General features: G+C 41.7%; 3 protein-coding genes across 4 annotated transcripts in view; all 3 read right to left on the bottom strand.

The window, feature by feature from the left end:
• LOC308289923 (zinc transporter ZIP4-like) overlaps positions 1-9,565 on the bottom strand; it is a gene marked incomplete at both ends in the record, with an annotated part of 17,961 nt that extends 8,396 nt beyond the window's left edge. The window contains one exon of the mRNA XM_080731704.1: positions 9,350-9,565. Coding sequence (XP_080587830.1) covers positions 9,350-9,565 — 216 coding nt within the window. The remainder of the gene's footprint in view (positions 1-9,349) is intronic.
• Positions 9,566-17,745: 8,180 nt separating this feature from the next.
• ercc2 (excision repair cross-complementation group 2) lies at positions 17,746-44,644 on the bottom strand. Of its 2 annotated transcripts, XM_080730902.1 has the most exons (23): positions 44,531-44,644; positions 44,209-44,308; positions 40,962-41,039; positions 39,564-39,626; positions 38,266-38,379; positions 37,023-37,139; positions 36,152-36,268; positions 35,292-35,415; positions 31,365-31,461; positions 28,601-28,734; positions 26,821-26,989; positions 25,906-26,024; positions 24,704-24,773; positions 24,423-24,492; positions 23,283-23,384; positions 22,551-22,614; positions 22,296-22,417; positions 21,699-21,791; positions 20,904-20,976; positions 20,692-20,762; positions 20,454-20,597; positions 18,937-19,080; positions 17,746-17,844 (listed from the first exon to the last, which is right to left on the bottom strand). In XM_080730902.1, the coding sequence occupies exons 1-23, from the start codon at positions 44,533-44,535 to the stop codon at positions 17,752-17,754; spliced, it is 2,283 nt and encodes a 760-aa protein (XP_080587028.1). In that variant the 5' UTR covers positions 44,536-44,644; the 3' UTR covers positions 17,746-17,751. The 2 variants fall into 2 exon arrangements, 1 of the variants encoding a protein (XP_080587028.1); XR_013962231.1 differs by lacking the exon at positions 17,746-17,844 and having other exon boundaries at positions 18,942-19,080; positions 20,454-20,607.
• A 6,897-nt stretch (positions 44,645-51,541) lies between these two features.
• Positions 51,542-53,734, bottom strand: LOC308290499 (uncharacterized protein). The gene has a single exon (XM_080732358.1). It carries the CDS (start codon positions 53,635-53,637, stop codon positions 52,630-52,632), a length of 1,008 nt encoding a protein of 335 aa, XP_080588484.1. The 5' UTR covers positions 53,638-53,734; the 3' UTR covers positions 51,542-52,629.
• Between the last annotated feature and the right edge of the window lie 18,355 nt (positions 53,735-72,089).

Genomic DNA, 72,089 nt, shown 5'->3' with positions numbered 1-72,089 from the left:
TGCCCAACTAGTGGTCATTAGCCCTATAGCAAACCGCGGTCGCGTCCGCGTCTTTCGGACGTTTTTCGTACCTTCAGACCCCCGCGTCTGCCTCCGCCTCGCTGAGATCTATCTTTTAAGGGGTCCCTTGTTCCTGTGCGTTCAGTAATTCCAGAGATACGGACTCCTTCACCCTGCCTGGTAGGCGAAATTACCTAGAGAAGGGATGGTACAAACGGGCGACAACAAATATGGCTGCCATAGCGACCCCACTTCAAGATGCGCTGTGATTGGCCGGCAGTTGTATAACCCTCGCTGTGATTGGCCGGTAGTGTGATGACGCAATTTTGGCGCGAGATCCGGTCCACGGCAAGGATCTCAGTTTACATACAGAGAAGGCTTTACAGGCTGAAATTCACGGCGCGGATCTTCTAAAACTTTTGTGATTTAATAGTTAGGAGAATTTTAAGATTTGTTTTATAAAAAAAGTTACATAGTACAACTTTAACCACTTGAACCGTCAAATACTTAGTCTGCTCTTCTTTTCCCTCTACAAACCTCTAGACTCTCTAGAACCTCTAGTGGCTAATGTTCCACTCAGAATAGGGATGCTAGGGTTCAAATGGTTAATGTAAAAAAACATGGTCCTATCACACAAAGATTTGGCAGCCCCCCTGTAGTAACTCTGAGGACCCCCTAGGGGTCCCGGACCCCCTGTTGAACACTCCTGTTCTAAACATTATGTACACTAGCCCTTACCCTTACCCGTTCAAAGATATGAGCTCCAAAATGATGTGCAGTGTGTGGGTTATGGGATGTGCACTGCATACAGTATATGAGGGATGGAAAGTAACTTTAACTGGTGCTTGCATGATAATATGTAGGAGCATCAATGTAAGAAATACCCGTTTCGTTTAATGGCTACCCCCCCCCCCCATCCCCCCCATCCACCCGCCTGCGCACACACCCGCCTGCCTGCACACACACACACACACACACACACACACACACACACACACACACACACACACACACACACACACACACACACAGAGAGAGAGAGCTGGTTAAACATGTTGCCTCATGCTAGATGCAGAATAGATGCGCCTCAAGCTAGATGCAGAATAGATAGTAGATACAACATAAAAATGCTAATATACAGCATACGATTTGTGAAAGTGACAAACGGGCTTCACAGTTATGTCAGGTGTGTTCATATGCTAATGGTGATGCGACACTCACTCACTCACTCACTCACTCACTCAGACATTCGCAAAATTATAGTATAGATGGGATGTACAATATTAACATCTGGTTGGTAACTGATTAATTTTGGTAATTAAGATGGGAAGATATATTTTGCTGACAGCTGAACATGCCCTCTGAAATGCCCCATTTTGCTAGGAATGACCCAGCTAGTACATTTTAATTAGGCTACTTTGTGCTGCTGGGAAGCCTACAGTACTGTACAATAAACCAGTCCAATATATTTTTTGCATTAATCTGAAAAGTAGCCTAAATAATTAACATTATTATAAAATATGTTTGAGCACTTATCGAAATGTTACATGTTTGTATAACAAAGAACATTATTAAAAAGGTGTGTGTGTGTGCGCGCGCCAGCTACCCACCGTATATCTCCCACCCTTTATTTATATGCGGGTATAAATACCTACAAGTACATGTTTTGTAAAAGTAATTCAACAGATTACCTGTTATAATATCCACTGTAACCTACGATAATGCATTGATTGATTGATTGAAGAATTTATTAGAAGTTTGCAATAGAAAAAAGTACAGTTTCATGACAGTACAAATCACTGGTACAAGGTCAACTAAAAGGAGATCCTAGAAAGCCGAGGCTTATTTCCACAGGAACCACACTTTAAGTATCTCATATAACATTGAAAGACAGACGGATAAATGCATGCATGCATTTTAATGTTACTTGGGATTAAAATGCTTTAATAGGCCTATAGAACAAAACGCACTTCCTGTATTTAACACACATATATAAATCCACAGTAGCCTACTAATGCAAACAATCTTGAATACGATCACTTTTAACGTTATTATTGAGAACTAAATGGTTAAATAAATGAAATAAATACAGGGAAGGGACGCGCGTGCATGCTCAAGGACGCGCGTGTGCGCACACGCACATGCTCATGCATGTGCGCGCGACCACTTCCGCTCACCCAGCAGGCAAATGCCCGCCCCTCACCCAGCAGGCAAATGCCACGCCCCCTCACGGGATCCGCAATTCTGCAGCTGGGTGCTATTGCGCTTGCCCGCCTGTGTGTGTGGGTTTGTGTGTGATTGTGCATGGCCTGAACAACAGCGCCCCTCCCTTAACATGTGTGGTCACAAAAGGTACTGTAGGCTAAATAGATATAGATACACCATAAAAATGCTATTATACAGCATACGATTTGTGAAAGTGACAAACGGGCTTCACAGTTATGTCAGGTGTGTTCATATGCTGATGGTGATGCGATTTCAGATCAATTGCTCCAGCCACCGAGGAGAAACGCTGAGACAGACAGACAGACAGACACTCACTCACTCAGACATTCGCAAAATTATAGTATAGATGACGTACAAACGACAAATGATGGATCACCCCAAAATAATAATAGGATTCTGAAGAGCTCTGGGGTCTTTTGGGTAGCTGGTGATGCATTGACCTGCAGTCTTTTGATAGTGTGCAAGAGAAGGTGTGGTGGTGAAGATAAGAGATGGGGAAACAGCTGATGTCACTGAGGTTGTCTTGACTTTCTGTGGTGTGTATAGACTTTGGCCATGAAGTGGGGAAATATTACACTGTTGTGCAGAGGTTAAGACAGAAGGAATAGAGAATAGAGTCTGCACACTGGTAATGCTGAAAAAGCTCTGCTGGATTTTTATCGATCTTATCTGATTGATCGAAACGTTGGAGCTGTATTCCAATTCAGACAAAATAGAGAGGAGGATGCGATAAAAGAGTGGGCAAAGAACCAAGGAGAGGAAATGTTTAATTATGTATTTTAATGATTGAGATGTGCAGTTTACTCTGACCCAGACAAAGATAAGGAGAGCAAACAAGGGCAGATTTACCCATAAACTGCTGACGCGCGCACATGCACACGCACACGCACACACACACACACACACACACACACACACACACACACACACACACACACACACACACACACACACACACACACACACACACACACACACCACATTCCCAGAAGCTATGACAAGATGAAGAAATAAAATAATTAACAAGAGTATTCATCATTGAACTAATAAGCTGTTCACTCATCCAACATGCACCAGTGGGACGACCCCAGTGTTCTATCAAATTAGATGAGACAAGTATATCCTGTAGAGGCATGGTCACATTTGAAGTACACTCTGAGAAATGATTCTGCGGCCGAGTATATGGCACTATTAGAAAAAGTTATATTTACTCAATAAAATCACTGAATATCATGTATGTGATTGTTTGAGTAGGTCACACCAAACGAAATGAGTAAAAATCCAACTGTTCGTTTTGAGTTAGATGTACATATATTATTTGAGTTAATTTCGTGAGAATAAATTAGTATTTGACCAACTGATTTGATTCATGAATTATACTCAATTTGTTTTGGTAATTTTCCTTCATAATATTTGAGTATGGAGTACTTATATGGATCAATTTAAAAGACCCTTAATTATTATTCATTCCAACTAAATAATCTTTCATCTCTCACAACAACCTAAACAATTGAGTAGATATGACTAAGATTCAAAATTGTACACAAGGGTTCATGGGAAAAAAAGGGTTCATGGGAAAATTCTACTGGAACATTCTGTCAACAAACAGCAGCAGCAGCAGCAGCAGCACACATCTTTTTCAACAAGAGACCTGGAGAGTGTTTGCAAATATTGGTAAGTAGATTTACTGTATCTTTGTGCATATAGGCTACATAAATGTATTGGGTATAACTTGTGTTCTTTACAAAGGTTTGCAGCTAGTTAAGGTCACAGTGAGGGTAATGTGCAAGCCCTCTAGTCATGACTTTTTGCATTTATTACAAGCTATGCACAGCTGCATACAATGGTGTGTACAATGAAGATAACATGCACAGGTAGGCCTACATATTATCTACATGTATCTATTATGGTGTTCAATGAGGATTACATGTGTAAAAGACTTGGAAAAAGTATGAAGTAAATAAGCAACATGATTATACGGTATTCCTTGATTTTGGTTTGGCCAAGTAATTATTGGAATCATAAATTGACTAAGCCTCACATGGTGTCAGTTATTTGAATTATTATCTTTTTTTTTCTTCAGAAATGCTCAAATGACCAATTTACAAGCTCAAGATTGTGAGCTGTAGATCAGCTATATCCACTATTTTTTGAAGTATACAATTATTATTATTAACTATATCCCTGTAAAATTGGGTTGCAGATATTAAGCATTAGATGACATGATGTTGTCAGCCAGCAGCAGACATCAAGGATAGTTGGCCTGCCTTGTTAGATGTTTACAGAAATGGTTACAGGAATTAGACCTGAATGTGACAGACATCTTGTCATTGTAGTTAACCACTTGTATACCCTAGCATCCCTATCCTGGGGGAAAATACCAGATCTATAATCTCACGTCTTCTTTTTTGCTCTCTTCCCCTCATCTCTGTCTTCCAGGTTAGTGCAAAGTTCAGGATGATCACCACACTGAATCTTGAGCCAAAATGTATGGCAATGTTGGACTTCTATACCCCCAAACTACTGTCCATGTTCCAGTCCAAGAAGGGCAGTTTGGGCACAAATGAGTATTCTACTTCAGGTATGAAACTTTCATTTACTCCAACTGCTTTAATTATATTTCACCTGGCTAATGACAATAATTACTACATTAATTTATGCTAAACTCATCTTTATCCCCTGCAACTCTCTCTCCTGATTATTCATTTCTAAATGTATGTCTTAATAGCTACTAAGGACAGTCTCCCAGCTTCCGTTGCTAAAACTGGGTTGTGGAAACAATTGTATTGCCAAAGTTTATGTTAGTTTATGAAAGTGCAGTCATACTTTTTCTTTATTGTTCAAATAATTATGTTTCTATTCTGCAGAGAGGAATCCCCAATCAACGAACACGAGAGGTCATCATCCGATGTCTCGTCGACCATCTGGAAGAAGAGAGTGTCAAGATCAAGGACTTTCAAGTTAGTAAAATATTTTTTTTGACGTTTTAATGTGATCGTGGATGAGACCATCACATGCAAAGAAACAGCATAGCGATGTCCAGAGAAGGTTGTGACATTGGCTGAATGGCTGTTGCATCCGTTGCATGTCTGGTCCAACTTATTCAAGATTATGCCCAGGGCTGCATGTGTGGAGACAGCTAGGATTGCTCAATGTGTGTCTGTGTGTCTTGTAACATTTAGCCTGAAAGTGAGCTCTGAACAATTATCTTCACAATGTGTGCAGGAAGGAAGCTGCTGGTGCACCTGTCAGAGTAGAAGAGAAGTTGACAGAGGAGGTGATGATGAAGAAGATGAAGATCTACCTGCTGCAGAACCAAGAGGACTCAATGAATGAACCTACTGATGTAGGTATTGTGATTAAGGGCATCACTGCCCTCAACAATCTTGGGGATCTGCTGCTATCTGTTGGGACTGTTCTATGCCTTTAATCTGAGATACCCCAAGAACCTCAGATATGGTCTTGAGATGTTCCAAAAAGTACTAGTTGAGTTGGATCCCGGACACCTTTCAGACAAAGTTCAGAGACTGAAAAAATGTCTGCTTGCCGACTACTGTTCAGCAAGATGCTCTCAGAACGTGGGTATAACCAACTGAAAGTGGATTTATTGTCAAAACAGCATTTTTGCAATGGTATTTGTTGCTGATAGTAATTAGTTCATGTAAAGTGTTTGTTTCTGGTGCATTCGAGTCATAATGCAAACAGGTCAGTTTAGCATATAGACATTACACGTGTGCATAGTCAATATGTTTAAATGTTGAGCTACTGTAAATGCTTATTTATTATTTCATATTCCAAGTTGTGATTTCCTTTCATGCCAAATGGCCTCTGACTGTCTTCTTTAATGTATTTTGTGGTTATGACTTACTGTTTATTTGATGGGCTCATTGTTCTTATGGTGCATAATGTTTGACAGACTGCTTACTTACAGTATGCACAGTTCAATTAGAGGTACTTAGTATTGTGAACACACACTGCTCTTTAGTAAACTTTAACATTTTTAAAAGTGTCAGGGATACCCCTTTCCTGATCATTATCTTTAAACATATTGTTTTTGCAGGCATTGTTGCATGTCATTTACATACTAAAGTATGTTGAATGTTCATACTTGATGTGGTGTTACAATGGTCAAAATGAGTTGATTAAAAACATAATTATCTGCATAATTATTTCATGTGTATTCATTTGACATCATGTACTCCTGGAGTAAAAGGTAAAGTAAATGAAAGGGGTAAAATGGTACTATATGAATTAAATCAATAAAAGTAAATGAATAGAGTAAATGTGACATATTTGTTTTGTTAAATCATACTCTAATATTCAATTAGATCTACTTAATATTTCAATGTATTTACTTGTAGTCTTTTGTGGCATTGACTGAATCATTTCATTAAATCTACTCAATTTCTTTAGGTCATTGTACTCAATTTTAGTTGTTAATAAGTACGTAAAAGTTTTGGTTACTTTTACTCAAATTAATTGAGTTTCATTTACCTGATTTCATATCAGTAATATTTACTCAATATTTTTGAGTGTAAAAATGTTTCACCAATAAAATTGAGTAGAGCCTAGTTTTTGTTCTAAGAGTGTATTTTAGGGTACTTAAAATGGTGTTGCCTTATTTGACACCTGACCCTGGAAATTGACAGTTAATAAACCTAGGGGAGGCGGCAGTGTGCCTGTGGGACACTGATGCCCACTTAAAAACTCATTCACTAGCATGAACAGTGAACACTCCATTGTATTTCCATAAATCTAACCCCCCCGGCCCGGCCCCTTACATCATACTAGTCAGATACCATATTTAACTGAGAATATAGACGCTGTTGTCCCAGGTTCCCTCAAGCCAGTTGGTTCACTTTATGATTTTAAAGGTTCTCTTTATTTTATTGATTGGCTGATTGATTGTTACAGCTTGCTATACCTTAGTTGACTGGAAGTGATATCAGGAGGACATGAATTACCTGACAAATAGGTCTACATTAGGAAGCGTATGGATTCTACTTGAGTTATTACATGCTATAAGCCCGTGGTTCCCAACCCTTTTCATTTCAATGACCCCCAATTTGATATGTATTTCTAAAAACCTAAAAACAATTGTATTATATTAGACATGATTTGGTCTGATATGGTCTGTAATTTGGTTCAGAATGCCTTTAGCTACTGCCTAATGTACTGTATACATGTACAGCGATAACACTGTAAAACATATGAAAAAATATATATATATATTTGTACTGTTGCACATATAGGCTTAGTAATGGTGAAGATTAACTATCAATCATATAATGGGGAACCACCTGGTGTTTCTGTGTGCCATTAAATACATCTATAGTTACAGTAAAACTAAAATGAAACACAGAGAATTAATGTTATTACTTTCAGCCGCTTTTTAACCAATGACAAATCCAAATTAAAAGAGTATTGCCTTTCTCCAGAGGATGTTAAACATAGAATATCTTTATAATACCTAGGCCTAATTGCCAGATTTTGAAAGGACACATAACATTTTTTTTGTACCCATATTAAGTGGTGTAAGTAAATTTAATTAAGTACTGCAATTTTGAGGTAGGCCTATTTGTACAGTACTTTACTTGAGTATTGCCAATTTCCAATACTTTAACTTCTACTCCACTACATATTGGATCCAAATATTGTACTATTATTCCACTACATTTATTTGAAAACGTTGGTTACTAGTTACTTTGCAAATATAAATTATAATATTATCAAACATACATAAACCACTTGTTATGCTATGTTATACCGTGGCTATTTGAGAATAGCCGATCTACAAGCTCACTTGTGCTATTTTCAAACATTTTGTACTTTTACTTTTGGTACTTCAAGTAGCCTACATTTCAACACTTCCATACTTTTACTCAAGTAGGCTACATTTTGAATTCTGAACTTTTACTTGTAAGGGTGCCCACACACCAAAATACCTAGAGTGGAATCCGCCAATGCATTTCAATGAGAATGGAGCGTTTTTTGCAGAAATCCTCTACTGGCAAAAAAACGCTCCCTTCTCATTGAAATGCATTGGCGGAATGCGGATTCCACTCTCATAGGTATTTTGGTGTGAGGGCACCCTAAAGGTGGTTGCACACTGCTGCGTTTTTCGGACGAATATCGGAGTGAATTTCGGTGCACGCAAATAAAAAAATCAACCTCACGTTGTGTCAGTCACGTTTGCACACTGCCGCCCGTTTCGCGCACCACTCAGTCCCTTGCTCTCTCTATCTCCCTCTCTCTCCTTGTCCTGAAAAACGCATTTCGCAACGAAAAACGCAGCAGTGTGCAACCACCTTAACAGTGTATTTCTAATTGCAGTAGGCCTATTGATACATTTAACTTGAGTAAAATATGTGAGTAGGCCTACTTTTTCCACTGCCCATATTAACTTGAACTGATAGACTAAAAAAGTAGACGTGCGTGTGTGAGAGAAAGTTTGAAGAACCACACGCCAATAAAAATGTATCCTCATTCAGACTACAATTAATTTAGGTTGGAGAGCAAAAACAAATATTTTGAACAAAATTAAGATAATTGAACATATGCTATTTTACTGTCAGTCCTCCTTAATTGCAAACATGTAACGTTCCATTAACAGTTGTAAAAAGTGTTCCATAACAGGACGTTTTAAAGGAGTCCGACTCTGTTGAAAACTAACTTTGCGCAAATTATGCATGATGGCATGTATTGGATATGCCACGGCATTCCATTTCCATATGCTGCTATATGAAACCCGATGTCGGCTTTTGTTGTGGTCATCAAATGTTTGACAAATTTGAGAAAAAATTAATTAACTTTTCGGAAGAATCTGTAAAACTTTTAAAATGAGAAGAGATAATCACTGATGCACGCAAGTTCGGCCTCGACCTAATAATATCCAAAGAAGTCCATGTTCAATTCATTGAGCAGTTGGTGCAAATCCAAGTTCAATATTTACATTAAATTAAAAAAAGGTTGCCTGAAAAGTAAAATCCATAAGATCTCCAATTCTCCATGCACACTTGAAGCAACAGCAATAGCCTTTGGACCTCGACCTCTCAGTGCGCCAGCCTGTCTCTGTCTAGTAGTGTCTACCCTCAGCGCGGAGCTGAGGTCTAATAAAACTTACCTTTTCACACGGCACCTCGCCGCACTGCACACGTTTCTCCAGTAAATTAAAAAGCGAGCGAACGGATTTTTCCGTCAGATACTCTTCTCCTGGCGACACGACACTGAGCACATCCTTGTATGTGTCCTCCACGGCGGACAAGGACGAGCACAGGGAATCCAAAGCACACAAACTGGCAAACAGCAATAGAAGGAACCTGCATGGCAAATAATTCATCGCTATGGCTATTCCTTTAAAATCTCTTTTTAAGAAATATCTCAGAAATGTAAAATAGGCCTATTGATTTACTGTAGATTTATATACATATATTTATAAGATAGATTCTAATGGAACAATTTCAGTCCTGCAAAGGCTGATGAGCTGGAAATCTGTCTCTCACTCACCCACAGCATACGCTGTTAATTTAAACGGACTGCGTTGACCTGGACCTGTGATTGGCTGAGACGTGGCTCACGCTGGCCTTTACCGGTCCATAAAAGCAGTCTCTCTCTTTCACACCTGTACAGGCTATGGGCTAGCAAGCACTAAAACGCTACTAATGAAATGTCTCTTATCATATTGGAGGTAGACCTAATTGTTTTGAGGTGACGAGAGCTAACTCACCATACCAAGTGAGCTAAACTTGCTTCCTGGTCTGCTGAATGGGGGACTCGGGGACTCGGGTTCGCCTCCCGTCAGAGCTCGGAGGCGATGCTAACTCGCTCAGTCTGCTACTTTACAATATATAATATTTGGACCAGTGAGTCACCGAGGTTTTCAATATTTTGTAAATAAGACAAAAGGTAGAGTCCTGTTTCTATTGTGGTTCCAAAACATTCAAACATCTAGACAAGCAATCTGTAGACAAAATGTTTGAATAAACGTTTATTTACATAGAAAATAGGAGGATTTTGACTTTCAAGCCTACCCATAAAATCATCATCATCATCATCACCACCACAATTAGTCTATAGATTATATGAATATTCATGTTGTTGTATAGCCTACTGTCTGTACCATTGAGCCAAGGCACCTTTAGGCCCTCAACAGGTTTCTCCTGGTGCTTTTGATTTGTTCTAATTCTGTAATTAAAGCAACAAAGTAGATTTATTTTAGGTAATTGTACTCTAAGTAAGTGTGTTAACAACATGTTCTAGGAGGAGCTGACCCCCAAACTCCCGTTGGGGGGGTCGAAAACCCGATGTTTATAAAGTGTGAAACTGAATCAGCTGGAACTTAGAATCTGAACGCAGCTGCTGTTCTTGGCGTCGCCTGTTCGTCATTCATCGGCAATCATCGGCGCCGCCGCCGCGCCGCTCGGGGCGGCAGAACCGGGATGTTGTTTCGACGTCTCAAATGCGTCAGGAACCGGGACGGTGTTTCGTCTTCTTGCACCACAGAAACGGCGAAACACCGTCCGAGTTCTGCTGCTGCACAGACCTCCAAACACCATCCCGGTTCCTGCAGGTTGCAACACACACACACACACACACACACGCACACGCACACGCACACACACACACACACACACACACACACACACACACACACAAAGTATCAATACTTACAGGCAATAGGCTGGAATCATGACACACTGTGAGCTTGTAGATCGTCTATTTTCAAATAGCCAAGGTATAAAATAGGGCTAAATTGGTTAATGTAGCCTATGTTTTATAATGTCACAATTGATATCTTCAAAGTAACTAGTAACAAAAGTTTACAAATACATTTAGTGGATTAAAAGTACAATATTTGGATCCGAGATGTAGTGGAGTAGAAGTGAAATGATTGGAAATTGGAAATACTCAAGTAAAGTAGAAATATCACAAAACTGTACTTAAGTACAGTACTTAAGTAAAAGTACTTAGTTACTTTACACCACTGCTCTGTAGTCTATGACTAGATCAAGTAATACCCTGTACTGGGTAGGCCTATATCCTCTCCCTCATGCTAAACTTCCACTTATTTTATAAGTGGAAGACTATGGCATTTCGGGTGGCACTTCGCTGGCATTTCGGCTGGCATGGGCACCCCTGGCCTACGGCGTCCATCCGTTGGCATGGATGGACCTGATCAAAAATAAATAAAATGAGGCGGCCTTTTCGCCTTAATGAGCGGTATACACGTCTGCTCTTTACATCCTGAGATGGAATGCCATTTAGTAAAGTCACTGTCTGAGTAAAATAAACTAAAGGTTAAGGGTACAGTACACCGGCATACCTATGTCTTTTTATTGACAAAGAACTGGTGACTAAGTGGGTATTTCATGGCACTACAGTCATTTTCACAGAAGATTGCAAGTGGTGAAAGACTGGCATAGTTCTTGAAGATAAGATAAAACTTTATTGACACCGATACAGAGCTTGTCGATCTGCTATTTTTGTGCGACACTGGCATATAACGAAATATAGGTTTGTGACTCACAGCGACTACTGTATGTATGTACAGTGTACACTACAGTCTAATACATTTAAATGTACAGTGAACATATGAATTAATCTTTTGCTATACATCTATAGGGTGAATAATACTGTATACTGTAGCTGGATATACTGTGCATGGTTTCATAACAGTCCATCAACATTGAGTATGAAGGAATGCAGTCACATACTATCACCAATGAATGTGAGAATGGATACAGTGAAAATGAGAATGAATATACATTTGAAATAGACTCCACCAAATGTCAATGTATGAGTTATCTTTAACTTGCATCTACATCTAGGTGTAGACAATGTACACTGTACAGCAATGTACATCATAGTAGTCCATGTGCAAGTGCCCCATAGTTTATGCAGGAGACAGTATCAAGTCAGTAACAGAAGGTTATAAATCACCATGGGGCAGTTTATCACCTCTGGTACTGTACATGTGTTTATCACCTCTGGTGATAAACACATGTACAGTACACACTCCTTATTTTCCTGATCAGTGTGCCACAACTTCAGGGGCAGCGAAATCCAATCACAACCCAGTGGGGCTATTACATTAAAAACAGTAGCATCCAGCATTTATCAAATCAAGAAAACATATCAACATACACTGTATCACAGTACAGCAAGGCAGAACAATGAAAAGTGCTTTTATTGGGGCATAGTGGTGTTCACCAGGTTAAGGACCCCTGGGTAGAAGCTGCATCTAAGGGTCGATTCATACTCTAATAAGGAGCCTAACTAATTTCTGTTCGGCAATGTCCAGACCCAAATATGGGTTTCCCCTCCCGGTTCGGGGGCAAGACTCTTAAGAGTAAGATAAAAGTTAGACAGAATCCTTTGCTGTAGTTGAACCAGAACCCTATGGGTTGCCAATCAGGGATCTTACCACTGCAGTGACTGCACCACTGGAATAATTAATGTGTTTTCTTTCAAGATTAAATAACGGTATACGAACTAGATAAAAGATGGAGAGAAAGAGAATTCCCAGCTGGATTTGAACCCATAACCCTATATATATAAAGGCTGCAGCTTAACCACTAGTCTACTGAATTTAACATGAGATCCATTCAATTGTGTAGTTTTTAATGAAACATTAAGTTACTAGAGCCAGACAAAATATGGGAAATGTTCTTGCTGGTTTCAAATCAATCATCCTGATTGCAAGCCCTGTATCTTAGCCACTGCATCAAAAATCTAGGTAAAAATGGAAATAAAGAAACAAATGGTTTTGCTTGTAGTAATGCCGGTTCAAACTTGAAAAATACACCTGGTGGCTTTGAACCCACAATCTTCAGATGATAAGACCTGGACTTTGACCACTGCTCCACAATGGCTCATGCTGATTTACTCTCTTTGGCATGTTCTTGATTAAAAGATTAGACAAGGGTAAAAGGTAAAACTAAATTAAGATCCTTGCTGGGATTTAACCAACAACCGCCTGGCAGCAAGTCCCATTTCATAACCACTATTCCATCAAGATTAACACTTTATGGTTTCTTTTGCATGTTTTCACTACAAGATTAGATAAAGGTGCACAAGTAATATAGATAACAGATGTCTATGCTGGGATTGAACCAAGGACTTTAAAGTTGCAAACTCTGTCTTTACCACTGCACCAACTGTAGTATGTACTTATATTGTTCTTTTGTGTGTTCTTCAGTGTAAATTTAGATAAATGTAAAATATCCTAACCCGACTGCGCCAGATAATGGCAGCAGTGCCTGGCTGCATACCGCTCTGCTTACCATCATCTGGGATCGGTTGGGCAGACCCGATGTAAGGGGCGGGCCATTTTTTCAAATTCTTTAGCAGGTGATTGGATGGGGCCGTCTCTCTATCACAGTCTGGGAGTGCCAACTCCAACCACTCATCCGCCTCCTAGGTTTCCACGTGGTCTGCAATCAGACTATTGGTTCAGAGCCGCTCAGAGCCCGCCCGTAGCTGCCGCTGATTCGTCCGGCCCGGGGCTTTACGAGTGTGATCAACTCTCACAGAGAGATCTCAGATGGTAAAGTAGGGCGGTACGCACTACTGCCACCATCTGGCGCAAGTCAGGTTAAAAATATCCAGGTAAAAGTTGGAAAATAGTCACTACTGATTTTGAACTCAACCTTCTATACTAAAGGTCTGTAGCTGAACCACTATACCATTGAAGTTAATACTTTACTGGGTCTATGTTTATATCTTAGTAAAAGATTGGGTTTTAAGAGCCAGGTAAAACTTGGGAAAATGTTCTTGCTGGTTTCAAAACATACTGATCGCAAGCCCTGTATCTTAACCATTGCTTTAGAAGAAAAGAAAAGAAAAAGGAATCAAATAGTTCTGCTTGTGGTAGTTCCAGTTTGAACTTGGAAAACCATGCTCCATGGGTTTGAACTCAGAACCACCTACATATAGGACTTGATTGCTCCACCATGGCTCCTGATGGTACTGTTCTCTTGCATATTTTCACTAAAATATTCGATAAAGGTAAAAGAGTCGTAAAAGAGATGTCAAATTATTAAGAACTACTCTTGCTGGGATTGAACTGGGGACCTCCTGGCAATAAGGACCATATCATAACCACGACTACATCAAGGTTAACTCAATGAAACTACTCTTAACATGCTTTTCAAAATATACATTTTATATAAATATCCGTCCATTTGTATACAGGTTTTAGCCTAAACAACCACTCAAATATTTGATTATCATGTTCTGACTGTCTCTAATTCTAAGCCATTTCAGATTCCAAAATGCCCTTTGTTGGCAACAAGGCACTATTTGGGCTAAAGTTCAAACGATAAAGAAAAGATTAGCATGGTGCCCTCAATGAGAACCATATAGAGTCAATATATTCAACTCCATTCAACCCAATTTTAGTACCACTTTACCTAATGGTTCCACCTCATATATATATAATCTCAATAGAATATAGCCTCCCAAAAAGTACCGCCCGCTAGAGTTAGTTAATGAATCGGGTTTTGCTAATTCTATCTCTTTACCACTGCACCACCTATAGTTCGTATTTCATGTGTTCTCTTCAGTGTAAGATTAGATAAGGGTCAAAGAGCCAGGTAAAAGACAAGTTAGAGAAAACTTGACACTGGATTTGAACTCAGAACCCTCTATGTGCAAGGACTGTATCTTAATCAATGCCATTTGTGTGCCTTTATTTTATTGTATTTACAAATGTGATCGAGGCCAGAAGTCAAATTATGAAATATAAAAATGTAGTTTATGTTCCTGTTTGCATTGGAAAAGATACAAGCGTGAGAAAGAAAGAAAAAAAACTGTACAGATACAGTAGTATCAGAAACAAAGTAACAGTAGTCTTGTCTGTATGACAGACACTTCGTTTAACCAATGACTGGTTTAGATCATGGCCACACACACACACAGATGACTGATACATTCTTTAAACGGAAAAGATTAATAATATTGTCATCAAAGCAAAAACAAAAAAAAAATGTTAACAAAACTACACTGTGTTGAATTGAACAAATGTGATCCTGAACAAGACAATTACACTTATAAGTGTACCAGTTGTGTTTTATGCAATACAATATCCTGTTAATATGTTCTACATCTCGGCTCTCCCTTCATTCACACAGTGGTGTGTTGTTGTTTTTTTTTATTGTAATTTATTTTATATTGTTCACATTGATAACGAAACAAAGTACACATACAACAGACACAACCACAAGACAAAGCAAGTGTAAAATATCGGCCTTCAAAGCAGGTAAAGCAGCTGCGTACTGAGGAACGTCCTCACACCGGAGCTGATCCCGACGTTCGTCATCCCCTCCCCCCCTCCAGGTCTCCTCCGTTTCTCTCCCCATGCCTTCGGCGTCACCAGGCGGACCGCCGCAGGCTGCTCTCCCAGGACTCCACGGAGACCCCAGACCACCAGCAGCAGCAGCTCGCTGCACCGGCGGCGCGCACACAGGACTGCCCTCTCAGTCTTTCGCCGGCCCGACATCCGGCATTCATGCAGGGACGTCACCACGAGCCCGAGATGGCGAGGGACGCGGACCTGTCCACCCGCGCGGCCATGTCTCTGGAGCACGTGGGGAAGGTGACCACGCCGTACGGGTTCCAGGCCGTGCTCGCCTCGAGCCCCTGCATGCAGCGCCGGGAGTCCCCGTTTCACAACCGCGACCTGCCAGTGGTGGAGGTCACGCGAGCTGCAGAAGTCACGCACGCCGCAGAGACTGATCTTGTATCTTCCGGTTACTCGTGGCAGTCTGAACCACCGGCAACACCTCACAGGGTTTCCCTGCCGCGTATCAAAGCTCTGAGCCAAAAGCTCTACGGGCGTGCCGCCCGTAGAGCTCCGACCCCCGAAAGAAGACCTTCCTTTTTTTGAGAAGAAAGGAAGGGAAGGCCGCATACGTATCTACTGGGGCTGAGAGATACGAACTTCCCTTTCTCCTTCTCCAATGCACGTGTTGTTGTTCGGCACCTGGGACATGTTTTGTTGGGATGTTTAGCGATTGTAAGATTTATTTTTAACGTGAGATTTTATCTTTATAATAAATGAAACAACGGATTTTAAAAAAAGAAAAAATATATATATTTTTTCTACATCTCAACAGAAAAGGCAATGTTTTCTATACGGTGCAAACTCATATTAAAAACTAAAAAAAGAAACTAAACAAAAAAAGAACATACTAGTGTGGTACAGCAACCTTGGCACATCCAACATCTCAGTTGTGTAATGGCTTAAAAACCTAAAGCCGTCTCCACCCTTTCATAACTGCAGCTGAGAGGTGAAATCAGAACGGAGCCTTCTGTTCATGTTTGTTCTATATTAATCTGGTTGCTCCAATATCTTTTATACTCGAGACATTTTTTTGGATCTATCAAAGTGTAAACTGCTAATGAAGCCAAGGTTGGCTTAATTGCAGTAGGCCACTAACTAAGCCACCATGTCAGGACTTCAAATGTACCCTCACAGCGGAGTTCAGATACTACTTCCAAATACTAAAAGTAGGGAATGCTCTGTGCACAGTCATGCATATTCCTGTGATGCAGGTGACTGCAGGATATACTGTAGCTTTAGTACAAGATAAGAAACCAGCAGCGCACGGTGAAGCAGGAGTGCTGATCTCTTCCTGACATTAGAGGAACCAAATTGAGCTGCTTTTATTCTATTGTACAAGAGTATTTAATTGTATCCTACTTGGAAGTCAGAGTGCATATAGATCTTTCCTACATTATGCATGTTTATACAGTGCCTAAAAAGTAGTTTCAAGTCAAGTCAGTGGTTCTCTACTAGCTGGTCTGAACCCAAAATAGAGGGTATACGCCTACTGAGTGGCAAAAAACTAATTTCTGCCATTGACAGCCCATACATCCAAACAGAAAAGTCCTATCTGATAGTATTAAACAAAGTTAAACTTACCAACTTTGCTTGAATTATCCTCTTTCTATCTGCAAAGTTTTTGTTTCATAAAAATCTACCATAGGCATGTTATGAGCTACTTTCTGTCAAGACATTCTGTGCATTTTTCAAGTGAACAACAGAATATCCTGCTGCCTCCTGCATTATGGGCAATTTAGAAACAGGTGGTATGCAGGACCGTGAGTGATTTGCAACTAGCACTTCCAAACTCCAATTCTCCATGCTGCTCAATGTTTTGCCACTCAGTCTAGATTAGGGGGGCAGGTCCCAGTGGACGTGCATACCATCTATAGTGGGTTGTAATATGTTGTGGTTGGGTCTCTGACAAAGACCTCTAATCTGGAATACTGTATTATTTAAAATTGGGTTCTATCTTTATATTTGGAAATTTTTAAATGACAACGTACTTAAGCGTCTATCTGAACATCACAGATCTTCTACTAACCCTGAGTGTGAGATAAGAGACACATGGCCACTGCGTGAATTTGGTCAACTGGTCCCCTTTCTGGGAAACCGGAAACAGTCTGTGCATCAATACTGAACACCACCATCATCACCAGGCCTGGTGATATTGGTGGTATAGGATGTTGGTTTCAGTTTCCTCAGGACTGGTGAGCGATTTGAGCGATCTTTTTCAGCATCTCATCTGACTGGAGCTGCTCTAGAGTCAGCAGAGACAGACCCAGCTGGTCCTCCTGGTCAGAGGAAAGGGACAGAGAGAGAGAGAGAGAGAGACAGACATAGTTGAGTGTGGGGGTAATAAATATTATCTGTACATGTGTCTGTCCTCTGTTGTGCTGTGGGGTACTTTATTAACACATCGGGTGCCCACGATGATTCAGGGCCCATCGTCGCCATGGCAACCCGCCATTTTACGTACCTTCGCGTGGAAAAAGTATCATGTAATCCAAGTATGTCCTGTTTATTTTCACGATAATCTTTTCTTTCAGTCAGGACCGCTTTTTACCAATCCTGGGCCACAGCGTTTGTGTCACGGGCGGTAGAAAGGGCCGCGTTTTGAACATGGTGATTGAAAAAGCTAGACCAAGAGAAGAATCCGCCATTTTACATACCTTTGCGTTACTGGGAAAAAAGTATCCGGAAATCCGAGTAAATGTAATCCAAGGATGTCCTGTTTATTTTCACGATCATGTTTTCTTTCAGTCAGGACCGCTTTTTACCAAACCTGGGCCACAGCATTTGTGTCACGGGCGGTAGAAAAGACCACGTTTTGAACATGGAGGTGATGAAAAAGCTAGATCAGGAGAAAAATGCACCAGCGTAAAACTGCTGTGTGAAGGGGGAGAGCAGGTCTTTCAGTCCGAGTTTATCAAAAACGAAACAGGGTTAAGGCAGAGTGTATCAAAAACGCAACAGGGTTAAGGCAGTGGAAGCTTGTGATTGGCTGCAGGGAGACTGCACTTCCTGGTCACGTGATACTGCGCTGCATTTTGGGAAATGTAGTGTTTTTCCCATATTGTTGGTTTTTGATCACCGCGGTAGATCCTTCACTGCGGTAGCAAAGTACACTAACTACAGTACAGTATAGATACTGTACAACACGTCAAACACATCGTGGGCCTCCAGAGACATCAAAGAGATTGACGTGTTACCACCTCGTGGGCATCAAATGAGTTAATGTATTAATAATCAAAAAGGCCTCATTATTGGCCTAAGCTCTTCAGAAGGAAAATATTAGCTTTCAGACAACAGAAATGAAGAGACAATAGCAGAGAATGAAATGTGTTATTTGTGCATGTGTGTGTATTACATGCATGTTACGGCACCTGTCTGAATGGCTGAGCCATCTCCCGTAGGAAGTGTTTGGAGAGCTGGACCGTCTCGTCCACGGTCAGGTTCAGACTTCCATCACTGATGTGCTCCTGGATCCATCTGGGCAGCTTACCACGCTTGTCAGCCCTGGCGTAGCGCTACGGAAAGGAGAGGGAATAAAGAATCACTGACCTGGGAAACCAAAACCAGGGATGTGTCATTTTGGGTAAATGGTAAATGGTGCATTTATATAGCGCTTTTATCCAAAGCGCTTTACAGAGATTGCGCATTACATTCACCCATTCACGCACACATTCATACACCGGTGGCGGAGGAAACCATGCAAGGCACCATCCAGCTCACCGGGAGCAATGTGGGGTTCAGAGTCTTGCCCAAGGACCCTTCGACATTAACTCAGGGGGAGCCCGGATTCGAACTGGGAACCCTTCGGGAACCCTTCGTGCTCTAATAACGGTTTCTCTACCCCTGAGCTATGCCGCCCCAGTATGACATTCATACAAAAAATTAAGCACTGATTGCATGAGTATGCTTGACATTTGGATTAACATGGTCGACGTGGTGTGCTGTAAAATGACCAATGTGAACACAATTGACCCTTTGTCAGCCCTCTGATTGGTCCCTCACTGAACAACCAGCAGGCTCTTTCTGCCCTGGTTCCACCTTATGGTTGTTTATGTTGAATTTGCTAAAACATTTTTGAAAAAAATAATAATAATAATAATAAAATAAATGATATGCCCAGTCACAATACTGCACCTGAGATGTTCCTTTGTACTGAGACTAAGTTTAAAATAATAATTTAATACACTGAATATCAATATAAAGCAACTGAGGCCGGGGGCGCCACCTGTCAGCAGGGAGTGTTGGGCGGGAGGACGAAGGCCTGCGCCCACAGATATAAAAAGCTAGATACCTCTTCCGCCACTGCAGTTCATTGGAGCGACTCGTCAAACAGGATAGGCAGAAGTGTGGGAAGTGCCAAAAGCACACTGCCACTCAAAGTGACTACTGGCCAATCGCTGCGAATGTTTTCCGGGACTTCAATTCAATTAAAAGGAACTGTATTGGCATGAGGAGACAAACGTTCACATTGCCAAAGCAAGTGCCTCTGGGAGAGAGGGAGTCTTGCCCCTATCGTCCCCATCTGTGACACACACAGAAGTGTGCTTCAGAATTCAGAAGCTTGCCTTAAAAATTGCCTATCCTCCAAGACGGATGCCCCAGAGCCGAAGGAGGCGTTTACCTTTTTATGTCTATGCGTCAGTGGGATACAACAGCAGTGTTTTTTAAGAAAAAGGATTGCTAGTTGCAGACCTATTAAAACGTACAGTTGTAGCAACCTCATTATTTCAATAACTGTACAAACACACTCAGGCTCACGTACACATGCATAGCTTTAGGACTCACAAAGGACACAGGTAAGCATAAACAAAAATAAGCATACACACACACACACACACACACACACACACACACACACACACACACGTGCAGACACAAATACACAAACCTTGTCAGCGAAGATCATGAGACCATAATCGGTCTTTCCCCTGATGACTCTTCCCACACACTGAGCCGCGTGGCGCATTGCGTCAAAGGTGAGGAAGTCATTCTCTCTGATCTGGAACTGGTCCCTGAGGTACTCCAGACGAGCCTGAGGGAAACTAAAGGTTTAAATACTGACCAGATCTCAGTGATGGATAAGAATGAGGGGATTGAATATAGGATGGCGGGAACGGAGTCTCTACCTTGAGAATACGGCTCTGTGTGTAAACGTACGGGACTCCAAACATGATCACAGCTCTACCAAAGTGATGCACTGTGGGGAACAAAATCATGTTTTCATCTTTAATAAAAAAAGACTATTCATTTATCTATTGGAGTGATTCACTTTTACTATTGCTTCATCAAAACCATGTATGAATAATAACCAAGGTCTAAAGACTTAATCATTATTTACCAAAGTCTATTCCTTCAGACACTTTTCCTCGGGCCACAGACAAAAGGATGGCTCCTCTACCATTCTCACATGCCTGGAGAGGAGAGCAAGAGATGAAGAGACATGGTTAGAAGAGAGAGACAGAGCGAGACAGTGAGATAAAAACAATCATTTTGTTGCATTTCTAATGGTGCAGAGTCGTCTCATGCGACGTTCGCAACTTGACACTGCGACTCGCACGGCATTGTCTCACGTGTCACGCCTCCGTCATAGTCAACGACTATGACAATGACGACGCAGCTACTGAGCCCCGTCGGTGGGTCATTTATCTCCCAATCAATGGTGTGTATGGGCTACTGGTAGCTCAGTATCTCCGCTACTGCATCATTCAATCGTCTGAAAAGACGGGACTAATTCCCATTCAGTGCGTTGATATCATTCAAATGGAGCGGAGGGAACAAGACATCCTTCCCAGTTCCACCAGCTTCTGAACAGGTGTCCCGACCAACTTAAGAGTAGCACAGCGCAGTGCAGTGACAGCAAACTCATAACAAAGGCTTCAGACTTAAATTGAACTCGCAACGAAGGCTTCAGACTTAAATTAAGTGATGTTTAACTGTATGGCTTGTTAAATTAAGTGATGTTTAACTGTATGGCTTGTTAAATTAAGTGATGTTTAACTGTATGGCTTGTTAAATTAAGTGATGTTTAACTGTATGGCTTGTTAAATTAAGTGATGTTTAACTGTATGGCTCCTTAAATTAAGTTATGTTTGACTGTATGGCTCGTTCCACAGTGTAATGCAGTGGTTCTGACCTCCTGGTATAACTCCAGGGCCATGCTGGTCTCTGCAGCATCTGGTGTCTCAATGAAGATCAGCTTGTTCCTCTGGACATTCTCCAGGATACCCTACAAAACACGCACACGTGGACAGTCAAATAAAGCGGTGGTTCTCAACCTTTTCAGGCCGTGACCCTCAAAATAATAATATTTTAACTGGGGACCCCCCACCATGACGAGCACTAAGAGTCGAGGCATTAGGCATTAGATTTTTTATATCACGGTTCTATTGTGAAAATAGCAGGTCTACATGCTCACAACGCCTCGTGCGAGGCATATTTGACAATTTGGCCAATGACTAATTTGTCTTTTTAGAGGTATTAAAAAGGTCCTTAAAAGGTAACTTTAGAAATGTGCAGATACCCTCTATAAACTTTAACTTTATGTTGGTTTGTTTACTGTTGAGTGAGGAAACAATGTTGCACATTAAGTTAATCATCTGGGGACCCCCCAAAATAATTTGGGGACCCCCCCCCCCCTAGAGGTCCTGACCCACAGGTTGAGAACCACTGAAATAAAGTACTAGAATAAAGAGACACTGTACATGTGTTTCAGACGTCTTCTCCTACACACCTGTTCATACCAGGATGCCACTATATTCTCCATGTAAACGTAGCTAGTGAAAAACGCCACAATGCCATCAGGAACGACGGCTGACATCTCCAAGAGCAGGTTACCATAGTTGCGAATCACCGCTAAAGTAAAACAAATAAATAATAAACAATTGTATTCATAAAAGAAAAATAGGAATCATTTAATGCTTTTCATTGCATGTCTTGTTCCAAATGGATCTCATTTTTGAATGAAATATTTTTCAACTGTACTAACCAAAGTCTTCTCTGGTTTCAAACTTGGAGCTCAAGGCCACCTGGTCATTTCCCCTGCCCACAATCTGGAGAGGAGGAGAAAAAGAATCGAGAAAGAAAAAGAGACAGATAAAGAAAGCATCTTGAATTGCATGAGTAAAACCATTTGAATAATCTGTAAAGCAGGGGTCTTCAACAGGGGGTCCGGGACCCCTAGGGGGTCCTCAGAGTTACTACAGGGGGTCCTCCAAATCTTTGAGTGATAGAAAGTTTTTTTTCTCCTTTTTTATATTAACCACTTGAACCCTAGTGTCCATATTCGGGGGAACTTTAGCCAAAAATAGCAGTTCTACAAGCTCACAACGGCTCCCGCTGCGATGCGTTGTGAGCTTGTAGATCCGCCTATTTTCGGCAAAGGGCTTTGGTGTAGAGGGGGAAAAAGAGCAGATTAAGTACAGAGTGAAAGGTCAAGTTTATTAAGTATCGACATTTCAAGTGGTTAAATATCTGAAAACACAAATCGACATGAATCCAAAATATACTGGTGATTGTGCTGTCAAACAATGAAACTATACAGAATCTATGAACAGGTTGTGGGGGTCCCTGCTTCATCTCTCTCTCAACTAAGGGGTCCTTGGCCTGAAAACGTTGAGGACCCCTGCTGTAAAGGTTTCGTTTTCTCACAATCTTCTTGTCTGTGCACCAGAAAGTGCTGTGTGTAAGTGCGTTTATTTGTGATGGTTCCATTACCCACCAGAGGACAGAGACATGTCCGTGCCAGGGTCATGGTGAAAGACGCGACGGTCACAGGTCGGAAATCAAGGATTTTTGGATAAATGTCCAGAGGAGAGAGAGTCTGAGGAGAGATTACATAATAAATATCATGGTATTAGAACAGCACAGATATTCCAGGTGCACATTGTATATGGGGCAACAATTAATCTAAAATAAGTATTGATCAAACAATGATTTAGGCTGATGTTGATGACGATATGTATTTAAGACCTTAGGAAGAGTAGCTGATGTGACTGTAGAGTAAGCTAATGGGGATCTAATAAATAAATCAAATCAAAATCCAACATGCAAGTGTGTCCAGTAGTGCTTTGGGATTTTCTTTTCAGGGCGGACGGTCATTTATTGACGTCACATGCACGCACGCGCACACGCCTCTAGAGGCTATTTAGAAAGAAAGGATGTCAGCAGATCTAATGGTGGGAAAACAATAACGATGTTTTCTAGTCTTAATTATATTTGCATTGTTACTAGATTTTATTTTCTAGTTTCATTTAATTCATTTAGAAAATACAGAGCTGCAGTAGAGAAACAAAGTTTGCCTTGAACGAATCTCAAACAGAGCCTAAATACCACAGTAATGGAGCCATGTATGAGGACGCACACACATCGATACATGCACACCGTCCGTCCTACTGAGTGTGTCATACTTTTTTTATTCAACGGGAATGGTCTAAAAAATTGATTTAGCTTACAGAGTATGATTTAACTTTTCAGGTCTGAAAATACAAAACAAAATAGTAGCCTATATAAAATAAAACAGAATATATAAAAGTAATTTCTGTGGTTAGAATACAATATAGAGTGTCAGGAAAAAGGCATCATGACTGGGTTTCTTCACTATGTAGTACACAGTACACACCCCAACTGGTTGAGTCAACAATATCTGATTATTAGTAGATAATTACTAGTGATTTAAGAAGGATGTGAAAAGGAGGGGACATGGGGTGTATAAGAGTGATGGTGGGCGGCTGGGATTTCTAGGGGGGGGATGATCAATTAATAAAAGGAATAGCAGGAGAAGACATAACAGTTGGCTTTGTCATTAATATTATTATTGACCAAACAGAATTTGACCAAATAAAAGGAGAGGGTTTCTTACTCCAGAAGTGATGATAACAGACTGGAATCGTTCAAAGACAGGCTTGATGGCGATTGAGGGGTCCATACAGCTGAGACATTAAGGTACAGGGGAAAACACACTTTCAATCATTGTGAAGGGAAGTGACAAAAGAAACAGAAAGCCCACAAAGGGGGCACACCTGACCCAATATACTGTAGTACAACTCTAAGATCTATTTGTGTGCATGCATAAATGTGTGGAAACAGACAAGAAACAAGTCAAATTGGAGATTATCCAATGGCAATGTGTTTGAGACTCACCTGAAGTGCAGCACAGGGTTAGCAATGGTAGGAGTTCTGTCCTCAAAGGGCTCAATGATAATGGTGAAACCTTGCAGGATAGAGAAATGATCAGCAGTAGTCATATAAACAGTTTTTATTTATTTAAAACATACATTCTTTTAAAGGTTATGAGATATGAGACCTATTCTGTAAGTATGGTGGATTCACAGTGCTATTACAATATGAAAGAATGTAATTATCATCAGTGTGAAACACATTAGAAGAGTATTGTGACCAGTGCTGTGATCAACATTGTATGACTTGACCAGGTAGAAAGGACATTAGTGGATTTAGTACGTGGCCTAGCAAAAGTGATTTTTAGGGCTGTTCAGTCAAAAGATTGTCTACAATTTTGGAACTTAAATAATGCCCAGGTAGCTATATTTGGTTCTACCAAAGATCAATGCCCAGGTAGCTATATTTGGTTCTACCAAAGATCAATATCACTTTATCCCATTTAGAACGGGTACACATTATTGTGTATCATTATTTTATGCTTTAACTATAAAAAAAAATAGCAGATATACAAGCTCACAGCACGGCACCGAGTGCCGTGCTGCGAGCTTGTAGATCTTGTAGATCTGCTATTCTTTAGCAATTTGCATGAAACATTCTACACACAATCTAAGGACCTTTATCCAATATGCCTATGAAGTGCACACAAAAAAAAAATCGTGAGAATTTGAATTTTGACCAGATTCTATAAGTGTCTTTCAATCCTTCTAAGGTTTTTTGAAAAACCTATGTTTCTATGTCAGCAATCTGGCTAGCAATCGTCAAAGAAAAGGTCCTTTTCACTTAACTGGAGCTCAGTTAGTCTGTTCTTGAGAGACTACTATGTCAGTGGTTCTCAAACTTGTTCATGTGAAGGACCCTCAAAATGATATTTATTTGGCCACACAGACCCCCATCTCAAAATATCTAGTTCCAGGGACCACCCAGAAGCAAAATTTGAGTTACAAACGTTCGCTTTGAAAATACATATATTCAAAGATTTGCACACATTTTCACGATTTTCTCCAAAAATAGCAGATCTACAAGCTGCCGCGCTGTGAGATTGTATATCTTCTATTTTTCACTGGTTAAAAGCATTCAATAATCCTAGGCCTAAATGTAACTATACTTGCAATGTACTGCATGCAGTCCTGACACATGAGCATAAAGGGACTTCTCTCCAGTACCTTGGCTGTAGGTGCTGACCAGGGTAGCAAAGTTGGAGATCAGAGTGATAGGAGAGAAATCCGCAATATCAGCAATCTCCAGGGTCCGCAGTAAAGACCGTAACCTCTCTGCACAGAACCTGAAGACACATACAGACCAGACAAAAAAAGAATTGTGTGAAATTTGTAAAATGCTTCATAATATAATACATTATGTGTGAGTTGTTTTTTTCTTATTCTACAGATCAGGTATCAATTTCACAGTTTAATTTGATATTTTAAGCCATTTAGGCCTGAACGCAAATCTGTGACACATTAGATTTTAACCACTTTTTTTTTTTTTTTTATCGTGAACATTTGTGCAAGTCATTGAACATTTTTGACCCGATTCTATAAGTGTATTTGGCCGCGGACATCCATCTCAAAATATGTTGTTCCAGGGACCTCCCAGAAGCACATATTTTAGTTACAAATGTCCGCTTTTAAATAGATATATTCAAAGACTTGCAGGTTTTTTCAAAAATAGTAGATCTACAAGCTCGGAGCGCAGCACTTGGTGCCACGCTGTGAGCTTGTATATCTGCTATTTTTCAATAGTTAAAGCTTTAAATAATTCTAAATGGGTTAAGTATCATGTCAAGAATAGGCTCTAATAGAATCTATGCATCGCCGCGCACGTGCGCACGCACGCACGCACACACACACACACACACACACACACACACACACACACACACACACACACACACACACACACACACACACACACACACACACACACACACACACACACACACACACACACACACACACAGACAGACACACACACACACATAGAGACACACACACACACATAGAGACACACACGGACACACACAGACAGACACACACGCGCGAGCCGTTTGATAGCAGTACATGGTTAACGCCCATACTGACCTGAGAGGTTTGCGGTCGATGCAGACCTTCTCAAAGATGTCTTTGAGGAACTGGGGGGTGCTCTCCTGGACCACATGGTGGACCCTCAGACGGGACTTCAGGTACTCCAGAAACCGCTTCAGGAAACCTACAAAGTGCTCCGCCGTACGGATACTGCCAGGGATTGCCTCTGTTGAGGGAGAGAATAATGACAGACAATGGTTGGTTATGGAGAGTCAACTAGAATGCTGTAGCGTCAACTTAAAGGAGTAGTTCACCCCCGAAAGGATTTCTTTCCTGTCGATTAGTCATGCCATGGAGACTTGAGTTCAATAATATTTTGTATTTTGTATTCGTCGCATTCCTAAGACAATAACATTGATTATAGTAAATTTACCCCCATTGATTCTGGATGGGGACCCAAATGCATGGCCCTGGATGGAGACCCAAATAAAGCCCTGGATGGGGACCCAAATGCATTTGGGTCAGAACAATGGTCAAGTAAATCAAGTAAGGGTCAAGTAAACTTACCCCTATTGATTCTCACACAAATGCATTTGGGTCCCCATCCGTAATCAATGGGGGTACATTTACTATAATCATCTTTTTGTCTTAGGAATGCAACAAATACAAAAAAATATTATTGCACTCAAGTCTCAAATGGCATGACAAATCAATAAAAAATGTGTGTGTGTGTGTGTGTGTGTGTGTGTGTGTGTGTGTGTGTGTGTGTGAACTACTTACTCCTTTTAAATACTGTCTCTTACCATAAAGATCGGACCATTTATTCACTAAAGAAGTTATAGTGTATCTTTATCTTATCCTAAGACATTCAAAAAGAATATATATATCTATAATGTTAACTTGAAGGTGAGGGCCTCAAGAATAAAAAAACAGATGAATAACTAGAAGCAGTGCTCTTCCGAGCACAGGTCTCCGCCAGGTCAGGTAAGTTATTGTGGCCCCCTGGGTGCCATGATTACGGCGATTTATTGCCATCACCTGGGCGGTTGAGTTGTGTAACTTTCCCTATGTTAAGCTGTGTTATGTGTACAACAACACAGGCATGCAGCTTTGCAGTTTAAGTGCAGATTTCAGCTTGGGAAAAGCGGTGGAAAAATGCACCCTCCAACCCTTTTCTGGGAAGTGTAATCTATTGCTGGTTCTTATAATCACCGTCGCGTTATCGTGGTATTCCTATTCTTTCCATTATGTTGCAAACTGTGTGTGAGCAGGCGAAAAAACATATGACAGCTATGACTGCTCTGCTGACGGAAGCTTGCCATGCCAAGCTGCCGACACATAAAGCTAGGCCTATTCCACGCCACTGTGGAGTCTGTCCTCCTGTATGGCTGCGAAAGCTGGACCCTGACACCCACCCTGCAGAAGTCCCTGGATGGGTGCTACACCAGAATGCTACGAGCTGTTCTGTGGACCAGAACATCCACATTAGTAAAGGCAACTGCCGAGGCTCAGCAAGAAGGTAGCAGCTAGGAGGATGAAGCTGGCCGGCCACTGCCACAGACATCGGAAGCTCCCGGCCAGCAGGCTGGTCCTGTGGGAACCAACGAGCGGGCATCGATTGCGAGGACGTTCCGCGTTAACGTATGTGGATGTCCTGAAGAAGGATGCGGGGGCTGAAAGCTCTTCGGAGCTGGCCGGGTGTATGGAGAACCGGAGGGATTGGAGACTCCGATGGAAGCTGGTCTGAGGACGACCGAGAGAGAACGGTTGCTAAGCTAGTTTTGGACAACGGCTTTTGGGGAGGGGCGTAGCGAAGGGGTAATAGGCTCCTTCCTACCTTGGAGGACTTCATCTGGCAGCACTGGGTTTGACATGTAGACGTCCGTTACCCTGGCAACGTTGGCTTCCTTCAGGCCCTCCACCATTCGCCTGTACTCCTCCTTCAGTTTGGCTGCGTCCGTCTCTTTGATGCTGGCAACAAGCAGAGCAGGCAGTTTACAACAGCAAAATGGCGGTCTCTATCAGTGGTGGAAAAAGTACTCAGATTCTTTACTTCAGTAAAAGTATCAATAATGCAATGTAGAAATACTCTGTAGAAATACTCTGTTACAAGTGAATTCAAAATTGACCCGATTAAAAGTACAAAAGTATTGGTATCAAAATATACTTAGAGTACCAAAAGTAGAAAGTCCTCATTGTGCATAGTGTCCCATTTCAAAATTTCAAATGTATAATTTTTTGAAGCGGTGAAAGCCGCTTCTCAGGTGTGGCTTTGTCTGTCCCATATCTGTTCCGTGCATGCAGAATTGAGGATTGGTCAAGCTGCACATGACAATTTGGCCCTCCAGACAAAATCATTCATTCATTCATGAAAATATAGAACTAAAGCACATAGAAAGTATAGATCTAGAAGATAGAATGTATAGATCTAGAACACAGATTTCATAGCTCTAGAACACATAGAATAAGAATTCACTGCTTCACTTTTTTTGGAAAATAGCAGATCTAAGTGAGCTTGTACATCGTCTATTTTCAAATTGCCAAAATGTATATAGAGCTGAAGTGTTTAATGTATGTTTTGTAATAATTATCAAAATCTGCAAAGTAACTAGTAACTAAAGTGCTAAGATGAACGTATTGGAGTAAAAGTACAATATTTGGACCCGAGATGTAGTGGAGTAGAAGTAAGTATTGAAAATTGGAAATACTCAAGTACAAATACCTCAAAATTGTACTTAAGTACAATACTTAAGTAAATCTACTTAGTTACTTTACACCCCTGGTCTCTATAATTAAGCATGAATGGCGGTGCTGGATTTATTTTATTTAAATGCAACAAAGGTTGATTCCCCAAATTCTCCTATTATGCAGTGGTCTTCAACAGGGGGTCCGGACCCCTCCGGGACGCCTCAGAGTTACTACAGGGGGTCCTCCAAATCTTTGTGTGATGAGAACCTTTTTTTCCTACGCTACCACTTGAACCCTGGTATCCCCATTATGTGTGGAAGCCAAGAATATCCAATCTACTAGAATAGCTGATCTACAAGCAGCGTGAGGCGTTGTGAGCTTGTAGATCTGCTATTCTTGGCAAAGACGTTTGGTGTGGATCGAAACAAGAGCAGTCAGACTAAGTATTAATGGTTCAAGTGGTTAAATTTTTAAAAGTACACATTAGACCAACAACCTACACTGTTTGACAGCACTATGTCAAACAAGTCTGCTCTGTCTAAGAAAGCTATGAACATTTTTAATCTCCAACACAATTGTATACAATATGTAGTGGGGGTCCCTGCTTTATCACTCTCTCAGCTAAGGGGTCCTTGGCCTGAAAACATTGTACACCTTTAAAATATCTCCGCTTTTACAATATAAGACAGTGGTTTTTGGAGCTGTGTGCAGCTCCCTATACGTGGCTGTGTGGGTCTGTGTGTGTGTCTGTCTGTGTGTCTGTGTGTATGTAGCCTGACTTCGGCGCGTAACTAGTGCCGCACCATTTACGCCACTCGCGCAATATATACATCAAAATGTGCGGCTCGGCCGGGAATGGTGTTCTATTACCTTTCGTTCCGATCCGCCTTACCATGCCGACGTAATCGGCAAAAAACGACGCTTAATTGTCCCCATTGACTTATAATGGGACAATGCAAGAAATCACTTTCAAGTATTTTTCTCTCGTAAACCATAGGAGCTACAGTTTCAAACCTCGGAGAGGAGATTCATAAGGATTTTAAGAATGAATCGCAAAATAATTACATCACTCGGCCTCATGGTGGCGCTATAACGGCCCACTTTACGTTTTGCCCCGTAACTCTTGAACCGTAGATCGGAAAATTAAAATTCTTTTTTCCCTGGATTCCTTGGGTCAAGACGCATCTCCGGATAGATTTTCCGCCATCTTGAATTTTCTCCAAAACACACTTTTTGCTCCTTTTCCTACATATTTTCTTCAAATGTCACAAAAATCGGTACACATGATCCACACACACACACACACACACACACACACACACACACACACACACACACACACACACACACACACACACACACACACACACACACACACACACACACACACACACACACACACACACACACACACACACACACACACACACACACACACACACACACACACAGGTGTGATTTTCAATGGTGACTGGACAAAGAGCTCCACACTGATTTAGTTTTCATTAACAATGGAGAAGTACATTCTCTTTACAGTTTTACATAACAAGGCATTAACATTATGTATTTAGCCAGAGCTAATCAATCTCTAATTCACAGATCACCATTCCAACCAACCGAGATTCAAGGTTAAATCACGCATAGTGCACAGATCCCTGTCTTTCCTGGCTAGTTTAGTTTATTTCAGTCATTCTTGTGGCATCATACACATCTTTTTTTTTAGTAGAGAATACAAAGACAAATACTCAACAAAATAGAGCCACATTTCTGACCAAAAAGGCATAGGCTGAAGCAATGCTTATTATGCCTACCCTTTTACAAAAACAGATTTGAGATGGAGATTTCAAAAATGAAGAGAAAAGAAAAAACAAACAAACGAAACAACTAGAACTATATTCGACCTGTCCTCTTACTTGTGTATGGTATTCTGGAGTGTCTCTACGTTGGTCTGACAGCGGTCCAGTGTTCTTCTTGTGATGTTCACACTCATGGAGTCAATGCACACATTGTCTGGAGAAGCGGAGAAAGAATGTAAAGGTGAAGGACAATAAAACCCCAGTGAATGGTGGGAGCTGAAGAGAAGAAAATATATTTTAGAGCTCTTTTCCAATCTCCAAATCAAGCATTGACAACAACACATTTGATGGGGGCCGGAGTCTAACCTGGGACCAAAACATATTTTTATTCAAACAACACGATCTGTGATTTGGAATTTAAGTATTCCGTTCGATAATAATCTTAATTTCTACCACTTTTTCTAGTCACATGTTCAAATACTGGATTCTGATTGGCTAAATTCCGGAGGTTATGGCAGAACAACCGCCGCAGTTGTGTGAGGACGAGATCAATGCGCCTCAGTGTACATCCGGGGACTTCAGGAGGTAGTCGGAACACCTTTCCCCCAACCAACATATGACGGTCGTAGCGGTCCTATGTTTACTAACGTGCGTACGACGTCGCCGATTTATTTGGATCCAATGCAATCCGCCAACTTTAAAGCCCCTTTTCTCTGAACCTATGCCTTTCTGGAAGCGAACAGCCTCTATTTACGGCCGGAACGGTCCTTCTAACTGACGTTAGCTTAGCTGTATGCTAGACATCTTTCTCTGCATGGAGTTGGCGTCATCTGGTGGTGAGTAGAAGATGTTGTTTGTGGAACTATTTGCTGTCGTCGCGGAAGTTTTATAGGCAATAATGATTGTAACTTAATATCCTTGCAAGTTACAACTATGGCTTCGCCTCGTCCGATCACCCCCTCACACAGGACATTATCAGAGCATAATGTCCTCTCACTCGGGGTAAATTGCTTACATATAAGACTCCCTAATTGGGAGATAAGCGACCGCCACGTCGCATACGCAAACTTTAGAAGACAATCGTAGCCAATCAGGAGGGAATATGGGAAATGGGACAGATCCATGTTGATGACATGACTTTAGAGATACTGAGGGGGTCATTACATGAGGTCGATTTTTTTGTAGACGATAGTTTTTACTATTGATTCGGCCATTTTGACACACGGAGACGCGGTTTCATGACCCTAACCGATACTTTTCGGAATTCGGCTCTGAAAGTGCATTTCTGCGGTTTCGCATCAGTTTCGCAACGGTGTAATATCGGAATTCGGCCGTGAGGGAGAGTGCGATGATGTCATAGCACCCCCTCCTCTGCTCCCCTTCCCCTGCTGCATAAAGTGTCAGTCTGTCAGACTAACCGAAAATGTATTTTTATTATTATTTGTGTTGTTGTAGGCCTAATTAAAACCCAGAAAATAGCCCAGTGATCTATTAGCACAAACCTCATTTGAAAAATGTCAGGAGTAGTCTATATAAAAGCCTTTTAAAAATGTCTAATTACGCACAAGTCGTCGCACCTGGGCTGGTACCCTAGCTGGCCTGTCGGAGTTGCAACAGCTCTCCTCTCCGCAAAGTTAAATTAAACCATTAGGCTATGGTATTCCATTCTAAGCAAAGCAAACCAATGCTTAATGACTATTTTGCGTTCCCCTTTTTCAACTTCTCACCAAAAAATACTGGATTAATTCTTCATGCACCGCGCCACATCACAGACGCAGCGGACTTCAGGTAATGAGTGAGTTATTGTAATATGCTGAGTCTTGCTGACAGACAGACAGACAGACAGACAGACAGACAGACAGACAGACAGAATAAACATAACTGTCCAGTCAGTCAGAGACCATCACAAAAACTTCCTCCATATCCTCGCTCCCTCTCCTCCAGTCAAAGAAATCATGTCGCTTTTTCTCTCCAGTGCGTCTAGCCTCCTCTTAAGGCACGCATGTTGCTTCCAAACTAGGCAATTTACTTAAAGCCATAACGGAAGGCTATGATTGTGACTTCCAGTGAAATAACAGACTGCCAGTGGCGTATGGCGTCAGTTCATTAATTTATTCCGTTAGTTTATTTTGCGACGGCGACGGCACATCATCCTCCATTGCGCCGCATCCCAGTGCAGTGCGTCAGTTCAGTAAGAGCTAAGGTATGGCAACATGACTGTTGTCTGGTCTTGCACGTGCAAGGCACGCATGCAAGACAGTCATGTTGCCAATACTTAGCAACAGGCATGATGAATTTATTTTAAGAAGTAGGCTACATTTTATTATTTTCCCTTGTAATCAAGTTATGGTAGACTACCATACCCATATGTGCCTCTGTAGGCTACTCCGTTAGCTGCCTCGCATGGTGCGTTATAGCCTACTTCTGTGTTGCAGATAGAAGACAGAACTCACTTAATATAGCCCATCCCCGTAGATAATGTCCAGAAATATGCTCCATAGGCTATAAATGTTCCGACCTTCATCTTCCAGGTGACTTTTGTTGGTGTTTCACTTCACCTCGCTAAAAACCTCCTTTTGCGGGACTCATTGAATATGCGAACAGACGATAATAATATGGATTTGGGAGCATAGCCTAATTACAAAGCATGTCTCATTAAAAACAATATATATTTTATAGTTGAAGGGTAAATACACAGTATAGGCCTATGTAGGCTGGGAACATGACACATTTTGCTTGAATTCATGCGTTGTCAACTTGTAGTATAAACACAGAAAAACGAACCAACAACAAGGTGTAAACGCGACGTTTTTTGGGTAATAAATCCAAAACGAGACCGGCAGCGTTTCCAATCGTCCTGGTATAAAGACCCCCTGAGTCTGTGTACCGCTTTGCGTGATTTTAGGCCAAAGTCTGTAGGAGCAGTGTCCAAAAATGTGTTTTGCAAAAATCGGAAAAGAGTGTGTATTAGTGTATTAGTTGCGACCTGACGGTCGCAACTAATACTTAACACATGTTTTAATTAATGTTTTTTATCATTATTTATTTTTTTATAAAAAATAAAAAAAAAGTATTGGAAGATGTCCATGGTCCCCTTGCAGTTTATAATCATTGAAGAAATACTCATGGGGGTCTGCAAACCTGTTCAGCAGTTCACTGCAGCCACAGGCAGCTCAGAGAGCGGTGAACACACTGGTGTCTCATTTAGTGAACAGCGCCACCCAGTGGCCGAAAATGGTAGGACACACACATATATATATATATACATATGTCATAGTATATAAGAGAAACAGCAGATTCGAGACGCGGAGCACTCGTGTTGCGGCACGGGGCGGAGCAAGCGGTCGCCAATACAACGTACTCCAGGCGGTGCGCCGCTCTATTGTCCACGACACTGCGAGCGGCTACCGAAGCCCCCCTGTATCCACGAAGCCCAAACGAGTTACGAGGCCCCCCTGGGTCCACGAAGCCCCAAGCGGCGCGAAGGCCAGCGGACCTTGGTCCTGCTCTTCGCCCCCGAGCGCCGCAGGCGCGAGTGGCCGCGAAGAGCGGGCCAGGGCCGCGCGGCCGGCGGAGCGCCGCGCGAGTTACGAAGCCGTGGTGAATGCAATCGTTATATTTATGCCCAGGCCGTAAGGCCTGGGCAAGCGCACGTTAAACGCCCTGTCCAAGTGACTACAATGGAGCTAATGGCTAGGCTAGGCTAGGCTAGGCTAGGCTAGGCTAGGCTAGGCTAGGCTAGGCTAGGCTAGGCTAGTAAATAAAGAGTAAACACTTCCGGTCTGCGGCGAGTTCAAAGCGTGACGTAACTCTCTTATCCAGTGGCTGACGTCGCCATCTGGTGGTGATTAGTGTGTGGTGAACGTCAAAACGAGTGCTCCTTGACAACTTTTACTGGTTTCTTGAACATACTGTAACATATATACTCTTTGGCAGGGAATGTTTTGCAGTGTCCAACACCCGAGACAAATTCCTGGGCAGGTGGCAACTTTGTTGATGTTGTAATAAACGATGATTAAACTGAATAAAAGCATCTTCTCTCACCTATGTTGTGAGCCTCATCAAAGACCACAACAGATTTCTTGGCCAGCTCCTTGGATACCAAGTCTGCAATCTTTGGGTCCAAGAGGTAGTGGTAGCTGTACACCACAATGTTGGCATGCAGAAGCTGCCACGAAACACAAATACACAAATATATGATATATTACATATCAACTTCAAGATTAAGCAGTGTCTGTGGTGGGCGGGACGGACGGACAGACGGATTGTGAACAAATATGTTCCAACACCCAATCAAATCAGCACATCACATAATATGGAGATACATGTAGGGCTGTCACAGTTATTACATAATCGTCTGATCGCAATTATTTGAGGTAATCGCGTTTATTTTGCATAATCGTCATAATTGTTTCCATGTTGAGAAATGTTAATATAGTTTCAAACACTTTTAAAAAGTAGTGGAAATAGCAGATCTACAAGCTCACCACGCGTCGTGAGCTTGTAGATCGGCTATTTCCACTATCAATGTTATTTTTTAAGTATAAAGTTGTAAAATATGCCTGTCATTTCTTTGTATATTTAGGTTATGTGTCATATCTACCATGTGCAACTTCAAAGCCTACGAGCCAAACAAAAATGTGTCAATGAAAAAACACAATTAATCGTTAATCGCAATTATTTGAGCGACAATTAATCGTCATGTAAAATGTCATATCGTGACAGCCCTAGATACATGTGGGTGTGTGCCCAGGAGAGGGGGAGGGGGAGCCTATTTCAACCATGCAATAACCCGCTGTTTGCGCTGACAATAATACATAGATAGACAGTAATAACCCCGGCAATACCGGGCAAGCAGAAATCCTGGTGAACCCAAACAGGGTAAAAAATGTTAAAGTACTCACAGCATGGCGTGCCATGAAGTAAGGACACCAGCCTTTCTTCCTGCCATAGTCCTTCAGATCGTCGAGGTTGAAGATGCCAGCCGGGAGGGGCACCTGACGTCCGACTGCTTCAAAAGCCTACAACATACAAGTATAGTATAGGCAATATTCTCTGTTCAAAATGAGCATAATGCACAAGCTGTCCACATTGCTTCCATAAACATTCATTGCATTATACCAGGGGTCTTCAACAGTGGGTCCGGGACCCCTAGGGGGTCCTCAAAAACTGAGCGATAGAACCTTTTGTCCCCTTTTTATATTGACTCTAGTGTCCATATTCTGAGAACTTTTGCCAAAAATAGCAGATCTACAAGCTCACAACAGCGTGTTGTGAGCTTGTAGATAGTTTATTGTCGGCAGAGAGGTTTGGGGTAGAGGGTAAGTACTGAGTGAAAGGTCAAGTTTATTAAGTATTGATGGTTCAAGTGGTTAAATATCTGAAAACACAAATTGACATGAATCCAAAATACACTGTCAAACAACGCAACTATATGGAATCAGGTTGTGGGGGTCCCTGCTTCATCTATCTCTCAACTAAGGGGTCCTTGGCCTGAAAACGTTGAAGACCCCTGCATTATACTAGGCACACCTGTATAATTGCACACAATAAGAATAGGTAGATGTGGATGGAGTTGGTCACACAGAATAGTCAGAGCTATACAATGACTGACAGAAGCCACTGACAATTTGCTCAAGAATTTCAAGGTAAACAAAGAATGGGTTTCAGTCACAAGCACAACATCCCTGATGCACTGCATGATGAAAACAAACAAGATCCTTTACTTGGATACACCATCTGAAGCACAATAAACAAACAAAAGTGTTGTCTTACCTCATAGAACTGGCACACAGGCTTGCTGGGGTCGCTGTGGTGTTGTGCACGTATGTACGAAGCTGTTAGACTGTGGCACTTCCCATCTACCTCCTTCCCATAGCGCAGAGAACACACCTTGATATACAGTATGCAAAGGAGCATGCATGGTCAGACTACATCGATAAGAACGCGAACACAATTTTCTCACACACACGCACACAATGAGTCGACTCAGTCAGTCAGCTAAACATGACAGACCATAACTATTGTCTTAACCACTTCAACGCAGTATATTTTGCAGTATGTCAATGTCTTGTCAACTAGTGAAAAATAGCCGGTCTACAAATGTTGCATCAATAGCGCTCTACAAGCTCACAGCATGCCATGTTGTGCCACGTTGTGAGCTTGTAGGAATGGCTATTTTTGAAAGAGGACATTTTCCCAAGTTAAGATATGGTGACAGCTAAAATGTACCAGCATTTTACCCAATCAGGCTGGGAACACATCTTAGTGTAGTACAGTATATAGCAACATATTTGTTTTTGTAATTTTTTTTAATAATATTTGACATTTTTCAGAAAACTTAGGTCAGGCCTAAATGGGTTAATCTCACACACACACACCCACACACAGGCAAGCCTCTAGCACAGGGGTTTTCAAAGTAGGTGACGGGGCACCCTGGGGTGCCGCGACGGCAGTCCAGGGGTGCCGCGAGATAATTTGATAATATTTGGAATTTATTTGGACACTTGAAAAAATATTATTTAGTGTAATTTTAAAATTGAAGTACAAAGTTATTTTCAGTCAGTTCTAACCAAAATATCTATTATCTCGTCGTCGTTTTCCTCGCAACATAATCACTAAAATATCGTATCTCCAAGTTTCAAATGTGTACGTCTTTTGCCCTGCTTCATACAAGACTGTCGCACAAATATAGGCGTTGTAGATCTGCTGTTTTCACTAGTTTAGTACATTTTATAGATGATAAATACAAAATGAACGGTTTTGGACACACAAGGTTTCCACCCGACAAACGACGATATGCTATAGTATAAATTAAGGTGCTGGGAGTGAAAATTATAATGTAGGGGTGCCTCGGATTAAAATAATATTTATGGGGTGCCCTGAGAAAAAATGTTTGGGAACCCCTGCTCTAGCAAGCAAGCCTCTTGCAAGTGAGGCAAACAAGTGCAGACGCACACACACCAGAGGTTTCCTAAAATCAATTTTGTGACTAGTGATATGCATAGAATAGACCTACCTCAGGGTGAATACACAGGTTCTTCCTGGAGGAGAGGGCCAGGGCCAGCATGTTGTTGGCCTGTCCAGTCTCTTTGGAATAAAACTCCAGCAGCTTCCTAAGCTCCTCCACCACCTCACCACCACACACGGGAGAAATGGAACAATCATTTACAAATATGCAATTATTCACCATTTCTTATGACAAGGGTTTTCAACAGGGGGTCCTCAGAGTTACTACAGGCCAGGGCCCAGGGGTCCTCAAATCTTTGTGTGATAGAAGCCCCCCCCCCCCCCCCCCCCCCCATTTCTATATTAACCACTTGAACCCTAGCGTCCATATTCAGAGAACTTTGGCAGATCTACAAGCTACGAGCTTGTAGATCGGCTATTTTCAGCAAAGAGGTTTGGTGTAGAGGTGAAAAAGAGCAGACTAAGTACAGAGTCAAGTTTATTAAAGGGCCACTTCACCTCTGGGACAACCCTATCTTATTTTATTTTTGATCGTGTCCCAAACAACAATAAAATAAGATCGGGTTGTCCCAGAGGTGAAGTGGCCCTTTAAGTATTGACGATTCAAGTGGTTAAATATATGAAAACACAAATTGACATGCATCCAAAATACACTTGACTGCCATCAAACGATGAAACTATATGGAATCTATGAGTTGTGGGGGTCCCTGGCACCTGCTTCATCTCTCTCTCAACTAAGGGGTCCTTGGCCTGAAAACATTGAAGTCTTATGACATCTGAACCTATGTGGGCTTTAAATACTGTAACTACTGTACACCCATAGGGCATAGCAGTGGGTGCACTTTCCTGGTGCCAAAAAAGAAGAAAAAAAACAGACGTTCATTTTTCCCCATAGACTTTTACAAAAATATCAATTATCAATTATCTCAAGCCTAGAATCCTGACCATAAAACCTTTGATTCTGAGAAAAGAAAAGATTTAAAACCACTAAACATTTATTAAATGTAGTTTATCATAGAATTGCATTTTCAAATAATAATATTAATAATAATACATTAATCACAGAATCAAAGGTTTTATGGTCATGACCAGTTTCTGTCGTAGTAAGAAGAGCTGCGACGGCAAGCAGGTTTATCTATCGAGCACTGATCCATTTCCGGGTACCGGAGCAGATTTCCGGGTACTACCTCCCTGTAGCAGCCTACAGTAGTACCCTTCCGCCACCAAATGACATCGTAACATGCGCATCACCACACAAGTCGACCCCACGCTACTAAGTATGACGTATGTGTGTGAATGAAGTCAGTAATTAGGTTTTTATTTGGTTTTTATTTGTCAACAACTCACTTTCTCAATCTCTGGAACTGTCCTTGAACAGTAGATGAGTTTTGTCACTTCCAGAGGATAGGTCTGTCAGAGAGAAAGATGACAGTTAATTTAAAGGTGATACACCATGAAATTTCACTTTTCCTATTTTAAAACCTTTTTTTTTGGGTCCCACTAGCACCTTCTATCCTCACAAAGTCCCATTTCAGACCGTTGTGTCTTTCTCTGGTTTTGGGAAGGTGGAGGTTAAAAGCATCCCACAGGTTCTAAAAACAGGCTGTCCAGATTTGCTGCCGTTTGTGACGTCATAAACGGCCGTTTTTGAAGAAAAAATATTTTTTTCAAAAATATATATATTTTTTTTCAAAAGATTTTTTTTTTTTTCAAAAAGATTTGGGGGGGGGGGGGGGTGGTACTGCAGGTCGTACTGCAGCTGAAAATGCTCTTGAGAGCCATTCAAAAATGAGAGGCATGAGTGGTAAAATGAGTGGAAATTTAGCCTCAAACCTTTTGAAAAACGTTTTTGGGACAAACAATATGACATAAATACTTTTTAAATGCATGGTGTATCACCTTTAATCTAATACAGGTTGACTACACAGCCTTACACAAACCAGAGGCACAAGACAGAAAATACAGTAAATGACTTTACTTTATTTGCATTATTCACAGCAGGCAACTTATTTTGGGGGGGTGCACTTAAAGGTTATTTATATTATTAGACTAAAGGTTAGTAAAAAAAAAGAATACAGGACAGAGATTATGTAACCCATTAAAGGATGCAGACACAGAATGGAGAGGCCTATGGGTAGGGACAAAAAAATGTATCGAGGGTATGCACGTGACATCATCATCATACCCGGAAGTTATGCGGGAACGCCTGATGAGTGGCAAAAAAACTACTTTCTGGCCTTGACAACCCTTACATCCCAGAAAAGTCCTATCTGATTGCATTTAACCACGTTAAAAGACGTTAAAATCACTTTGCAACTCACTTTGCCACTCGATTTGCCATTCATTTTAAGCATGCGCATACTGTACACTCCATTGTGGCAAAAATAATTGTGATTACCGATATTATATTTTAAGCATACTTATAAAGTATGCTTAAAACTTATGCCACTTTTGTATAACCACTTGAACGCCCAGCATCCCCATTCAAGGGGACTATTTTTGGCAAATCGATTTGAGTAGAGTGAAATAAGAGTGTACCAAATGCACTCTTTACATTTCTGTTTTATCAAGTATAGAGAGTTTAAGTGGTGCTGAATTTGAAGCTCAACTAAAGCTAATTCATACTAGTGTATGACATTAAAATCTCTGCAATAACATTATTGTGAGGGTTCTTTATCGTGATAAATGATAATAACAACTATCGTCCCATTCCTACCCATCCTGGTGAAATGATACAGGACTCACCTTCTGGTACGCAACAATCAGGGACAGCAGAGATATGGTCTTCCCTGTTCCTGAAGGCATCTCCAGAACCCCATGTCCCTAAAGATAAAACATTATTAGAACTGAGACAGCAATATCTCTCTCTAACTAACTAATACAATTCTATTTCAATTCAAATTAGCTTTATTGGCATGAGAAAACATTTACATTGCCAAAGCAAGTTTCAAAACATAATAAAAAACAGTTGAAAATGGAGAACATAATTATATACAGTTGGAGGGGGTACAGCATTGTGTAAACAGAGTTATGTCACATTCTGTTGTTATGTATATGGGTGGGTGACGTGACGTAACGTAACGTTTTCGCTGTCCTCGGTGTCAAACATGTATAAATAAAAAATATATTTGTCAAAAACCTTCTGAATATTGTGCAGGACATTAAGCTTTATGTAAACTTACTCAAGATTAAAACATTTCATTCCTCATTTCTTCAGAATTTTCAACCAAACATGGCAAAACTCATATGGTGTGACTGTCCTGACCTTGTTTCTCAAAGTGGTAAAGTAAAAATTTTTTTAGTAAAAAAAATGTATATTTGTGAGCCTATATCTTTTCAAAGTCAAAGCATAATGTTTTCAGTCATTTCTGATCAAAAACATTTTGTCCCCCAAACCAAAATCATTTGGTGTGACACTAGTTTGGACAAATTAAACAGGCAATTATTTGGACACCTATTGGCTAGAGAGGACCTTCTTCTGTAAGGCTATTCAGCACTCCCAGCACAACTGCAAGACAGGTGTCTGAGGTGAGTTATGATTTTAACATTTTCATGAAATGCCATCTTGTTGAAACTTTGACAAACTCACCACTTTGGATGTCTGTTGGTGTGACACCTTTTCATTAAAAAAAGCTTAAGTTATTTGAAGTTTTGGTCATATTTCCATGTAGATCTAGGTTGCTTTGTTATAGCTAGCATGCTGTTAGCATGCTAATGTGTACATAGTAGCCTCAAGGTAAACCTAAATGCAGAAAACATAATATGGTGTGACACTTAATCATAATGGTGTGACATGTCTGCTTGTCACGCCATATGACTTGATTGTCACACCATATGATTTATACTGTATTTAACTACAGATATAACAATAAATAACAAAGTTCCATGTTTCATTTGTACATTTAAACATTTGTTTTAAACATTTTTACATAAAATGTAATTTAGCTTCATTCAGTGATACTTCAAATTCATCAGACAGAGCAGAAACCCCTTCACAGAAACCTTAACATATTGTTTCAATCTAAACAATATTTTCTCTTTGTCTTAAACTATACATTCCATTTTCTTTTGTCAGCTGGAAAATGACAAGTGCTGAGAGAACGAGAAAGTACAGGGAGAAACTAAACAATGACCCAGCAAGGAGAGAGGAGCCAAAGGGGCGAGACTGCATTTTCTACGAAGAGCAGGAGGTTGTCTGTGGCATAGCAGAACCGCAACAAGGCAGCCAGTTTGCTACCCTCACCAAATACGACTGGCTGATGTACAATACAGTCTAAATGTATAATCTAATCTGATCTAATACTTTTGTACTTTCACTCACTGGTCTGGACAGTGGACAGTGTTAAGGTAGGACCCGAGACAAAACTAGCGAAAATAGCTGATCTACAAGCTCTCAACACGTTGTGCTGCGAGAGCTTGTAGATCAGCTATTTTCGGAGTTGCGCAACCCAGCACTCTTTAGCTAGTGGAGATGTGGTGTAATGTCATGATTCCTAATTACATTTGTTCAACACAAAATGCTGTGTTCAAGTTCAGGAGACTTCGGAAAAAAGCAATTTACCTGAATGCTGAGTTCTGTTTCCACTAATTGGTGTTAATAAAATGTTGCCTTGGGTCCAAGTGTGGCTATGCGCCTTATTGTCTCTTTAGGATCCTTCTGCCGTGGGCCGGCAGAAGACTTAGGTGTGCGTAGCATTCCTGTGCACATCCTCATCATCCATCTACTACTACAATTCTTTCTTATCCCATGTTAAAGCCCTACAATAATATCCTGTTCAGAAATATTAAGGCCATGTTATCCTGGGTAATTGTTTAATCAATCAGTAAAGTTCAGTACTCACTAATAGGTAGGTTAAAACACAGTTTGCTTTGACACATGAAGATATGATCATACGGTGTGACACTAAATCATTTGGTGTGACATTCCAAATAGTGAAAAATCATACCTTTATTAATGATTAAACCAAAAAAATGTTTATGGATTACATAGAGAATATTATCAGGAAGAGTCACAAATATTTGTGTAATTTTAGAGAAAGTTTTGACAGAATACATTTAAAATATGTTGCAAGATCATGAACATGGGCCTCACACAGAGTGTCGATTATGAAAAAAATATACAGATATAATTAATTTTCAAAAAACTATAGTGGATCACTGGTTAGTTATGATAAAGGACTTTGATAAAGTGAGTAACTTAAGAAAGATGTACTCCATTTTCATTTTATGAACAATTATTTTCATGTCACACCATATGACAATTTTAGGCACAAGTACAACAAACTGCTGAATAAAGTCTGATTCCAATAAAATATCTAAAAACAAAATGTATTTCCATAAGGTTGAGAGTGAGTAGAACAAAAGTAAATAACTTTTATGCCTGCAATTTAAAGTTTTTTTAAAAACACATTTTTTGGGGCGTCACGTCACTGACCCATATACAGGGTATGAAGCTTTTTGGAACAAATATCATCATTTTTTTTCTCAATACAATTTCAATAGCATACAAATGAAGGAAAAGAAAAAAAGCCTCAAATTGTAAACGTGTTAAAGGTAGCAGATCTCTTTATACTGTATGTGCAGTAGGTAGATGCCTCTCAATGGTTTGTAGTCCTTAGGGTGGTTCCATTCTCTATCCTTCTTTTATCGAAACAGTTCACAAATCTTGCTGCTGTGTTCGCACATTGTTGTATTTCTCCCAGTAGGTTACGTATGGGAGTTTTTTTGTCATTGGTCATGTTTACAAACTCACTTTGGGTGTGCGTAATCTGTCTGTGGGAAGTATGCGGACAATATAGTAGCCATAAATTATATCTACCAGGAGAGGATGCTAGGTGTCAGACCGCCATTCCGAAACACCGCCATTATAATGTATTGCTAACAATATAGTGGATAGTTGTATAACTAAACTCACTCTCCACCAAAACGTCACAATCCAGGGTTAGGTAAGGTATTCTGAAATCAACATTTGCAGTTCCCTGGACAACCATACCTTGGCATCCAGAGTTCTCTTCAGCTCTAGCATGTATGAATACTGCTCTGGATAGATGTAGTCATATGGGAAATACACCAGGAGACCCTCGATGTTCAGCCTACAATTTAACAGAACGTTAGAGAATTGCATTTTATTTCAGTCTTGCCATATATACAGAAGAAACGTTTACTGGTTGTAGCTACTATTATATGGTTAATGTTCTAATTAAATACGTTGCAGCTTGGAAGCCAATGGACTGTCAGAACTTGGCTTTACAGGGGTTAGCTAGCTACCATTCAATTCAAACCAGGAGCGACTAAGCAAGCAGGGAGTCTCTTACTTCATCTTGAATTACAGCAAATTCTCTTCTTATCCGCCAAGCCTCAATAAGATGAAATTAACTTCACTACAAAGTTAAACTCCACCACATCACTTCTGCTTGCTTGAAGACGTCTGTTTGTGTGTGTCGTTTCGTAAGCATGGGTACACTACGCAGTCGTACGTAAACGTGAATTAAGTTATAGCCGGAAGTACTTCCGGGTTGCTCTTTCAAAGTAAAAGCATCACGAGGCGTTCCTTAAAGGAGTAGTTCACCCCAAAAATGTTTTTCCCCACCTTAATACAGTATCTGGCTTAAAGTCCTGTTCGCAATTTGGTGTTAGGGGAGTTTCTCACCTGAACTGAGTCAGTGGGTCCCTAGACATGAAAAATCACCGAGGTGCTCGTCCGCCATAGTGCCACGAATGGCGCAATGGCCATATCAAATATGGCTGCCATCGGCTATGATGAAAATCCAACTTTTCTGTTTCTGGGTGTATATGCACATGTAATACCTCTATTTGGACTAATTGTGGTGTGGGGAATTCATTTCTGATATTGTTTTGACCATTTTGGGTGATTTGGACCTCAAAAGGTCATGGTCAAGGTCATTTTGCTATTCCGAAGACCGTAGGCAATAACTTGGCCATTGTTAGGATTAAAAACAGGTGCAGTAGGTCTAAATCAACTAATGCTGACATGTATAATTCATTTCTGACATTTTTTTGACCATTAAGGATCATCTTGTCTTTGAAATATCAATGTCAATGCCATTTTTCAAAAACGATTTTGTTAATTACTTGCACTTTTATAGTATTTTTTGTAAGTTTGTTACTATTTTATAGTAAGTTTGTTTTGTTTATAACAACATACATACTAGTGAGAAATACAACAAGTAAACATCCACATTTAACTTTAAAGGGGGGTTTAAAATGGGTGTTTAAATGAGCAAATAAGACTATTTACGAATAAAAGTGACAAATAAAAATCACACACAAAAGCACACACAAAATTAAATAACAATTTCCCTCAAAGTGCACCATATTGTGATTGTGTGCATCCAAGTTAGTATGATGTGTTTTTACAGGATGTATTTGCCATTGTTCCATGGCAAAATATGATGCACCGATATCCATCAGCAAGGCAGCCATATCCTCGAGAGTCAAAGTATTCCTTGCATCCATCCATGTTCCATTGGTTCTAGTCTTTCCTCAGGTTCCTTGGCTGTTGCAAGCAGGTAGCAAGACATGCACTAGAAAGGTGCCTTGTTGGTCTCAGCAGTTGTACTTCTCTGCTACCAATGCTGTGTCTTGTTCTGTCAAGGTCTTTGCCTCTCCAAAGTTTGTTAGATATTGTATTCGGTCAGAAGCCATAGCTGCATGCTTAGTCCCCACCTGCCCCATGCAGTCATCTCCAGTTTCCAAGGCATATGTCCCCTGATCACTGTCTTGGCTAGTGGTGCTCCAAGATGAGAGACTGCTTGAGGCTGTAGAAGCATGTGCCACTGCATACCTAGTGCCATACTGCTACCAGATCTACTTAATCCCCAGTCAGTGCTTGGAAGTATCACTACGACAACTCTCTGGGGTCCACTCATAATCCTGGCAACCCATTATTCCCTCCATTAGGTTAGGGTTATGGGTAGGGATGGGTATCGTTCACCTTTGAATCGATAAGATACCTTTTTCGATACCTGGGAATCGATACGATACCCTTTTCGATACCATTTTCGATACTTTTTACATTATTATTATAATTATTATTTGCCTTTTTCTATGGGCTATTTTACACACCAAAATAGGTTATTAAGCCAGTTATTCAACCATTTTCATGTCAAGTAGGCCTAGTAGTAGAGTAGTTGATGTGACTACTACTGTAGACATTGGATAATAAACATTATAGGCTATTGTCAGCTATTTTCCACAGTAACGAGTGTAGCCTACTAGAGCAGTCATTAAACTCTCAGTAGCCCAACTGTTCCAGATGCGACCGGCCAGAGGTGTGTTCAAGAGTATCGAAACGAGGTATCGTTCGTTTTTACGTGATACCATTAAAAGTATGGCAGACGATACCCATCCCTAGTTATGGGTAGGTTTAGTTATAATAGGGCCAGTTGACTCCACATGTACCAGCAGCTTGGTGACATCCTCCTCAATCTAGTTCAATCTTTGGGATCTCTTCACCTCCAGCCCCTTTTGCAGGGAGCCGACAGACGCACCCATCCCTCATCAACTTTACAAATTCTGGGTGTCTGAGGAGAACAAACAGCTCTCCAGCTGTGTGTTCGGAATATGGTGTCCATTCAAGCTTGTGGCGATGTAGGTAGAACGGCTGCCTCCTGCTTATTTGTCGAAGTGTCCTTAAGCAAGACACTGAACCCCTAACTGCTCCCGATGAGCACCTTGCATGGTTTCATGGTGTGAATGTATGTGTGAATGTGTGTGTTAATGGGCGAATGTGAAATACATTGTACAGCGCTTTGGAGAAGAGTGCTATATACTGTAAATGCAGTCCATTTACCATTATCAGCTCTGTTGTCTCTGTTGATGATGTCGCTAGTGGAGAAGAGATCCCAGACATCTTGAATAGGATTGAGGAGGCTGACACCTGGTGCATGTACAGCCTCCATTAAGCCTAAGCCTATCCCTAACCTTCACTAACCTAATGGTCAGAATAATGGGATGTTGGAACTGTGAGCGGACCCCAGAGAGTTGTTGTCTCCTTCACATTACTGCTATAGTACACCCTATATTTCCAAGCACTGGGGATGAAGGAGATCTGGCAGCAGTATGGCACTGGTGAGTGGTGAGACTCACTTCCACTGCATCAAGCAGTCTCATCTTGGAGCACCACTAGCCAAGACAGTAATCAAGGTACATATGCCTTGGAGAAAGGAGATGACTGCATGGGCCAGGTGAGGATTAAACATGTAGTTATGGCTTCTGACCGAGTACAATATCTAACAAACTTTGGAGAGGCAAAGACCTTGACAGAACAAGACACAGTATTGGTAGCAGAGAAGTACAACTGCTGAGACCAACAAGGCACCTTTCTAGCGCATTGCCACCTGCTTGCAACAGCCAAGGAACCTGAGGAAAGACTAGAACCAATGGAACATGGAACAGGACATGACATAAAGGCTTGTCCTGTTGTCCGGGACAAGTGCCCATACTATGGAGTGGAGGGAGCAAGGGGGGTCATTAGCCGTCCTTTTGTTATTTCAATGTGTGACATTTTTATCCGGACAAGTGACTTTTGTCCCCAGACAAGTGAATGGGAAATATACTTGTCCAAAGGACAACTGCCTCAAAAAGTCAATGTCAAGCTCTGATGGATGGAAGGAGCACTTTGACTTTAGTACACTCCTGCCATGTCTGAAGCAAGACACTCGACACTGATGGAGTTCTGTGCATCATATTTTGCCATGGTACAATGACAAATCCATCGTGTAAAAACACCTCATACTATACTTGCATGCACACAATCACACTATGGTGCACTTCGAGGGAAATTGTTATTTAATTTTGTGTGTGATTTTGTTGTGTAATTGTATTTGTCACTTTTATTCGTAAATAGTCTTATTTGCTCATTTAAACACCCATTTAAAACCCCCCTTTAAAGTTAAATGTTGATGTTTACTTGTTGTATTTCTCACTAGTATGTCTTTTGTTGTAAACAAAACAAACTTACTATAAAATAGTAACAAACTTACAAAAAATACTATAAAAGTGCAAGTAATGAACAAAATCGTTTTTGTAAAATGGCATTGACATTGATATTTCAAAGACAAGATGATCCTTAATGGTCAAAACAATGTCAGAAATGAATTATACATGTCAGCATTAGTTGATTTAGACCTACTGCACCTGTTTTTACTCCTAACAATGGCCAAGTTATGGCCCACGGTCTTCGGAATAGCAAAATGACCTTGACCATGACCTTTTGAGGTCCAAATCACCCAAAATGGTCAAAGCAATATCAGAAATGAATTCCCCACACCACAATTAGTCCAAATAGAGGTATTACATGTACATATACACCCAGAAACAGAAAAGTTGGATTTTCATCATAGCCGATGGCAGCCATATTTGATATGGCCATTGCGCCATTCGTGGCACTATGGCGGACGAGCACCTCGGTGATTTTTCATGTCTAGGGACCCACTGACTCAGTTCAGGTGAGAAACTCCCCTAACACCAAATTGCGAACAGGACTTTAAGCCAGATACTGTATTACCTATTGATTATTCACACCATGGAGACTTGAGTTCAATAATATTTATTTTGTATTTGTCGCATTCCTAAGACAAAATAAATGTATTATAGTACATTTACCCCCATTGATTCTGGATGGGGACCCAAATGCAAGTTCCTGGTCTGGATGGGGATAAATCAATGTGGGTAAATTTACTTGACCCTTGACCCTAAATTTATTTGGGTCTCCATCCAGGCCCATGCATGTGGGTCCCCATCCAGAATCAATGGGGGTAGATTTACTGTAATATTTTCTTTGTCTTAGGAATGTGACGAATACAAAAATATATATAGGCCTATTATTGAACTCAAGTCTCCATGGTGTGACTAATCAATAGAAAAAAGTCATTTTAGGGGTGAACTACTCCTTTAACACAGTTTGTCAAAAGTTAAACCAGCATTGCAATGTATTGCTGGTGTTTTGGTCCACAAGTTTAGACAGTCAACACAGCCATCTACCCAGGAATTTTACAGCACTTAGTTTGTGCTTCCGTGAGTTGACAAGCTTTATGGAGATGATGATTTCCCTGCCACAGAGCCAAAACTACAAGTAACTGGTGTACTGACCATGGTATTACAGTGGGCTTCACTGACCAGCAAACTGGCCTGATCTGAACCCCACAGAGAAATCTGTGTTGTGTTGTCAAGAGGAAGATGAGAGACACCAGACTCAACCACACAGATGAGCTTAATAGTGTGTTGGCTTAACCCTGGTTTTTGACATTATCAAAACGAAGCGGATGAGGCTTCTTTAGGACCTAACGATGGATTTTAGCCTTGGGTACCAAACTTTATTTTGAAAATTACCCATAGAATTATCCATATATCAAGTTGGGCTCCCATCAACTTTCTATACAGGAGGAAAATACCCAGAAAAAAGTCTGCTTTAAGTAGGATGTGAGGGGTCTAACTAGGGGGTTTGACATGAATCTGAATCCATTGCAAGCATTTGTTTTGCACAAAAAACTTTCCTTGGACTAAAATGGCCCCCAAGAACACCCACAAAGCTGTGAAAAGTGATGACTCATCACTAAACCATTGTTTTGTGTGGCCATTACTAGCCCAAGGAAAGTTTTTTGTGCTGGATTCAGAATCATGACAAACACCTAGTTAGACCCATCACATCCTACTTAAAGCATTTCTGGGTATTTTCCTCCTTTATAGAAAGTCGATGGGAGCCCAACTTGATATGGATAATTCTATGGGTAATTTTCTAAATAATGTTTGGTACCCAAGACTAAAATCCATCGTTAGGTCCTAAAGAAGCCTCAAAAAAAGTTTGTCGCTTTTATCCGCTTGACCGCTTCGTTTCGATAATTTTGTTAAGCCAACCCACTCACTAATCAAAGCAAACCTGGGCCTCCATAACACCTCAGCAGTACCACAGGCTGACCACTCATGCCACGCCGCATCGATGAAGACCAAAAGTATTCCATACCAAGTAGAAGTTTGACATTTCTTTATTATAAATCCTTCTTTTGAGTGGTTGTGTGGAATATTCTAATATTTTGAGATATAGATTGTTGATTTTAGCTGCATGCCAACATTTAAACAAAAAAAGCTTTTGAATATTTCACTGCATGCACAATGAATCTAAAATATATGAACGTTTAAAACAATTAATCATATTACAGAAGAAAATGAACTTTCAAGCCCCTGCCAATTTCCCCCTTGCCATGAAGGAGAGGACCTCATGGTGCTGTGGAAAACATGCACTTTTTTTTTTTTGCAAGTAAAAGTTCTTGCTGTCAACTTATTCAGCTGTTGTCAAAGCAAATTGATTCAGGTAGAAAAACTTATAACACACATGGTGATGACACTATGATACCCTGAATTGCTAAAAGATGTCCTTTTTCCCCAAATGTGGCTGTGGGGTAAAGTGAGACAAATGCTTTTGGGTAAAGTGATCTGACATTAGATAATTTCCATTGTTAAGTAACGTTTGTTCTGAGTTCCCAGAGCAATGAACTGCCACCAAGTAAAAGTAGGCCTACTCAAATATTATAATTATGTACGGTAGGCTTTTCGTTAACTTCTCTGAAGTTCTCTCATTCATTTCCATCACTGCTGAGAACTCTTCTCTTCTGACCATAGACTGCTTCTGACAAGGGACTGAGCTGGAGGGCGGCCAATTAAAGGAAGGCGTGTTTGTCTCAATGGTCTGTCTGTCTCACTGCCACGTGTGGCATGCATGCCAGATGATGCCACAAACATAGACCCTACGTTTTCAGGCCAAGGACCCCTAGGGACCCCCACAACTTTTTTCATAAATTCCGTGTTTGACAACACAATCATCAGTGTATTTTAGATTCATGTAAATTGGTGTTTTCAGATATTTAACCACTTAAACCGTCAATACTTAATAAACTTGCTCTTTTTCCCTTCTACACCAAAGCTCTTTGCCGAAAATAGTCGATCTACAAGCTCACAACGCTTAGCAGCGCGAGGCATTGTGAGCTTAGATCTGCTATTTTTGGCTAAAGTTCTCAGAATTTGGACACTAGGGATCAAGTGGTTAATATAAAAAAGGAGAAAAAAACATTTGGAGGACCCCCTGTAGTAACTCAGAGGACCCCCTAGGGGTCCCAGACCCAATGCACACATACACAGCTTGCACAATTAAATCACATTTTCTACATACATAGGCCTGTATACACATACATGCAGCATACCAAATATTACATTAAAGGTGATTGTGTTCAAAATTCACCAAAAATCCACAATGTATTTTAGAGGACCATATTTATTTATAGATTTACAGTGATATACAGCATATGACAACTGACTTATAGGCTAATGTGATAATGCAGAAAGTGAGGATTAGAGAGTCCAATGGTGCTCTGCTGCTATCAATAAAAATATAAAAAGATAATCTATGAAAAAGCACCATTCTGGTATTTATAAAGCATTTAAAATAGAAAACAATTTAAGCGTAGTTCTCTATAGATCATGAGAAATCTGCAGATGTAATCTCCTTGAAACAATTCTCAAAAACAAGTCTAGATGGCGCTCAAGTCTTAGTTTAAACGTACATCTTCACCCAATACAGTAGGACAGTTAACATCAATGTACTCATGCACAGTATATACAAATACTCAATGCATTCTGGCTTTGCAATATTAATTTCAAAAGGCTAAAGAAATTAATGTTAATTTGAAGCTTGTAAGCACTGAAATAGTTTTTTGTAGGCAACAAAAAATGATTAGGGTACACTAATAGCTGTATGCCTAGTTGCTTTGTAGGATAGACAGAGTGAGTATTAATAAAGCCATTAATCTCAACAGCCTGCCATAGAGAGTTGAAAGAGTAATGTCCAACTGAAACTAAACCATATTACATTTGACACCATGGTGATTCCAGGCAGGACGTACAGTCGTCCTGTATTTGATTGTTGGTTACTCCCCAGCTGTACCCAGTTCAATACAAACTATAAAGATATTCAGATCCAATGCATCAGGCCTGAGAGCAAGTCAGTTTCAAATAATGAGCATAGTGGTTACAATGGCAATTATCTCCCCGAACCAAGGGGGGTGCGTTTTCATGACTCTGTGGATGATATTTCCACTACAGGTTGTCCACTGTATTGTCTTTGTTTTAGCCTTGTCGAAGGCTTATAAAGAACAGTCTATTGTCTCAGGTATAGTTTTTTATGTATTTATACAAGACAGCACTGACACGCTCACTGAGATGTCTCTTCAGGCACCTATTACCACCAATATTCATGCACCTCAAACTTCTCCAAGTCTCTGCTGATCTGTTTCCCCCGTCCCATCCCCTCACTTGTGTCCTTCACCAGGCTCTGCTGAGAGTTTCAAAGTATAATATAAACCATATGACATTTATTTATCAGAAACACTCTCTCCGTCCTTCAGAGCTCACAGCGATGATCCACTGCCTTGTAGCGGTCCATGATGCCTAGAACATCCTCCAGGATGGAGGGCCCCAGATCCAGGTTCAACCCGGCCATCGAGTCCGACCGGGTCACCCCCGACATGGAGGAGGATGGGGAGGAGCCTGAGTGACAGTGGAGGGGAGTGGCGCCAGGACTGCAGGGTGAGTCGCAGTCGCTCCGGTCGCTTCTCAGGTCCTCATTGCTCAGGCCAGCGTCCGAGTCCAAGCTTAGGCCCCGGCGAGGGTCCAGGGGTCCGCAGGTCTCCGACATAGAGTCCTCAGAGGAGACCTCGGAGAGAGAGCCGGAGGTGGGGACGAGGCGGTGGATGGAGGGGGAGAAGGAGATGTCACGGCAGGGGTCCGAGGCTAAGCGCCCCACCATGCCGTTCTCAAAGAGAGACAGCGGGTGATGCTGCGGTTGGCTGTGGTTGTATCCATTGCTCTGGCTTTGCTTGTGATCATTACTGTGGTTGTAGCTATGGGCATTTCCAGTGTCATTTTGTACATGGACATTTGGCTGCTGGGGATGTGTGTGGTTAAAGTGGGACTGGGAAGGCAGCGAAGGAGGAGTGGGGTCATCCTGGAGGTGGAGGCGAGGCGGTTTGGGGGGAGCCTGTTCATGGGTGACGAAAACTGGCATGGAGATTGTGGTCTTCAGCATGCCGGTGGGAGATTTGTGGTAGTGATGGCCGTTGTAGGAGTAGTCATGTACACTCGGGTGTGTGGTGAAACTGTCATCCAGACACCTCTCGCGTCCTTGTCCGTTCTGCGGGCGATTCAGGGTGGCCAGCATGTCCATCTTGCCCTGGAGGAAACCCACGTCCCCAAACATGTCCCCCTCTCCCTCTGGCCCCACATGGGCGCTGTGGCGTACATCACCAAGCGGAGGGCTGATCATCTCCCCAGTCAAAACATCCCGTAATCTCAGTTTCTTCCCCCTCTTGGGAGTAGTAGTTTTTAGATACATGGGTGTCTTGGCTGGCATTGTCTTTTCTAATGTGTGAGACAATTTGGTGTAAAGTAATTCACACTCTTGTGACAAGTGAGTGTGGTCTTTGTTAGTTAAGAGGTGAGGAAAGGCTCCCCAGGTCCACTCAGGCAGTTAGGTCAGTTCCTCTACAGTTAATGAAGATAGTATAAAAAAACAAGAATGTAGATGTGAGCTTAAGCACAAGTATCCAAATGGTGAAAAAAAAAATTGTTTCTTCATAAAAATAAATTCTTGTTGCTTTCTCGCTCTTGTGTATATGTATAAACGTTTTCAGTTCTGAGCTATAAGCTTCTCCAAGTGAACCAACCAAGTATTTAGGTTGTAGAGCAACCCTCGGGGGGGCTGTGCCTCACGCTAACATGTGACTACTGGAGGAGAGGAGAAAGGCCTTGACCTCAAATCTGGTCTCTCTCTCTCTGTCTGTCTCTCTCACAAAGACGCCATGTCCAAACACTGGCTCCTTCGAAACACAACCACACTCCCAGTCTCCCTCTCCCTCTGCTCTCGTCCGCTGCTGATGACAACGAAGATGGGGAGTATAGTGTGCTTTGGCTGCCTCACTGTAGCATTCTGAAGTCTTCGACCATAGTTCAGAAGCCTCGGGAATGTGACATCGAAGCGCTATAGAGATCTGTGAAGAAAGCGGAGGGAGAAAATAGTCAGAGAGGGCAAAAGTCAAAAGTGAGTGCGTGTGTGTGTGTGTGTGTATGAGCGAGAGGGAGAGAGAGAGAGAGAGAGAGAGAGAGAGAGAGAGAGAGAGAGAGAGGAAGAGTGCTTGTGGGAAAATACGCTAAATGAGGCTTGGGGGAGATGGATGGGGCAAAACGGGGGAGGAGAGAAGAAGGCTGGGACGGGGGATGGGGTTGATGGAGGAAGGAGAGAGGGAAAGATTTACAACCTCTATTCAGTCAGTGACCCAGAGGACAGTAATATGAAGGAAAACACTCCAAGAATCCCATCACTGTTTGCCATAGGCAGGGTCTGCCTGCCCCAAATTGCCCAAAAATGTGTGCGCGTGCGTGGGTGCGCGCGAGTGAGCGAGCGAGCTAGTGTGTGAGTGAGTGAGTTAGTGACTTCAGGTCTTTGATTTGAGGGTGAGCGGAGGGTATTCTTTCTTACAGTGAGTCACTTTAATGAATCAGCCTGGAAAATTGGTCACGCATTCCTGAGACCGCTCAACTTTGTGGAAATACAAATCACAGCTTGGAAATCTGCCATTTAAAAAGCTTTAGAGCGCGAGTCACCTCTATCCTCTGCGCGTGTAGCCTGTTATCAGACTATTCTACAGTGTTTTTGGGGGGTAACAACAGAGTGGATTGTAGGATTGACAAAAAAGGAAGGTCTACCTAGTCCTAGGCTTTGTCATTTTGTGAGCCCTTAACCATCTATGGCTGTTATGGTATTTAATTGCCTCTGTGTCCACAAATAGAAATAACTGGGTTTCTTTGTGTAAATGAAAAACAATTATACCATATACTACTGTAAGTCAAATTGAATGCTTCAGTTACCAACATAAGTCAGGATTAGTTTGAACTTTTTTTCTTCTTTTTTATGGTTTAGAATTGAACTTTACATGGCATAATAAACAGTTTCCTACTCTTTTACCATACAAAAATAATCTTGTAACATATCCTTCAAATCTGAATGAGGTGATTTTTCTTTACACATAATTTCTTCATTGCATAATTTAAAAATTATAGCAAATACAGAGCTTTGAAAATGAATGTTGACTTGGTTCTCTTGTATGAACTGCTCCCTCTGTTATAAGCATTACCATTCAAATATTGTAAAAATTGCAACTGGTAAACATACTTCATGAGTGTACTGTCTTCAACAAACCAAGAGCCAAGAATACAACTAAAGACATAATGGTCATGAGGATTAAAGTTTTTGTTGCAGTAAAATATCTTGAATTCCTAACACATGAGACGTTTCAGTAGGTGAGTTTTAGAAGGCTTAAGAAGGTATTTGAGTTTTGAGACCACAGGCAAAAAAGTGCCCAAAGACGCTTGAGGTTAAGTACAATAAAGGTAATAATTACAGGTGGGTGGAACAGAAGGGGAAGAAATGGGACATGAGGTCACTATAGGCTATCTGGAGTGTGACCTAAAGTAGGTCAGTCAATGATATGGACTCTGTCTGGAGGCCCAGTTGGTTCTTCAGGGAAATATTTCTCAGTCAGTTTGACAGGTTGCAGGTGTGTGTGTGTGTGTGTGTGTGTGTGTGTGTGTGTGTGTGTGTGTGTGTGTGTGTGTGTGTGTGTGTGTGTGTGTGTGTGTGTGTGTGTGTGTGTGTGTAGGGGGAGCAGTTAGGGCTTGAGTTGCCCAGGGAAACTTCAATACAGAGACCGGGGCTGGAAGGCAAACTTCTGGTTACCAGACAAAGCTACCGGTACAGCCGCCCCTAAATAGATGACTGCATCAGTGTTTCTCAAACCTTTTCATGCCAAGGACCCCCAAATTGATATGCATTTGATTTTGTCCACGGACCCCCTATCTGTATACCAGGGACCCCCAGAAGAGAAGATTTGTGTTATAGTACACTTTCAAAATGTTCCAAAAATAGCAGATATAGAAGCTTGAGCTTTGCGAGCTTGTATATCTGCTACTTTTGAATAGCCAACTTAAAATATGGATTAAGGGGGTTCAAATGATTGTGATGCTGTATCAACACATTTTGTGGGGGCCCCCTGGTACCCACTCAAGGAATGACAGCTTGTCCATTATGTGCGATGGGGCGCCCATGGGAGAAAGAAAGAGAACATGTTTATTCTAACTCTGAAATCTGTGACTGGCCATTGTACAGTGATACACCAAAAGTGGTGTCTTTAAACTGGGAAATCCCTCTAAGTCAAACGCCGATAAGGCAAACGCTGATAAGGCAAACGCAAATGTACTGCCCGGGTCTCCTACCGTAGTGATCTTCTGCCGTCTCGTTAAGGAAACAGAGTAGCCTCCTTATTTTTAGCAATACAATGGTTATATGTCACAGTTATTGTCCACGACATTGCAAGCGGCGCGAAGGCCAGCGGACCTTGGTCCTGCTCTTCGCGCCCGAGCGCCGCAGGCGCGAGTGCCCGCGAAGAGCGGGCCAGGGCCGTGCGGCCGGCGGAGCGCCGCGCGAGTTACGTAGCCGTGGTGAATGCAATCGTTATATTTATGCCCAGGCCATAAGGCCTGGGCAAGCGCACGATAAACGCATGAATGGAATGAAACGCGATGCAGGTGAGCTCACATTTCACCATAACAAAAGGAGGTTTTTAAAAAAAAAAGGAGTTTGGCTTATCAGCGTTTGCCTTATCGGCGTTTGGCTTATCAGGACGTGCCCTCTTTAAACCACCTATGGAGTGTCACACTCCAATCAGGGTCAAGAGTCCAGTGTAGCCGAACGTAGGCCTTCACCTTTGGTAGAAACGTGCTAGCCTGGCATAGCAAGACTATATACTAATGCAGCTAACTAACTGCAGTATAGTAGTCTGGAGCTTATCCCATTCAGAAACAATTCCATGGGAATTCCACCCAGTCCCTGGTGGTCTTGTGTCATTGACTTCAATGTTGATGTCATTTCAGTGCATTCTCAATGTGCTCCTGTGTGCTAGCTAGCCCATAGCTTGATAAACCTGTTTTCTGACTGGTTCTCACTGAAAACTACCCTGGAGCTCAAACTGTTTCATGCCAGGGACCACCAGAAGAGAATATTTGTGTTATAAAAAACACTTTCAAGATTTTCAAAAATAGCAGCTATACAAGCAGATAATTATACGCTATAGGCCTTTTTGTTCAGTAACAGGGGTCTCTCCGTCCAGCTCTATTAAACAGAAAATACCTACATTTTCAGGTTGGCATTAAAATTGTATCCATTCAGAGACTAAACACATACTGTATTTGTAGTCTGCACGAAAGTAAATTACATTAGAAAATGCAATATGATAAAGTCAAACTAGCTGATTATATACCGGTATACAGTATAGTTGCACAATTCGCCAGGAGCCACTGCCCTCAAGGACCTCTACACCAAACCTCTTTGACGAAAATAGCCGATCTACAAGCTCACAACGCCTCACAGTGTAGATCTGCTATTTTTGGCTTGTAGATCTTGTAGATCTGCTATTTTTGGCTACAGTTCTCAGAATATGGACATTAGGGTTCAAGTTGTTAATATAAAAAGGATTGGAAGATTTGGAGGACCCCCTGTAGTAACTCTGAGGACCCCCAAGGGGTCCCGGACCCCCTGTTGAAGACCCTTGGACTAGATACCTCCTCAGAGGGACTCTGCTCGCTCAACAATACACCCAGCAGGACACAGACCAGTGGGAACTGGCCATGGACCAGTTGGTCCAATACACACAGCTACATGCTTCATCAGCTCAGAGGAGACACACCTCTGTGATTATATATAGCGGGGCAGATGAATGCATTTTTGCACTAAAATACTTCACAAGTGGAAAGAAACCTAAAACTTTTCACAAGTACTCCTTAGGGGTTGTTCCTATGATAAAACACGTTAGACACTGAAAAATCAAAATGGCTGCCATGTTTCCAAGATGGCTGCCTCTGAACAGTACGCCAGCCAGTTAATGTCCGATTTTCATAATATTAGAGTTGTTTTGTAGGTTTTAAAACATCCTGAGTTCATTTATTACACTTTTAAAGCAGCCAGAATAACGTTTCTGACTGTTGGTTGGGGTCTTTCCTCACCTGGGACCCCCCAAACAGACCCCTGAGCCTATCTCAGTAATCGTTTTGCTCCTGCTCCAGAGCAATGTTAAATTAGATCATAACTGAAGCATTAAATTTGTTGTAACTGGGCAAAAATGAGTAGTAGCAAATACCCAGGGGTCTTCCACAGGGGGTCCGGTACCCCTAGGGGATCCTCAGACTGGCTCAGAGTTACTACAGGGGGCCTGCCGAATCTTGATGGGGACGTTTTTTTGTTTTTGTTTTTTTATTAGTATTCTCAGTATTATTTATAACATTTTTGTGTTAGACAGACAGGTTCACACTCACAGGTTTTACTGCAGGGATTGCAAGAATTAAGGTATTGCAACTTCTCAATTTATTGCACTGCACTGCACACTGACAACACAACACACACACACACACACACACACACACACACACACACACACACACACACACACACACACACACACACACACACACACACACACACACACACACACACTTCTTTAACCCTGCAAGGCCCAGCGTTGCTTTTTGGCAAAACAAATTTAATCATTAAAAACAAAAATGACCATTAAATCCTATTGTTTAGTATTACAATGCCATTGACAACGATATTTGCATATAAATACCCCCCACAGGGGCTGACATTCACACCTCCCAGAGAAGTTGAAATTCCAGCGTCTGGACGAACAACATCTCACTTTTTAACTGAAGCTATTCCTCACTAAAACATAAGTAAAATACCTGTAATATATTTTTTCGTGATCATTAGAATGTCTCTAGAACATGTACATATGTTATTATTGTGAAAAATATCCCCAAAATGCAAATTAGAGCATGATTTATGATTTATGGCTATAAAACCTTACAAAAAATTAATAATTTGTTAACATTAAATTTTCCTGTGATTAGGACTCCTACAACAGCATCTGATTGTTTTAATTTTTTTTGGCCAGTAGAAATTAATTTGGGTCTTGCAGGGTTAAGAGCTCACGGTCAATTGTACCCAAAGAAATTCACTACTATACATGTCCTCCCTAATAGTGTTTACAGTTTCCACTATAGCATTTGCAGGGAGGAGTGCAAGGCAGGTTATAGTTTGAGCAGCTGCACCGTCCCTTGTAACCTGCTTTGCAGCCACATTTGATTGTACTGCCTTTGGAGCAGGGAGGGCAAGAAACCTGACTGGAACAAACCCTCCACCCTCTGAAGTCAATTGATGGAAGCTCAGGGCAATTTGTCAGGTATGACAAAGTAGGCATCATAATACGATACCTTCATCAAGGGACATGATTTTGAGGAAGTGCAAACACATGAAGAGGCTGATACCCCGATTCCTTATCAAGTCCTTGCTATCCGGTACAAAAAAAGGAAATTGATATATTCGAGTGAGTTCAAGTCATTGGATGTTAAAAATGTCAAGGGTTCCTTTGCGTACATAGTTTTTCAGGTGCTGACTGGGAAAGAACATTTGTTGGAATCACCAAAAAGACATGGGTCAATGCCTACTTGATGATGATGATGACCAAGCCATTAACCGCTTCAAGGATCTTGGCAAGGTCATTGGCCATTCCTCCTGAGCTTATAAATGGTGAGCTTCCATCAACATTGTAGTCGGAACATTTTGCATACCATGTTTACAGTTCAAAAGGTCCAACAACCCTGGGATTACTCAGATGGGAACTATTTCTGTCAAAGAACTTGGAGGGTGAGATGCTACCTCCAACTCGTGCTGCACTGCTACCACATTACCTCTGTGCCAACTCCGTCACAATGCAGGATAAATCATACCTGACAAATTGCCCTGTGCTTCCACCAATCGAAGAAAATAGATGGAATTCAGAGAGTGGAGGCTATGTTCCAGTCAGGTTTCTTGCTCTCCCTGCTCCAAAGGCAGTACTTGAGCTCATCAAATGTGTCTGCAAAGCAGGTTGTAAGGGACGGTGCAGCTGCGCAAATAACCTGCCTTTCACTCTATGGTGGAGACTGTGTCTACACTATTAGGTTGGACATTGAAGATGATGATGATGAAGACGAATATATCCTGTCTGAAATTACTGTATTGTAGTGAATCTCTTTGGGTGTAATTGACCATGAGCTCTATAAGAGGATAAGGTGAGGGTTTTGGGGTGACAATAACAAAGGTGTGTGTGTGTGTGTGTGTGTGTGTGTGTGTGTGTGTGTGTGTGTGTGTGTGTGTGTGTGTGTTGTCAGTGTGAGTGCAGTGCAATAAATGGAAATGTTGTTCTGCGCCCAAAGTGAAAAGTTGCAATACCTTCATTATTGCAATCCCTGCAGTAACAGCTGTCAACCATAACTGTTTAACACAAAAACATTATAAATAATACTGAGAATACTAATAAACCATCAAAGTACAATACATAAAACCAGGATACATAAAAACATTCGAAGTTTCAAATGTAAAAAAAAAAAAGAAAGAAAAAGAAAAGATCTCATCGAGATTTGGCAGGCCCCCTGTAGTAGCTCTGAGGACCTCCCCAGGGGTCCCGGACCCCCCGTGGAAGACCTCTGTTATTTGCTACTAGTAATTTTTTATTTCAGAGCATATTTCAGATCTAATTTAACATTGTTCTGGAGCAGGAGCAGAGCGATTACTGAAATAGGCTCAGGGGTCTGTCTGGGGGGTCCCAGGTGAGTTAAGACCCCAACCAAAAGTCAGAAAGGTTATTCTGGCTGCTTTAAAAGTGTAATAAATGAACTCAGGATGTTTTAAAACCTACAAAACTACTCTAATATTATGAAAATTCTATATAAACTGGCTGGCGTACTGTAAAACATATCCGAAAAGGCGGCCATCTTTAACACTGGCGGCCATTTTGAAAATTAAGTGTCTAATGTGATTTTTCTAAAGAATGACCCCAGAGGTACACTCTGTCAAATTTTGGTGCTTCTTTCCAGAACTGAAGTATTGTTCTCCTTAACTGCCCCGCTAATAATGCTAATAAGACAATAGCCTTGGCTGTCACTGATAGAGAGAGATGGTCCTGGTGCCGTTGTATACAGAAGATAACATCTACTGCTACCAAACTGACAGACAGGGTGTGATTGGATTTGCAGTTCCTGAACATGTTTTTGCTTGTGTGCAATATGCGTGTGTGTGTGTGTGTGTGTGTGTGTGTGTGTGTGTGTGTGTGTGTGTGTGTGTGTGTGTGTGTGTGCGTGGTGCGTGCGTGCGTGTGTAACCTAAAATGTGTCAAAAAGTCAACAAGGTGGAAGTGGCTATGTACAGGCCTGGAACAGTCAGCCTTCGGTACCGTTTCTATTGTTCTTCTACTAATGACTCGGGAAGTTCCATCAACCACAAACACACCACTAGTTCACACAATTCACAAGGAGATTAACATGTGTTGTGTTTGGCTGAGGTGCCCAATCCCAATCAAAGGTGACAGCGTCGTCAGGTCTAGTGAGTTTGGATCCAGGTGAGAGTCGAGACAGGATGAATGGCTGAGCGCCAGGAGGGGCGACCCTCTGATCTGTGGCGGTGGCAAACGCACAAATGTGCGCGTAGGTCCACATGCAAGGGTTGACTCGACGCACGCTCAGAAACAAACGCCCGCGCGCACACGCCTAGCATCCTTCCCTTCACCGCGCCTCTTGCGTCACGCGTAATTGCGCACAGGCACAGCAGGCGGTTGTTGACAAAAGCCTTTTGGCTTGTCTGTCTGATCCGTTTTTATATAAACAGTAAAATAGTTTAATAAGTCACTGACGCCCAGTTTATAATGGTCGGTGGCTTTATTTAGTATTTCATGGCTACTGACTGGCTGCCTCGACCTCAGTTGTGTAGTCAATGCAGAGGTTCCCAACGTTTTAGCTCAAGACCCAAAAGAGAAATTAGATGTTTTTAGAAGTAGCCTAGTTTAGAAAAAGCAGATCTACAAGCTCACAACGTGGTGCGAGTTATTATGCATCCATGAAAATCTTAGCTTTTTGGGGAAGGATCTACAAAACAAAATGTAGAAAACAAAAAATAAAGGGACCTATAATGTTTGTTCGCGACCCACAAATCGTCCCCGACCTACGTGTTTGGGAACCAGTGATCAACAACAACTCTGACAACAACTCTGACAACAACTCTGACAACAACTCTGAAGCAACAAGTATACCTGTCACCCAACATGACGTTCTGAACTTAAAATGTTGTCATCTGCCTATCTGGCCCCCCCCCTCTCTCTCTCTCTCTCTCTCTCTCTCTCTCTCTCTCTCTCTCTCTCTCTCTCTCTCTCACGGTCATTATGTAATCGCTGGTCTGTGAGATCATCCTTTCCCCTCTCGAGGCTCCCTTGGTTCTCTGATCGGTACCAGTGGAACATGTAGCCTACCAGTGGAACATGTAGCCTACCTAATCCAGTCAAACACACAGCCTGGCTATTTTAGAGGAGCTTAATAGGCCTACCTGCATCACAGTTTGCCACAGTGGTGACATGTAGGACAGGACATGGACACCGGCTGGGCGAATGAGTGACTCCCGCCGCGAGTTTCAGACTCGATCAGACTCGTGCTATATATCCTGTATATAACCAGAATTGGGCCAATAAACTAAACAGCTACCCTTCATGTTGGTCCACAGCGTGGATGAGCACCGTTAACGCCCATAAAATGATGCGATAACATTCCAATCGGGTGAAACCAGTCCCTGTGGTGATTTTTCTTTTCAAATTGGTTTGATTGCATTATGGATGGAGATGGAGTCGATGGAGACTTTGAATGCGGGTTTTAACAATGACTCTAAAACACTTTTCTTATAGTCAGTCATCATCATAACCTATATATTTTGAAGTGTAGCGGGTCATCATCCCAGTCAGAGCAGGGCCAGGTTATTGCGCGCGTTGCGCACTTAAAACGCGTACGGGTGTCAACCAGCGCTCTGCATTGTGCATGGCAAACACAATGTCACAAAGAGGCATTTCACCTCTTTTGATTGTTATATAAAGGACAACAAAAGTTCTTTTTAAACTGGCGGACCGCACGTCGGCCACTGACTGACCACTGATAGAGGCTCACTCACTGTGTCAAAAAGTGTTACGAAAAATGGACAAATAGCTCTATATAGGTCTATAGCTGTATCACAAATCGCTGGTACTTGCCTAATTAGAAGCGTTGAGTATAATCCTCGCGCGGAAAGAATCGCTGTGTAGTTTCATACGGGCTACAATCCAGCAGCTTGTCCTAACGTTGTGTCTTCAGAGCAGGTAAACCTCTTAACTACTGAGAGTGTGTTTGTGTGGAGCTGACGACAGGAGCGCTGGAGGGAGGCACGGAGGAGGGAGGGGCTCTTTAACTGTGAATGAAGAAAGTGAAAGGACTGGAGGGGAGGAAAGACTTGACTGATAAGTACGATATGGGTGCTGCTGATGATTATGTGGCTGTGCATAACTTTAAACATTATAGACACCCTATAGCCTAGGCCAGTGGTTCCCAAACGTTTTCATGTCAAGGACCCCTAAATTGACACTTGAAAGGAGTAGTTCACCCCCAAAATGTTTTTTTTCCCCCCTATTGAATACTCACGCCATGGAGACTTGAGTTCAATAATAATTTTGGGTTTTTGTCGCATTCCTGAGACAATAATTGATTACAATAAATAAATGTAGCCTACCACCATTGATTCCGGATGGGGTCAATGGGGGTCAATGGTGGGGACCCAAATGCATTTGGGTCCCCATCCGGAATCAATGGGGGTAAATTTACTATAATCAATTTTTTGTCTTAGGAATGCGACAAATACAAATACAAAATAATATAATTGAACTTAGGGCCTAATGCATGGGGGTCCATAGCACTAATGATTAGGCTAGTTAATTAATTTGCCTGGTTAATAAACCAGACCGAACACAACAACACCCCCTGGTGGTAGTGGTGTTGTAGTTCGGTCTGGCACTGATCCATTGAGATTCTATTTCCTCAACCAGCTTCAAGGTTTGGCCAATCAGGGTTGTATGCTATGGGGCACGTGGTTTCTGTAGGCTTGGGGCACGTGGTTTGGGGCAAACCCCAGAAATGAAAACTCTTCCTGAAATCCCAGACTCTCTTCCCAAAACGAAGTGTGTGATAGAGGCTGGCAACGCCAGGCAACCATTTAATGGTAGCCTATTTCTATCTCTGTAACCCCAATTTATATGGTAAAAGTCTAAGTTCATTTAACTCTGAGAGTACAAATGCAGACATTTGTAGACTACAGTCCCTGAGTTACCAATCTGAGTTCCCAGAGGTTATTTTTTTCGCCACTAGGGGGGCGAGAAGAACCTCTGGGCCAAAACTATGATATTCCTGGCCAGGAAGTTGTCCCAGGCTCAGAATCTGAGCCTGGACAATACAGGAAGTAGAGCCCTGTGCAAACCAGTGTTGCCAGACGTACGATAATTATCGTATTTGTACGATAATTTGACCCCCTGTACGATGTACGATCAATAATTCCAAAAATGCCCAAATGTACGATAATTTCGGCATATCATCAAAAAGAGCGTGAATTCACTATTTTCCCTGGCTGCTGATCTGGGATCTGGTTTGGCTTCTCAAAATAAGCCAGGAAATCAGTCAATCTGACCCTAGATCTGTACTTGGAGGCATTAAAAACACTGGTTGCATCTTTCCAGACCAGTTTCAGGCTTTTATTTGTGTAAGCTCCAAGAAGTTGCCTGCCTCCACACAGCATATCTGATGCGTTTTTGTCACGCAGGAGTCTAAAACGAGGTCGTTTCTTACACTAAAGACGCATTTTTTGGTGAAATTACGTTTTTACGCAAGTGATTTCTCTTTTTTTGGCCGTGTACGATAGTTTCATGTCAAATACGATAATTCTGAGCCTCCGGTACGATAATTCAACATTTCCCATCTGGTAACACTGGTGCAAACCTTCACAACATTCAGAATAGAAACCAAACAACAACACTACAACAATGTGCAGCCCATGTTTCAAGGTGAATCCTCCCAGACTACTGAGTTACTGATCCATAAGGGCCCATTTGGTCCCTAACAATCATTTAGCTGGGGACCCCTTGGATCTCCCTCAAGGACCCCTGGGGGTCCCCAGACCCCACTTTGAGAACCAATGGACTATAGGCTATCCACATATCAATGGCTGCAGCTATGAAAGTTGGTGTGTGTGTGTGTGTGTGTGTGTGTGTGTGTGTGTGTGTGTGTGTGTGTGTGTGTGTGTGTGTGTGTGTGTGTGTGTGTGTGCGTGTGCGTGTGCGAATGGAAGTTAAAGCTCTATAGTATACTTTGGTAGGCCGATAGTGTTTGTTCATAAGGTAGGTTATACAGTAGGTCAATCCTGTCTCTGCAGCTCTTTGAACATAGGCATTCAGTTCCAGTTCCAGTGCTTTTTTTCATATCTCTCTCCTGAGTCCTCCTGCATGATTAGATCGAAGAAATTGGCAAATTGGTAGGAAACTAATTTTAATTTTTGAAAACATATAAAGAGATAGATTGCCCTGAATAACCATATCAAATCTGTAACTCTGAGTGTCCATTTGGTTCCATGTGTATACCCTCTCAGAGTTAAGAGGGTTGCAAATTAAACATTTGAGAACCACTAGTACTATAGTAGTAAATAACTGACATACATATTCTGAAGAAAACCTGGAGATTGACATTCAGTAATTGGTTCTTATAATCAAAATAAGAAAATTATAATGTTGTTCAAAAAAGAAAATCTAAAATTTGCCACGGACAAGGTCAAGTCTTTGCCACGGACAGATCTTTCTGTGTACCGACATATTGATGACCTCTGACCTCTGGATATGGGACAGTGTATTATTCTTCCCCCAAACACTCTCACATGATCTCCAACCTCGCCTACCAGGCTTTCTGGGGGAAAGCCTGGTGTTCTTTCACTACAGGCCGCTTGGTTTCCGCCTAAAGCGCGGAAACCACTAGAAGAAGCGGCATCGCTTTGATTTGGTTTCCCCGTTTGTTTCCCCAATCCCTTTTAAAATGCTTGTGTAGCCTTGCATAGTCTTGCCAGTTGCTACGAGTTGGACTAAAAGATGCATACATACCAAATGAACTACTCCGCATCAAGGAGTTTATTAGGTAGGCCCTAAAAGTATGTCCTTGAGCACAGGGGAATCATTTTGGGTTAAAACTGAATCCGGTTTGATAGTTCCGGCAAATTGTAGTCCTTTGAGGACTACAACATGACGTGTTGTGGTTTCCGCTCCAGACCGGTTACAAACCCGAAAAGTGAAGTGATCCCAGGCTACATGATCTCTCACATGAGCTATTAGGTAAGGAATAATGAGACTGATAATGAGATTTATTGGGCCTTAAATGTAGTTTGTTGACTCAGTAAGGGCCTGCTGCTGGGTTTGGAAACACGTCCTCGCTATAGTGGCCGCACACGGATGCGCAGATTGCGCACTGTGCATCATTAGGGCTAGGCTAATGAGGAATTAACCAATGATGGGGAATGCAAACGTTTGCTCTTCGTGAGGCAAGACTGCAGACACATCTCGTTTACAGTGCGCGTGGGACGCTTTTGCGAGGCCAAATTAAAACCACTTGTTATTTACGCATCCATCCAGCGCCGTGCCCTAATCTGTGTCTGCTAGACAGGCGTCTTTTTCGCTGAATTGGCATCGCGTGGTGTTAATGCACGCGAGCAGAGCAGACTCCAAACAATAAGCTTATTTTACTTTTTATGGTCTTGTGCGGTTTAACTGCACATACAAGTTGAACCTGAGCAGTTGCCAATGGAATTTTGGAAACCCCAAAACATGCCCCCCCTCCTTTTCACTGCCTCCTCCCTTTCTATCTTTTTTCTGTCCCTCTGCCTCCCCCTTTGTATCTCCACTCTCACACACATACACTCACACTCTTCCAAAAGTGTTTGAAGTAGTGATGGAATGTGCAAATGGGATTGGACGGACAGACAACTATAGGCCAAAGATGTGGCTGTATCATAGCCTGCAGTGTGTGCAAAGGCAAGCCACACACACACACACACACACACACACACACACACACACACACACACACACACACACACACACACACACACACACACACACACACACACACAGATGTAATGAGTACAGTATGAGGTAGGATCCATGGGGACCCTTGTCTTACCACATGTACACTATTATATTACACACTCTTTCCCCATCTCTGGCTCTTTTCCTTTCTCTCTACGTGTCTCCCTGCTGCTCTCTATGTTTCTCTACTCCCCCCCCCCCCCCCCCCTCTTCCTATGTCCGTCTTTCTCTGTCTAATTGAGTTAAAAGTCAATTACCCTTCTTGACCTCCCTCTATCTCTCTCTCTCTCTCTCTCTCTCTCTCTCTCTCCCTCTCTCTCTCTCTCCATCCATCCATCTATCTATCTACAGTGCTGCTCTGTGAGACACACACACCCGTCCACCCCCTGCTGTGTGTCTCTGCCAGGAGCAGGGGACCAGTAGTCTCCGGGGAGCTTAGCATGGGGCCATGCTGGAGGGGGCCTGATGGAAACTGCCTGCATGGTGGAGGTCTTTGTGTGTGTGTGTGTGTGTGTGTGTGTGTGTGTGTGTGTGTGTGTGTGTGTGCGTGCCTGTGTGTGTGTGTGTGTGTGTGTGTGTGTGTGTGTGTGTGTGTGTGTGTGTGTGTGTGTGTGTGTGTGTGTGTGTGTGTGACTGTGCGTGTGTGACTGTGCGTGTGTGCTTGCGTGCATGCGTGCGTGCGTGCGTGCGTGCGTGCGTGTGTGTGTGCGTGCGAGTGAGAGTCAGCAGAGTGTGCATGTGTCTCTGACATAACCACATTAAAAGTTTATGCCATTGATTGAATACTGGTGTGGGGTTATCTGAGCAACCAAAAGATTGTGTGGTGTGTGTGAAGAAGGAGAAGAAGAAGACTTATGGCAACCCATAATTGCAATAGAAGCTGTTGTTTGTGTATTACTCCAGTGGTTCTCAAAGTGGGGTCCGCGGACCCCCAGGGGTCATTGAGGGAGTTAGGAACCAAATGGACCCTTAAGGGTAACTCAGAGAGTGTACAAATGCACACTCTCAGAGTTAAATTAACATTGATTTTACTTGGGGTCTTGGGGTCAGCTGCTAGAGCTCTAAAATATTCTCTTATATGAGGGTCTGGCATATCTTTTCAAACGGGGGTCCGCAGGCTAATAAGTGTCAATTTGGGGGTCCATGACATGAAAAAGGTTTGAGAACCACTGTGTTAATCCAGACTTAATTTGTAATTGTTTTTATTTCATAGCTCCTTTGAATTGAATTGAAAAGTGCACAAAAGTGTTACAGTTAACAGTCCTGCCCAACCCAATGAACTACACAGTTCATTGTCTAACCCTCAATGTTGGTGCTGCTTGTCCTACAATCACATTCACACGGTGGCCATTTTGCTCTTATGTCAAGTAAGTATGATGGAGTATGACCACACAACCACAGGAAGTAGATGAAAACATGGAGGAAAAGGAACATGCAGCCGCAGAGTGTAGTGGGGACAGGCGGACAGGGAGTGCTTCCAGATCTGACCTTTCCTTCTTTGTTTGGAGGTTATGTAACAACCTCACTCAACAAGGTGGAATCAATTTGTCCCCAGGAGAGAGAGAGAGAGAGAGAGAGAGAGAGAGAGAGAGGGAGGGAGGGAGGGAGGGAGAGAGAGAGAGAGAGAGAGAGAGAGACACACACAGACAGATAGGCACATGATTCAACCAAAACCTAATTGTTGAAAGGATCATTTGTGCCTTTTGTACCCTATCTCTTTCCCCATTAAATTCAATCAGATCGTTTCATTGTGTTCCTAATGTGTTCTGTTATCCATAGTGAATTACAATGAGTACAACAGTGTAATGACATTTCATTCCTAACAAGCATCAAAGCCACAGTACTGATAACAAGTCACATCCATGGTTGGAGAATATCCTTTCAGTGGCTAATAAGTGATAAGAAGCTTTGTTTTCCAAGGTTCAGGAATTGTTTGCATTATGCAAAGTGTTATTCATCAACCAAAGTTCTAAAAAGTATTAACTTGTCTTTCGCGAATCACTTTCGAGTCATGTAGGCCTATCCTTTTCAAACAGCATTTTAAAAGGAAATCCTTGAGATTTCAATCATAACTTAGCAAATCACCGTAGTCATGATTTGGCTCCTTGTTACAGAAACTCTTGGCCCCACACAGTATATAGTCCTTAGCCCTGCTGTGGTTGGTGGATGTATGTGTGTGTGTGTGTGTGTGTGTGTGTGTGTGTGTGTGTGTGTGTGTGTGTGTGTGTGTGTGTGTGTGTGTGTGTGTGTGTGTGTGTGTGTGTGTGTGTGTGTGTGTGTGTAATGGGGCAGATTAACCAGCAGTGAAAGTCATGGCCGAGTGACAGCTGGGACCCGGGGTTGAGCGAGTGACCTCATAGCAAGGAATTCCTGGGAATCCATGAGTATACAAGTCTACATGTGGTTCCATTTAGAGAACTGTGATTGGAGCACACACTGCAGAACCTCATGGAGGAAGGGTGGAGGGGGCAAGCTGAAATAAAAGAGAAAAGAAGTTAGAAGTGGGGGAGAGAGAGGGTAAAAAGGTGGGTGTGGGTGTGGGCTGTGTGGGTGTGGATGTGTGTCGGTGTGTGGGTTGGTGGGAGGAGTGAGTGTAGAGAGTATATATATATATATATATATATATATATATATATATATATATATATATATATATATATATATATATATATATATTAGAAACCTTGTATGTCCAAAACTTTCCTTTTCTTGTTATTATTTTAAAAAACGATTTAAAATAGTGAAAATGCAACACTTTTGTATGATGGAGTAGGGCTGTAATTTACAAGAAAAAAAAACATACATATTTGAAACTTGGAGATACAAGGTCTCCGCCTGACAGTGACGATATACCACATATAACAAAATTATGAAAGAAGAAGGAGTTTGAGAGAAAGCAGGGTGGAGGGACCCAGGGGAATGGTTGTTATGCTCAGATGCGCGGGAGAAAATGATGACATACAAGAGAGGGACAGGAAATGAGGTGTATTGTCCAGCTGTGTTCCTGTGTCACTGTCAGAGGGAAATGTTGACCTTGACTCACTGTGTGCATGTCCTTGTGTCATGGTTTGCCATTCAGCTATTTAGTTATTTTTTCCTTGACACTTTATAATCCTGAATGTTCATTTAACCACCACTTGGTTCCATTTATATACATAAATTGATAGTTTAACAATAAATTAACGCAATGTTAGGATAATTGATTACTAGTAAGACGCCTCAGGGCGACATGCAACCTCACCCCTGAAGGGACAATTCTTAGCTATCGGACCAGTTACCCATATATGGAGACCCCTGGTACCCATATGGAGATCCATGTACTGGTACATCTCTTTTTATGACCATACATGGAGATCCCTGTCTGAACCAGCCACACATATATGGGCTGTCTTCCTCCATATGTGGGCATTCCCATATGAAGTCCTGTTAGATATGGACTTAATATTGATGACATCAGGGATCTCCATATATGGGAATAAAGGGGATTCTTACATGGAGATCCCTATCTGAGCCAGCCACACAGATATGGGCCATGACTTGGCCACCTGACCAGTGATGTATATCGATGACATCAGGGATCTCCATGGGCATGAAAGGGATTCTGGAGAATACCCATATATGGACTTTTATATATGTGATGTCACCTGTGATATCACCTGTGATGTCACAGTGATGTGTCAGGGGAACCACAGTGTCAGGCGTGACCTTCAGACAGACAGACAGACAGACAGACAGACAGACAGACAGACAGACAGACAGAGATACGCAGACAAGATGTGCCGGTTTTCATAGTAAACTTGCGACCTATGGTCGCAATAATATCTGTCTCTGTTAACGTATTTAATATGGTATAGACAGCACGTGCAGTGTTAAGTGTCAAGGGCATTCTGTTTGGAACAAATAACCTATAGATGTGTTGAGATGTGCCCTCCGCAGGAAGAACAAGAGGTGATGACCAGAGAAATGTCATAATGTCCGGGACACTGCATGGGATAAAGAGAAGCCAAAACATGGCTTCTGTCCTTGCTATTGACGTCATCCTGACCCATCTCCTGATGTTATGTTTTGCTGCATGGCCAATGAATGTTTGACATGTCTACCATTCTGTGCCTACTGAACTATATCAGCGAAATGTATTATGCCTTATATTCAGAAACATGATTATTGATCACTGGGCATTCATCTATGCTGACTTTTGAATACAGTAACAGAAATGGATATTTACACTATGTGGACTCTTTTCTTGTGTGCGGAGTACTTTTGGGGAAACTGGTTTATTCTTGGTCCAGTTACTATCCACGGTAAATAAGGGAAAATTACTTTATCACACAATACATATAATAATACATATAACATATATACATATACAGCAGCAGAACAGTCATAGCTATTAGGAGACGTTATAATACCAGGAGTCAGCTCCCTGCATTTAGCAATGAGAATAAAAACAGCTCAAACGAGTTTTGGGAAGGAACCGCAAACCTGTGATAAGTCCAGGAAATCTATGGTTTATTTTTGGTACCGTATAAATAGCATGTCCCTAGAGGTATTTATTCTCTGGAACATTACTTTGATTCTAGACAGTGGCTGTTTATCTGTAGTCGACTCTTCACATTCGCCCACATCTGAATATACTGGACGTAGAAGCTCAAGCTGGGAAGATGTGTTTTTCTTCTAACGTGTTCTTTGTGGATTTGTGATGAAAACTAAAGTGCATTGCAATACAAGTCATTTTCACCCTCTGAAGGAAGAGACGCCA

The sequence above is a fragment of the Nannobrachium achirus genome (assembly GCF_963921795.1).
Source record: "Nannobrachium achirus genome assembly, chromosome: 8".
In the NCBI taxonomy this organism is placed as follows: domain Eukaryota; kingdom Metazoa; phylum Chordata; class Actinopteri; order Myctophiformes; family Myctophidae; genus Nannobrachium; species Nannobrachium achirus.
This window is presented reverse-complemented; position numbering and strand designations above follow the sequence as displayed.

Bases quoted from the DNA above. Each gene is read 5' to 3' on its own strand.
- ercc2 (XM_080730902.1), bottom strand. The intron at 20,598-20,691 runs GTAGAGACTCCG...AGTTTCCCTCAG, and splicing joins CACAGAGCCGTATTCTCAAG to GCTCGTCTGGAGTACCTCAG. The intron at 19,081-20,453 runs GTTTGTGTATTT...TCCTTTCCGTAG, and splicing joins TCATGATCTTCGCTGACAAG to CGCTACGCCAGGGCTGACAA.
- LOC308290499 (XM_080732358.1), bottom strand. From the start codon at position 53,637: ATGCCAGCCAAGACACCCATGTATCTAAAAACTACTACTCCCAAGAGG.